The sequence below is a fragment of the Calidris pugnax genome, unplaced genomic scaffold (genome assembly GCF_001431845.1).
Source record: "Calidris pugnax isolate Ruff unplaced genomic scaffold, ASM143184v1 scaffold34, whole genome shotgun sequence".
Classification (NCBI taxonomy): domain Eukaryota; kingdom Metazoa; phylum Chordata; class Aves; order Charadriiformes; family Scolopacidae; genus Calidris; species Calidris pugnax.
Window position 1 is genome coordinate 255,997 of NW_015090771.1, and position 71,420 is coordinate 327,416.

The window sequence follows — 71,420 nt, forward strand, 5'->3', positions numbered from 1 at the left end:
CGTACGGGAGATCTCCAGTTGCTCGGACTGGGAGTCACAGTTTGTACAGTGTCAGGGGTCTGCTGCAAACCTTTAGGTGCACTTTGGTTAGTTTTAAGGGGAGAGGTGGTGGATTTGCAGAAAAAAATACTGCAGATGAAACAAACTATTTCCTATTCCCTTTTCTGGTGAGGAACAAGGAGAAAAAAAAAAGAGATTTTTAGAGGATCTGGTAATCAGTGTTAGCATGACAATGAATTTAAAGGCATGGTTCTCTTTTTCTCCTGAAATCTGCTTTTATTAATATAACCATCTTTGGTTTTGAAGTTAATTTAAAAATGAATGTTTTGGTAATAATAGATCAATTTTTATGCCAGGGCTGTGTTTTGAGGATGAATTACAGAGCGGCGACTGGTTTTAGCTTGAGCAATAGGACCCTTTCTAATTTTAAAGGTACTTTGGCAATTTGTGGTGCATGTGTACGTCAACAATGCTTTCTGAAATGCTTCATCTGTTCTATACATTTTAAATGCTACCTAATTGGAAAAATATCCAGATAATAAAACCAGATATACTTGCTCTCCTAAAACTTTTCATCGCTGCTCATATATGGCTGGGGGCTGAAAAAAGCCCTACAGTTTAACATTTGTCCAGAATTGTTTCTTGCTCCGTACCCTATAGAGAAAGTTTAAAGAGAGAAATGCAGTCATGCAGCTCTTGAAAACGTCTGGTCGATAAGTAGGGCACGTGGGATACAAGTTTTCAGGGTGTTTGCAATTTGCTTTTCTTCCTTAGGCTTTGAGGTGCTTTATGAAGTGCATTTCTGAAGATGTAGCCATGTGAGGCAGGAAAAAAAAACCAAAGGAAGCAAAGCTGGTGGGACTGACAGCTGGTTCCTGCTCTTCCGAGCGTGCCTGGGGGACCAGATGATGGTTTGGTGGCAGTGTCATCGGGCGCGGGTGACGTGTGCCTCCTTCCCCCCAAGACACGAGCTCAAGCAGATGCTCTGAAGTGTTCAGACAGGGAAAGGCTTTTAGGCCCCTTGAACACTTCAGGAAAACCATGTAGCACTTATGTCTGCAGTTAAAATTGATTATTGTTGTTTCGCGCATGCAATTAATTTTGGTTTGCAATAGAGATGCTTTCCTCCTCCTTTAAATGGATTTATTTGTTTTCTGTCAAAGAGAATAAGCCGGAGACACTTTCTGTTGCTTTTGGCCATGTTTGCAGAAGATAAGATTTGTGCCTCAGCCCTTCTTCGTGAACACAAAGATCTTCTTCATCGCTTACGATTCCTACATATGCAGTTCAAATCCCTCCTCGGCGTGTGTGGTGAGGCCAACAGTAGCAGCAGTCAGTTCAGTTCAGTCCCTGGCTTGGCAGCTGAACAGGGCAAGAATTTATACTGTCAGTTGTTCAATTATGTAAAACGCTGCTTGACCTGGTGACTTGGCAGGGTGGCATTTGCCTCCAGGAAGAAAAATTCTTGCAGATCCTTGAGCGCTTCATTCAACAGCAGTTAGCTGCTGAGTGTGTCATGAACGTGTGGGATTTAGGGATGCCGATGGCATCCGCCCATGAAGAATTTTCAAAATATTTTAGTGATTTTTTTCAGGCGCTAAATAACCTGTCCTTCTGGGAGACAGACAGGCATTTGAGGAAAAGTAGGGAGGGGAGTAGGTAGGCAGCATCATCATCCTCATGATTCGGGAAGCATTTGTGGTAAGCTAATCAATAAACCAAGTTTAAAGAAAGTTATATATGTATGACCAGAAAAAATTTAAAAAGCAATTAAAAATATAGCATGCTTATGCCGTAAGACATGACAGTTTTGTTTTTGTGAATGCCTATATTGTTTAATTTATTCATATGACAAGTGAGAGGGAACAACTCCAGTGTAGTAGGATTGAGAAAAGAGTGATTTATGAGGTAGGTTATTCTTTTGGCTGAGCTGGGGATGTGTCACATCTACTCACGAACAGCCAAATCCAGTCAGTTAGAAGGGCACTGGCACCTCTGAATAGTGTTGGCACTGTCTTCTGCAAGCATGGCATATGCACATGCTAATTATATTTTAATATACAGGTGCAGTCTTTGATGTTGGGGCCAGAATAGCGAGCTGATATTTTTATCTTCCAGGCTCTATTTTTGTCCTGACTACTGGCATGGTGCTCTTGGGTTTCTTTTCATTGGAAAAGGGAACAGGAGTGGTGATGGTTTATTAAACATATCTAAAAGAGCCACAAGATCAAAGCTGTCTATTGCTGTTTCTTTTAAATGCCATTGTCTGGATGCCTCAATCTAAAGATCATCTGAAATTATAAGTAAAAATCTAATGCTTACCCATTGCAATATTTGATGCTTTCCTACAGATCAGTTAGCAAAGCATAGTTTTGTAGTAATGGTATCACACTGTGTTGCTTCCTGCCTGTATTTTTTTTTTCCTGTTGCTAGTGTTCAGGAGAGTTTTCAAGATTGCTTGTAGTGATGTTTGCATAGTCTCCTGATGGTGGCATTCCGTGTTTGCTGCTTGGAACTGTAAGTGTATGTGGGGATTTGCAGTTTAAGACCAGAAATAAGTATCTTTGGATGTTAACAACAATCTTCCTATCTTTCTTTACGTAAAAATTTTCTAAATGAAGAGTGTAGCCCAGACTGTTTGTAGCTTAATATCCAGATTGTTTGTTTCAAAGCTTTGCACCTGAGCTTCCATTCCCTGTTTTGATCAGCTGATGCTCATAGATGGGAGATGAGGTTTTGCAGCTGAGCCTGGGCTGGCATAGTTTCGTAAGTTTTGTTTACATTTAGCTAGCCATCCTACCAAGATACTGTTGAGGAAGAGATGAAAAAGCTCAGGTACATAAAAATTATGAGAGATAACAATCATCTCTTTCAAAGAAACTGCCTCAGCAATGTCACTGAAATAGTTAATTTTGTTTTCTGTGGTAAGGAATATTCTAAGTTTGTTGAAGAAATGAGACAATCCTTCAATATGCCTTTGTACACTGAATGTATTCAGTAGCTTATTTTCTATCTGAAACTATTCTGTAAGTAATGTGGCAAATGTGGGCACAAATTGTGAACCAAATTGGTAAATGAAGCACTATATAAAGCAATGCCACAGTGGAAAACTTAGGTTTCGGCTTTTTATCTCACAAAGCTAGGCTAGTGTGCCCTTGAAATAAATATCCCTTCCTAATTGTTTTCTGGTACCTTAAATACTAACACTCTGGGGAGGTCAGAAGAGGTCTGTTGTAGCTGCGCCTGCATTTCCATTGTTTTTCAAGTGATGCTCTATTATGACTCAAAAGCCTTCTAAGGATGAAGTCAAAACAGTCAGTAATTCTCAGATCAGGCCTTGGATCTCACCTTAGTTTTCCTGAAATATTTGCATCTCACTCTTCCAGTTTTATTACCTGTTATCCTCAGACATGCATCAAACAGTAGTGCTTTTACACAAATATCTGCAGAATGTTTGTTCATATTGAATTGTACAAGAACATATAGTTCAGGAAAGAGCAGTGGTAGCTTCGACACATGCTACCTCTAAATTTGCTGTGTAAAATGTGGCTCTTGAAAAGATATTGAAAGTAAAGAAATTACGTTTATATCTTAATGAGAATTACATTAAATACCTTTTCCTTCATGTTTGCAAATATTAAAAACTTACTTACATTGTAAAAGCTTTTATTTGTCATGGGACATTTGTAGATGGAACCAGAGGATTGTAGAAGGTAGACTTCAGTGACTTGACAGAGTTGAGGAAATTATTAATGGAGAAATACAGTGGGTAGGGGTAGACTTCACAGCGTCTAAGCCAGCAGGCTAAAACACCTTGCATGTACTTTTCCTTTGGGAATTATAAAGAAATATTTCTTTTGTGCTTTTGGTTTTTTTCATTCTGTTGATACGGTATCTCATGCTATGAAAAATGTGCCAACCAATTCTCATTTTCTTCCAAATGAAAAATATGTCACAGATTAACTGTGGATAGCAGAAATGAGAGGAAACCAGGAAAAAGTAACACTCAATCAAACTGTGATGTAATGCTGGACAGCAAATTACATCTGCATTTTCCATGGTCTATGACACCAAAGAAGCCTTTGCGGTTTTATGTTGCGAGTAGTATGGTATGAGTATTAATTTGAAGGGTCTTTTCTCAGTGGCTTTGTCCCAGCTTGTTACATTCCATGCTGAACTTAACTAATTTAGCTAATAACGTCATATGTGATTAAGATGGTTTAAACAGACTTTGTGGGAGAAGGGTGCTTATCCTTTTCAAACCAAATGCAAAAGCAGTTTCTGAAAAATAAATACATTACTTAAAGTAGTGCCGTATACATGTAGCTATATTGGCACTGTGGCAATTCTATGAATATGGAGAGGAACAGTTTTTTAGAAAACCACATTGACAGATTATTTTTAAAAAATATCAGATCATAGCCCTTATTTATTTGCATCATTGATAGAAGCAAAACCACCCCAAATTTTGAAATAAACAGATGAGAAGGAGCATCGTGTAGGTCCTACACATTTTGGTGTAGGAGAAATCCAGCATAGGTGGGAAAGGAAGCAAATCATACATGATAAGCCCAACAACACTGCAATTTTTTTAGTATGCCAATTTATTACAGTGGATATGTGTCAGGGTAAAGCTATTTTCAGTCACCATTTGATACCAACCTCATTTGGGGTTCAACACAGGGATGCACTGAAAAGAACAGCATGTTGCTTTCATTTTTCCGGTGTTTTTATGCCAGATTTTGTTTACTGTGGTTTCAGATCAAAAATGTGCAGGTCCCAGCATCTGACTCTTCCTTGAGTTTCATGGTAGTCTCGAATATCCAGCAAAGGGAACCTGTCACGATCCATTTTTCATTCTCTGTTATATGACTGACTGTCACCAATAAAAAGTGTGTTACTGTTACCTCTTGACTATTTTACACAGTAGATCAGGCTGAGTTAAGAGGTGTAATTTATTTCAACTTCTTTAACTGCACTGTGTTTTCATTGCTGACTATTTGCCAAAAAATATCCCATGGAAATTCTTTTATCTGATGACTGTAAAGTACAGTGAGTTAACAGTTAGTTATTTCCCTTTCTCTTAAAACAATCACGTCGATGGTATAACTCTGGCCTGGTTGGAAGTCATCAGGTTGTAGTTTATGATGTAGCAGAAGAAAGTCTAGCAGGGCGTTGTATGATAGTTTCGTGTTTTAGTAGAAGTATGATTTGAAGAAAAGCACACTAATTGTATAGGCTGGTGCAGGGTATAGGTGAAGTAACCTTGTGGTTTAAAATTTGCATCCAACAGCTCTATCAAGTTGTCTGATTTTCTTGCAACCTTTTGTTGCAATCTCAAGTGGATTTTGAGGTTTGAGTGGGGTTTTCTTAATTATTGTTCAGATGCTTTTGTACGAATGTACTTAATTTTCAGTCGAAAGCAGCAGTTGAAAGGACTGCCTTGGACTGATGTGCAAGGCTTCCTGGGTGTTCCTTCTCTGAAGCAGTAAACATCACTCTCCATCAGTAGGTGCAGTTGCTGGCCAAATACAGGTCTTATTGGCCTGTGAATGGATAGTACTGCATTAGTTTGAGGATGAAAATACCCTATGTAGAAAGAAGAGTGAGCACAGCACTCCTATTTTTTTTTTCCTGAATAGACATGTTTGTGGCCCTTAGCATCTGTTTCAGGAAGGAGCAAGTCTGACTTTTAGTCCTGACAAAACCATGCAAGATCATGAAATAGATCTGCTTTTTCACGGCAGAGACAGCATGTAAATCACATGGCTGTTGAGACGACTATTGCTAATTATTCATCCTCTGGGAACAGGATGGCTTAAGATTTGGACTGCAGAATACAGAGTAACAGAATACAGAGCTTTTCGCCTCCTACATTACCGGACTTGTTGAATCAGAGCAGTGCCCAAAAGTCATTACCGTCTCATGGCTGCGGGCCGGTGCGAAATGAGCTATTGGGCTTTATCCAGATTCTAGTGGAGAAATTCCCGTCCAAATTGCATAACTATGGCTACAGTTGGCAGGGTACTTACTGGCAGCCACGGCAGAGAGTCTGAGGGCTAAATGTACGTTAAGAGATAGGCTGTCTAGATCAAATATTTTTTGCACCAGTGTAAGTCAACGCAGAGCTTAAATAGGTGGCTTTGCTTTTGTGTGTGAGGTACCACTGTCTACAGCTAAACAGCACTACTTAAAACTGATATATATCTCGTCCTAATGGTTACTTCCCTGTGATAGTGGAGTGGGGATGTGTGATCACTTCTCTATTGTTTAAAAAATTATAGCAAAACGAACTGAAAATAAGCAAAAGGATTTGCCACGTGAGAAGGGAGAAGATAATATTTTGATGCAAAGGCTTAGTGCTCGTAGACTACCATGAAATCTAGGAGCCATGGGAAGCAAATGGAAGAATATATCCAAGAAGGTTTATTTCTTGGCATGGAGGGTAGTAGGGGTTTAGGCTAGACATTAGTCATTCTCATGGTCATCCAGGATAATTCTTTCATTTTACAGCACTTTATATATTCCTCATTCTCCTTCTCCTGGCTTCAGGATCTTTGTAGATGTGCCTTTCTGTAAAGACTGCCTTAGGATATGATAAAGGAGCTCAGGTGAAGCCAAGCACGTAGAGAGACACACTTGGAAAAAAGATAACAGCAGCAGACTTCTGAGCACACAGTCACCTTTCTCAGGTACACGTTCATAACAGAGACCATCACATCACAATTTTGAGTGATCCCAGTATCATAGAGGAAAATATTTCTCAGGAGCAGTACTCCAAATAGATGTAAAAGCCCTGCAGGTGGCCTGCCCGTCTTTGTAGTAGAAGGTGCTTTGTACATGTTGGTGAATTTTAATGGAAAAAGAGGGGTAAGTTGAGAAAATAAAAAAAACATTGATTAAGGTATACCACTCTGATGGTGACATTCAGGCTCTGAACTGTTTTGATTAATTCCCTGATGCAGTCAGCAAATTTCTCAGGAGACTACAATAACCTTATTTCTAATACCACTGTTTTTTCTGCAGTTGTCCCAAGCTGTGCTTGGTTTTTCAGGGACTGGAAGCTAGCCATAAGCAGGCTGGAGCAGAGTAGGTTACAACAGAGAAGCAGCCAAATTTAAGTAGCCTGAAATCCCTTGCTTTCAGGGCACTTGTATGAGAGCTTTCAAAACCCCAAGGGCTTCTAATCCCTAGACAGAGCCAGGACTGCATGACCAACATGTGCTTGTTACAACACAGCAGCAAGTGCGAGAGGAGTAGGCTGTTCACCATCCCAAACTGTGCATTTCCCACCTGAAATTAGGAAGAACTTGTTGCCAAACACTGGAAAGCTCTTGTGGGTTTCTTCGTATACATTGCATTTCGGGAAAGGGACTGCTGTAAGTTTTTCTGTTCCGAAGTCAGTCAGACACATAGAAGTCAAAAGACCTTGTAGTAGTTGTTCCTGACTGGTGGAAGATCTACCTGTTCCACTGTCATCTGCTAGCTGTGAGGTAGCAGAATTTCAGAGGCAAAAAATCTGCCCATCTTTTTAGCTAGCAGCTGGAAATTTAAGATGTTAAAAGAACGAGAGAATGGAATGAGAAGAGTTTTTCTTTTTAGAATATAGGAAAGGGCACGATTTAGTGTATCTTATTCCTACCTTTTAAAACTATATTTGATTTGATGTATTCAACACTAAACTGCAATGATTTTCCACTAATTTTGACCCTGGGAATGAGCTGAAAGCAAAATCCTAGGCTACATCCCTACTTCAAACTCTTGGAAAGTGTAACTTTGAATGCCAGCCTATTTTGTCCAAAGTTTTCTAAAAACCAAGCTACATCTCTAAATAGACACCTGTGATGCTTTAATAGTACTTAAGATTTCAATTTCTAATTCAACATCTCCCACCTGTCTTGTTTTACCTAAGACTACAACCAGGTCTAGGGTTGTAAGCTGTTTATGGCAAGATCTGCAGAAGCTGTTCATGATCTCATCCCTGATGAGTGATGTGCATAGATTGTATTGGAGTAGAACTGCCTTACACATTTCTTGAAAAAAAGGAATGACCTACAGTTGTATGTATTATGAGCAAGGTATTGAGTTGTCTGAATTTAATGTCTTCAGGCACTTTCAAATGTGTAATTACACCTTCCTTTTTTTTATGCTAGTTGTAAAATGCTTTTGGTTTTGCACTCCTTGCTGAGGCAAGATCCCTGCTGAACCTGTAGATAGCTTGTAGGAAGAACTATGGAAATGATACACAGAGCAAACTATTACACTCGGTTGAGAATTTGCTTAATCTCTAATCCTGTGACCCAGTGAGTAAACATCTGTTGATACTAATTTGTGGTATGCAGCCTGCATTTTAAATTATCATAATTATATTTTGAGAAACAAACAACAGTGCGTTTTTGTCTAAATCTAAGCACCTATGGCATCTTAAGATACAGCAGTGAACACACAGATACATGGTGTATGTTGAGAGTTAATCTGTTTAGTTTTCATTTTGCCAAGTGTTAGTAAAAACAGTGTGGGACTTGGACATCCAGTTGTGTCATGAATCCAATTAATACTGTAGATAGCTTGTAGAAAGAACTATGGAAGTGATACACAGAGTTACTATTACACTCAGTTGAGAATTTGCTTAATCTCTAATCCTGTGACCCAGTGAGTAAACATCTGTTGATACTAATTTGTGGTATGCAGCCTGCATTTTAAATTATCATAATTATATTTTGAGAAACAAACAACAGTGCGTTTTTCTCTAAATCTAAGCACCTATGGCATCTTAAGATACAGCGGTGAACACACAGATACATGGTGTATGTTGAGAGTTAATCTGTTTAGTTTTCATTTTGCCAAGTGTTAGTAAAAACAGTGTGGGACTTGGACATCCAGTTGTGTCATGAATCCAATTAATACCTTGATGCTGGGCACAAGGGTTACAAGTCCATAGCTTCTGTGTGTTCTGTAATTAGTTTTCTAGTTTGACTTTCAGAAAAGGTAAGCTAAGGAAAACTCCAGTCAGTTTCAGTGGGATATGTAGGTATTGGGCAAAGATTAAGCCATATGAGTTCTGTATTTCTTAGGTGCTATAGCCCAGTATGATGAATTGATTACATTTCATGTGTATCACCTTAATATTATTAGTATGCCTTTATGCAAGGAATATGGAAGGAGCAGAAGGACTTAGACAAACACACACACGCACCCCTTATTAAAGAAGCTATCACTTCACTAAATGAGCTGTTCTTGTGTGTAAAGCCCCAGTTTCCTGAGCTAATGGGTTTCAGAATTTTCTCCATTTTGCGAGGGACAAGCTTCATGTCTCGTTGCACTAAAGAAAGCTAGAACCTATGGGCCAGCTGTGGCCAGTGCCTCTCTATTTGCAGGGCTTTGCTACCAGAGCTGGCACAGGAGAAGGAGAGGTGTGTAGCTGGGAGGTGTGATGTGCATGTGTAGGCTTGGGGCACTGCCTGGTCCCATGCACCCAGGAGCACAGCCTGGACTTCATTAGTTCTGGTTATGGGCTGGTTGAACACCCCTGCTCTTCCTACAGCCTTTCAGTGCTTCAGGACCATTCGGCTTATTCTCACCTTGGTTGTTGCTTGCCAGCCAAGCTCTGAAGTGTTGCTACTTGTTCCCATCACTTCACTCCTTCTCTCTGTAGGGAGCTGGAAGAGATACTGTTTTCTGTCAGCTGTACAATATATCAGTCCTGATGGGGGAGGTTAGGGTAGGTTTTTAATTAGAGTCAAAGCAGCAGTTCAGGACCCAATCAAAATAATAATAATAATGCCAATTGTTTCTAAAGACTTAACAGTAAATCAGGAATTTCAAGCCAGCTCTTCAACTACTCTGTTGGAGACAGCTGTTTGTAAATGACCCTTTAGTAAGATTTCTTACAGGAAAGCAAAAGAAAAGTGGGAAACTGCCAATTGAAGCTTTTCATGCTGATCTCATTTTGGTCTTTGAGGCTTAAAACATTCACGAGCACTGAAAGCTGGTATTTATGAGTAGAGCTGGGGGTAGTTGTTCCTTAAACAGCTCCTTAGCCTATCACCAACATATCTAGCTGTACTCCACCAGCTCCATGGAGATTCAATATGCTGATATTTTTAGAAGCAATCACCTCCATATATTTCAACATTGTTCATTCTAAAACACATTCTTGACTTTTGCTTTGTTTATAGTTTTTTTTTAAAATAGAAACAAACTATTTTTCCTTGTTTTCCAAGTAGTGCTTATGCAAGTCAGTGACAGAAAGTGTTGTTGAACTTGAAAGAACATCACTTTCTGTTAAATCTTTGTTAAATTGTATGCCCATGTTCTGCTCTGCCTGGAGTACCATAAATCCCACTCATTTTTATGGGTTTCAGTGGATGTAGATGTGTGCCAAGTATAGAGACAAAGGCGGCGCAAAGGTGTAACCAAGGAGTTGACCTGCATAATGCAATAGGAGAAAAGCTGTACTCTGCAGTTGGAAAAGAACAACATAAGTCTATGGCAGCAGCAGAACTTGAACATCAGCACCTTTGATCTAATGCCACTGAGGCCCAGTAAGCCTCAAACACGATGACCATTTCTGAGACTTCTACAGAAAACTGCTCAGCTCAAATAGCTTTCTCAAAATTTTGATGGGTAGAAATACTTGAAAGCCTTCATTCCAAGCCTTGCAATCCAGCCTAGAACTGTTTCTTTTTTTCTCCCTGTTATATTTACAGCCAGTTTTCTAGAGAACATGCCCTTGCGAAGTTCTAGCAAGTTGAGCATGGAGACCAGAAGAGAAGATGGTGAGAGCACAGCACCTGCCCCTCCGCAGAAGAAGCTGTCCTGCCAGTGCCACCACCACTGTCCTGAGGACTCAGTCAACAGCACCTGCAGGTTTGTGGGATACACATTTGGTGGCAAAGCATGGGAAAACCTGTTTGTGGTAGCTCAGCAGTCCCAAGTTGGACATTGCAGTTTTTGTTTAAGCAGTAATATGTAAATTAGTTGTTTATACATAATGTCTAAAAATCAGAGGTAATTTTTACCTAGCTATCAGCTTAATATTTATATTTTTATATTAGGGTGTTTAATTCTTTACAGTTTTAGATAATAATTGTATTAATTCATTGCATAGGAAATCTTAAGGTAGGAGTTTGTTTTTACAGGTACATGCAGTTAATGAGAGGGGACCTAATGGAGCTATATTGAAATGTCAGTAAACGCTTATAAATTTATAATCACTCTCTATGGAACACCATTTATGAGAACCCTGCTCTTGGTGTGTGTGTGTTTGCAATAGCTGAGCTATCTTCTGTAGGTCCTAAAGGCTTTGGTTTTTATCTTGCCTCCATGCTTCTTTTTCTTGACGTGAAGTGTAAGGTTGCTGAAGATATCGGTTGCTTTGTTGGATTTTTGTGGGTGTTGCTTTGTAGCCTGACTTAATTCTGCTCAGCCTGCAGAGTCATGCTAAGTGCATCAAAGGTTTGATGACAGCTGTTAAATACTATTTCTCCTTTCTATCTTCTTGCTTCAAACCCATTCCCTAGCAGCCAGGAGTTGGAGCTAACTGTGCTCACATGGCAGTCAGTTTAAAAAGCCGTAAAAACCCACTCTGATATCAATTTGCAGATCCCCTGCAGCGCCAATCGGCTGTTTCCTGTTCCTGCCCAGCCAGAGCCACTGCTTTCACATGTGCTGTCTCACACACGCAGTAACAGGGAAGTTGCAGACGACTTTTAAATCCAAGAATTAGGAAGCACAAAGGGAACCATGTTAAGGAGCCCATTGAACAAGGTTTATACCCCAGCTGGGTAGGCCTGCTGTTGCACATTGCTTCGTAGGCAGCATTGACATTATTTTTCATGTTATCAGGAGCTACGAGTAAATGTCCTATTAAAATGGATTTATGCATTTTCCCCTCACTGCAATACTTTAAAAGAAACTCTCTTCCGAGTCCCCCTTACAGTGTCAATTACCAAACTTGGTTAAGCTGTTAATTATAGAATCATGATGCCCAAGGATAGGCAGTTAAATAGTAATAAAATACGAAATTATACCCCCTTTCATCTTTTCATATTTCAGGTTTGACTGTTCTACTTGACTAAGTTATTTTTTCCAATTACATATCAAAATAATTGTTGAAAGTGAAATTTACCCATCAAATATTAATTACTTTTCTGTCCAAGAAAATGGAGAGAGCCAGAAGGCTTGCATTTTATCCAGAGCTCCTTCTCTTTCCTGTCCTGTGCTGTCTGTCACCTGAGCACTGTCCACCTTGACACTTACCCTGGTATAAGTGAAAAATTGCTGAAAAGTTTGGAGTAATATAAAACAAAAAAATTAAGTTAACAAATAAAATACCCTGCCTTCATGGCTTGTCAACAATAATCCTTGTCAGGATGGTCATCATTGCTATGACTCACTTTACCTTGGTGTGAGAGCTGCAGTGAGGTACGTCCTTTTCAGGCTGGTCATCATTGCTATGACTCACCTTACCTTGGTGTGAGAGCTGCAGTGAGGTACAAAGGACTTAACACCCCTTGTTATCCCTACATCTGCTTAATCGTTAGCCTGTAATGTTTTTGCTGCTTAAATTCCCTATCACATAGCTGGAATTAAGGATGAAAAGTGAAATGGGACATGACAGTGAGAAGAGGGTCCCGAGTCTGATGTTGGGAGAGTAGTTATTAGGTCCCCGGTTAGCTGGCTGGGTTGACACCAGGTTTCAAAAGATTTGACAAAGATCAATCAGGTTAGTAGGGATTATTAGTTTCCCCTGTGTTTTGGGATTGTCAGGCAGTAACTTTCCCCATTTCATCCTAGCTCGAACAACTGTTGGCACAGTTTTAAAGCACTCAGGAATTCTCATTGAACCTCCCTATAAATAAAGTTTCCCCATATTGAAGTTCAAGCAGTATCAATTGCAGTGTATTGGTCTGAAGAACAAACAAACTGTTCCAGATTACAAGTTATAGCATTAATTTTCTTCTTCCCTCAGATGTAGCCACTAAAAGCCTTTTACATTTTATATTAAAAAAAATAAATTAAATCTCTCAGCAGCTCTATCAGTCTGTTAAGCTTTGGGGCTATGCTTGGACCTGCCAAGCTTGGATCTGCCAACCCTGCAGGAAAAATCTCTCAGCAGCTCTATCAGTCTATTAAGCTTTGGGGCTGTGCTTGGACCTGCCAAGCTTGGATCTGCCAACCCTGCAGGGGCACCCAAGGGCCTGGTGAAGCCCTGACACCTGGGAAATTCACTGAGCACATCCATACCCGGGGCTTGGGCTCTGGAGAGCATCAGGCACTGTCCCCATTGGGACTCTGGCCAAAGCAGGGAAGCCCTTTGTGTGCACAGGAGCAAGGAAGGCTCTGAAAGTTCAGTGGGAAAGCGTTTCCAGCTGTGTTTAAATTAAAACTCTCAGAATAAAACAGCTAGTCCTATTGCAGTCACCATTAAAAGTGTCTCATAAAAAGCAGTCTACCATCCCACCTGAAGATTTTGGTCTGCTACCACAGGTATTTATCTGGTAAGGTGGAGATCCTGCCTGTAGTACCAGTAGTCTGAGTGTTTATATAAAAATGAGGACATCTGGTGGCCATTTAAAATCCCCTTCATAATTTTATTTGTAGAAATTTAAAAGTAAATATTCTTTAACCACATCTGTATCAAATCCTCTAACAGCCTGCTGTGTTCCTATACAGAATTTCCCTTTCTTTATACTTCCGCAGGTTAAGTCCGATAATACTTTAGGGAGCTAAGGATAACACCTCAGCTTAAAATGCAGATTGCTTTCTATACCAACAGAAAAGCAGTAGCTCTAGTTAAAGCGTGCTTTAAAAACATGGGGCAATCCGTAAGAACAACAAGTTTTGGAAGACCCCTTTACAGGATCGTCTCATCAAGAGAGGGTTAGTGTCAGGGAGCAGTGAAAGGGGAGAGGGGCAGGTCATCTCATCAAGAGAGGGTTAGGGAGCAGTGAAAGGGGAGAGGGGCAGGTCAGAAGGTGAGGGTGATGGTGATGCTAGGGCCAGCCGTATCTTCACCCACCAGGACCCCACTTACCTAAGGGTACGTGAACACAACAGGCAGAAACAGCTCCCTTGATAGTCCTTCGCATGGCCAGTAGTGATCTGGATCCAGGCAGGAGCTGGAGACAGACACTCCTGTACCATCACTAAGGGTACGTGAACACAACAGGCAGAAACAGCTCCCTTGATAGTCCTTCTGCATGGCTAGTAGCAATCTGGATCCAGGCAGGAGCTAGAGCTGGAGACAGACACTCCTGTACCATCACTTAGGGGATGATGCTCAGACCTGTGCTTAAATAGAGCCCCTGGGCAAGGGCTGTCTATGGGGCTGGGGGGTGGCGGTTCCCAGGTGGGGCCACTCCAGGCAATTGAAGTTCATTAGTGCTCTCAGGACCCTGACAATTAAGATCTTTGCAGAAAGTCTGCAATCCTCTGCTTGTCAAGGGTGTGTTAATATGTAGCGTGTTTATTCTTCATTCTGAACATCTGTGTGATTCATAGAAGGCTTTCAGTAAAGAAGCCCAAAACTTCTTTGAACGCAACCAGGACCTTGTTTTACAGTTCCATTTCAAGTTTTGTGTGTAGAAAGTGAATGCATGGGCAGTTGTGTCTAATCATAATTAATTGCATATTTTAAAAAGTAGTGTTAGATTTAATTGGCTTTGACTGTAATGGGATTGCAGTGAAGGCAGAGGCTGATTAGGTGCCTTGTTGTACTCTATTTTCCATTCACAAATAAATGCTGACAGTTTTAAAGATCGGGCTGATAGAGTTTAATTTCTTATGTGTTGCCTACTGGTCTTGATTGTATTCCTGCCCAACTGTGTCTTGAGGTAGCTTCACTTATCTAAAGCAATAAAATAATTAAGTTGCTTTTTCAGCATAACCAGAGGTGATAATTCACTTGAGTGATGTTATTTTCATTCTCCAGTTCTCCAGACAATTGGATTGAATTTTCTTTGTAATTTGTTATGTGGAAGGAAGAAAACTTCAACAGTAGGCCAAAGCACTGGCTTCAGTCAACTTTTCTTCTAAGCAACTTTAATTATGGGAGTAAAGTTGAACATTTTCTGATAAAGGAGCTATGGTGAGATCTTACTAGTTAGCCTTTAGATTTATTTTTTAATATAATCCTTTATACAGGGCTGAACCGGAAGCAGTTAAGTCCTTTTTGATGATTAAAAAAAAAAAAAAAACCCTGAAGGTTAACATAGACAAATTCTTGCCAGCTCCAGTCTTTCTTTGCTCCCTCTGCCCGGGCCATATGTCTCATGTGAGACTCAGCAGGTGACTTCACCCAAGTGCTTAAACTGAAATGCAAAGTCCCTCTTTTCAGTTCTGCCGCAGAAATTCCTCGTTCTTCCTTTTATTCAGGGCTTGCCCATTAGGTATTTAATGTATCCCTTAAGCTAAACAGCAGTGCAAGTCCAGTCTCCCTGTATTTAGAGCTATTGCGTTACTCTCAGGTAGTTTTTTAGCATGTGGGAGTACTTTGGTGTTACTGTGCAGAATGTACTGGAATACTGAAGACTTCCCTTGCATATTGAATTTACTTATACCAAAAAAAATTCCGAACCAGCAAATACCCATGTTAGGTCTGTCCTAGCATTGAAGAAGCAGCTACATCATACAAATTCATCTGCAGTGTAATCTTAAGGGCAAGTAAAAGAAAACATGCGGTGTTTAAATTCTGGAGACAAAATAAAGGAATAAAATAAAAATGGAAAAGGAAAAGAGGAAGATAAATAGCTTTATTTTTGCCTATTTTCTTCTTGATAGTTCTTACCTCTACTGAGATGGATTTTGCACCAAAGTGAAAGGTGCTGGAGAGCCCCGGTGAAAATGCAGAGGTACCCATACTTGGTGCTGTTGCCGTACCACGAGTTGTGCTATCAGGTCTATAGACCTGTCAAATCTCATATACTCAGCATGAAGACTGGACAGTTTCTAGGGCTCTCCCTCACAGACTGGCATAATGGCTCCGGGGAGACCTTATAGCGGCCTTTCAATATCGGAAGGGTGCCTATAGAAGAGCTGGGGAGGGACTCTTTGCCAGGAAGGATAATGATAGGACAAGGGGAAACGGTTTTAAATTGGAAGAAAAAAGATTCAGATTAGATCTCAGGAAGAAATTTTTTACTATGAGGGGGGTGAGACACTGGAACAGGTTGCCCAGGGAAGTTGTGGATGCCCCATCCCTGGAAGTGTTCAAGGCCAGGCTGGATGGGGCTTTGAGCAACCTGGTCTGGTGGGAGGTGTCCCTGCCCAGGGCAGGGGGGTTGGAACTCGATGATCTTTGAGGTCCCTTCCAACCCAAACCATTCTATGATTCTATGGCTTGTTTTCTGCGTTGTGACTCCTTGTGTCAGGGAGAACTGTTTGATCTGATTTGTGATTTAGTAGGAATATGCAAGACGCATTTGGTGGGCCAGGTCATGTGTCAGTCTTGGGAGGATAGTATGGGCAGTATAGAGAAATAGTATAGAGAAAATATTGATTGATAGACCTATACATGATACAAGAAAAGATGCTCTCCTACGATGTGTTGGGTACCCTTCTTTCTCTCTGTGTGGAGGGTTGTCTCTGAGCCCCTAGAGAGCCAAAAACCCATACACAGCAGAGTGTGTGTGATAGGATCAGCATTACCATCTCAGAGACTGGTGTGGCCAGAAACTGTGGCCCAGTGTGAGACAACGTTTTGGCTTTGTTACACCTGTCCATCTCTCCTTGCTTTCAGAGTAGCCATGCAAACATCTAAAGGTGCATCTGACTCAACAATTGTGTAATGCTCTTCTCACTTGGTTTCTTGTTACTTCCCTGATGCACAGCTGCTAACTATATTATTTTTTCTGAAATATTAGCCTGTGTTGAACACATTTACAGTGACTCTTTGGTTTATGGATGGTGTCCAAAGATAGTGCTTTGCTAAGTTTGGCCTTCATCATCTTCCTTAAGTGAAGGATGTGACAACATACGTGAATTAGAAGCAAATTGAGAGTCAGCCAATTTTTGAATTAGATTGTTTCAGGCAGTCTTACAAAAGGATATGAATCTCCCAGTTTCTGTACATCATATAATCTAACATTTTTTGATTATTCTTAAAAAAAGAGCAGAAACTAGTCCTGTTGCTGTGTAGCTCTTTTTGGTATTAAAGTAGTATATTAAAGAGTATAAAAAGGAGTGGACAAAAATAATAGTACCCTTATGGACTCAACTGCAAATAAAATTAAACATAAGGAATCTTTTCTTTGAGTTATTTAACCCATCTGTTTGTGATAGGCACGGAATGAGGGAAAGACATTGCTTTTCCAAGTTGCATATTGCCATCCCTGGCTGCGTCACACCCCAAGAGCAGGACAGGAAGTCTGCAGCAGTCAAGTTTTGGTAGCTGAAGTATCGCATCTTCTGTGAGAAATGGCTGTTGGCCAGTGAGGACATCTGTGTGAGCAGCTGCAAAGCTGTTGGCCTCCGTTCCTCTCTTCTGACATTTAGTTAAAGGTCTCAGTTAAGATCACCTCTTTCTTTCTGGTAATCTGTAATTGTAGCAGCACCTTCTACATCAGTGTCTGTCAGTGTTTCCGCTATTAACTCCCTCTATTTTCCTGGCGTTTGACTTGGCTGTAAAAATTCATTCTTGGCAAATAAATGACGTACCAAATCTGTGCTTATTAGTGATCACATCCAAAATGTATTTAATCACTCTCCTGCACCATACTCTAATCAGATGGTGCTTTAGTGGAGGAGGCTAGTGGATGTGTACCCAGATGTATTCAGTAATGGCAGGTTTGAGTTTCTTCTTTACACACCATTCACAGAATCAAATTACACAGAATTCAAATTACAGAGTTTAAGAAAATAATAATTCTATTCTACAAATGTTTGCTAGGAAGTGGAGAATGGTGTTTTTTTTTTTTCATTTTGCTTTGCATGTATCACTGAGGTACATATGTTTCTATTTGTGCAGTCACCAAAATAAACATAAAAGTGGAGACAATGCAGACTTATCTGACTTGTTATAATAGTAAGAACAGTTTCATTTCTACGATAGCAGCTATGAAGTAGGGTAATCAATAAAACAGCAGGGGTGTGCCCTGCCCTTCACTTCCAGTGTGTGGTCTCCACCTGACATTCTATGAACCAGGAGAAAAGGTCGGGGGCGGGAGAGGGGAACCAGGTAAGAGACACTTCTTTCTTTTCAGAAGAGTCCCTTTTAACTCTTACCCAGACACCTGAGAAATTTTCAATAAGATAATGAGTTTTTACATTGCATGAAATCTTTTTGGCCTATTTTTTTCTTATAGGTAGAAACGAGCGCTACCAAAGTTTATTCTGCTCAGCATTGCTATTTTTAATTTTCTTGCACTTTTCCTTCATTACTCTAATGTTGTGTGTAAAGAATGTGATTTATCCTTATTGTTGGAGCTTTATAACTTTCCCGTTTTGTGCTATCCAGCCTAATTTTGTTTGTCTTTTTAAATTTTGAATAAAATTTTCAGAGGGACTAAAGTGCTTGAGGAGCCTGAATTTAATTTTCAGAAACGAGCTAAGAATCAGAGTCCCATGGCAATTCAGATAAAAACGGAATAGAATTGCTGACTGTCATGCCTCCTTTTTCCCTTTTGCAAACACTTTGACTTTTCCTCCCACTGCTTTCCTTTGGTGAACTGAGTGTTTTGCGTTTTGCTGGGGACTGTTAGCTGTGGAGTTCATTTTTGTGTTTCACTTGATTGCAATTTATTGTTTTGTTGCTCTGTCCCCTGGGTTAAACTTACTCATTACTTTGAATCAAAGGCACCACGCAAACAAATAAAACCTAATCTAATATAATATTCTACTCTAATGGATTCCTTACAGTCTCTCTTCTTGGCAATCCTATTGTTCCTATCTCTTAAGCTTAAGCAATGAAATCAAGGTGGTTGTTGCCCAGAAGGGTTGCTGTCTCTCCCTTGCCTCACTCGCATGCACAATGTCAGAGAAGGGTAGAAGTCATCGCTCGCTTCTCCGAGAAAGTCATTTGTAACGTGCAACTGGTTACTTTTCAAATCCAGAAGTCAATAACCCGTGATAGATTGTTATTTGAAGTAATAAGCTTACTGTGGCTAGACCCTGCACCACTAATATAAAAATATGCCACAGCAAATGTTTGACATGATCCTATCCAGCATCTCTCTGTCGTGCAGCTAATACTTACAAATTGTGTTTATCTCTTATATGTGTAACTGTGCCTCTCGTTTCCTACATCTTCATTGCCTTTGCTGTTGTTGCTCTGTTAGACTCTCCTTCCATTCAAACAAGGAGCAAATCATCTGAAATTTTGCTGTGTTTAAATTTTCTAATCCTTTTTTCTTTTTATTTCCTTGCTTTAACTGAGTTTGCTTCTTCTCTTCTGAAAAATACTCATTGCGCATAATAACCAGTGTTATTTTCCTGGGGAAATAACAGAATATATTATTTTTATGTGACTTAAATGTCTTATATTAAGAGTTTTTTCTTTATTTTCGAATCCTCTTCCTGCAAATCAGTCAATTTGTGTTTCTTACATACATTACTTATCTCCCTCAGAGGGCTGAGAAATTAAGGTACAGCAGTGTCAGTAAAATGCAGCCACCCTTTTCGTGCCCTTTTCCACATCTTCCCATAGTATTCAGGCATTTGACCTTCATTGAGGAAGGACATTTATCACCAGCACCATCTAGCCATCTGTTAGTATACTTGTCCTCCCTGGTGCACATTCTTGTAAACGGAAGCATTATGGATCACTTCAGGCTTATAACCCAAGTAAACAGTTATGAAGGATGTTGATGATAACTCAAGGACTCAGACACAAGAGTGTTGCAGTTTGTAATATGGTTAAAACAGGAATCACAAATCATTCTTAATAATATTTTACATTTAGTATCTTAAAAATGTTTCTTTCTTCAGGTCTCCATCATGATGAAAATATCTATGCCTTGTTCCCATGCACGAGGCAGAACTTCTGTAGCGTTGATGCTTGCATTTTAATAGGTCTCCAAAGTCATAGCACACTAATGACCGTAGGCAGAGAATAGAGATGTTTCTTAGTGGGATTTATAGCTGTGAAGTGTTGGAAAGGTAAGTGTGTCATCTCTAAGGCAGAGTCTCCTTTGTGTGTGCAAGGGCTGGTCCACAGCGCTGTCGGCTGTGGGACTGCATTACAAGAGGTTGCCTTGGGTGCCTGGGTCTTCCAGGCTGCCTTAGTACGTTCATTTGGCAGATTTGCCTCGCAAAGAACAAAATTTAAGACTATATTCAGCAGCACATTTTTCACTTCAAAGCCTTTTCCTGATTCATTCTTTCCAACCCTCAGCACTGATGGCTACTGCTTCACCATAATAGAAGAAGATGAGTCTGGTGGACATCTAGTCACCAAGGGATGTCTTGGATTAGAAGGCTCGGACTTCCAGTGTCGGGTAAGAAAGCATTTGCTGCCAGGGTATTGCTTGCTTTTTGATAAGTTTCAGTTGAAGTGCAGTCAACAGACATTGCTACGTCCATGTTTTTCACTTCTGTTCCTTTGGCAGATAGTTGCTCTGCATTGATTGCTGAGGGGAGTGGATTTATATCCCAGAATGGTGATATTCTAGCTGTTCCTAACAATAACTTCAGTTTTGGGTTTTGGCACTGCTGTTACTAGTAACACTCCTGCTCAGGGGAAGTTTGAATTTAGAGAAATGCAGTCTAATTCCTGAAGTCCCCGGGGTAGCTATAGTTAGTTAGGATGTTATTTGATATACAGCAGCAACATTTATGTTTTAAGTGCAGTTGCACTTTGGTTTTGGATTTCTGGTGCCAAAAGTTCCCTTCAAGTACAGTGATCACCTGATGGGGGGCAACTCTCACTGCAGGAATGGAAGGGGTACGGGCTGTGAAGCAGGATGGCTCTGAAGTGTTTGCCTTTCCCAATATTAACCTTAAATGATGTTACATGAGTACAGGAACAGTTTAACCATCAAGGTCTGTGGAAGGTTATTTTGCTCAGCTTCCCATGAGAGCAGAAGCAGCAGCTAAATTAGTCCACACAGCAATTCCTGTATTATTCCAGCTAAACTGTTTTGAATACATTAACGTATTTTTGTAATGTTAAGTCTAACTGATGGACCTATGTGACTTTCACAGTCCTGCCGTGCCCCATTAGAGTCAGTCAGTCCCTTCTGCAGCACTAAGGCACCAAGAGAAATACGTTAGGGGTGAATTCCTCTTTTAATTATCTAGAGGAAATGTTGCTGGATACGCTCTGTGGCAGAAATCCTTACTCCACACATCCTAGGAACCTGTAACAGGCTGCAGGGCAGTCCAGCCAATAAGCACATCTTTCTCTCAAGTGCCAGAATGATGGCATATATTTGCAAGACAGATAATTACTTTGCTTTCTCTCAAATTGTTTGCTGCAGGACACTCCTATTCCACACCAAAGAAGATCTATTGAATGTTGCACAGGCCAAGATTACTGTAACAAACACCTTCACCCCACGCTGCCACCACTGAAAAATCGAGGTAAGAGGAAGTAAATCCAGTCCCAAATTGATCTTTTTCTGATGTTGCGCTTTGTGCCTTAGAGAGCAACAAAGCTAAAACCAGAGCACCCCCCTCCAACTGCACGTGATTAGAGAGATAAACTGCATTAAACAGTTCCTATAGGTGATGTGGGGAGCTGTGCCTTAATGCTTGGTGTCTGATACTTGCTATTATTCCTGTTGCATACGTGCAGTAAGCACCAGATGCTTTAGAGTCATACAGTACTGTCCTAGCACAGACCTGCTGGCTATCAGTGATCATCCCAAAGACTTAGGCTGAGATGCTCAGAGGATGCAGAGGATGCCTCTTGCTGGGTATTTTTTTAGCTTGATAATAAAATTGAATCCTCTTTCTAGTCCCTGCAACATGCATTACCCATCTGGGACCAGGTCTCCAGTGGTTGATCAGTCAGTTCAAGTTGACTGAAGTCCATGAAGTGTTTCTTATTTAAAAGACCTGATAATCCATCACTAGGACAAAAACTAGTCACTAAAACTGATTTTCTACTTGAAAAATGTAGCTGAAGATAGAATGTAGAGTAAGAACTCATGCACTGATTTTTTTTTTCTATATTTTTTGCTTGAGAACAAATGGATGTGTATGAACTTAGATTCTGGGGCAAGATTTTAGCTTTTTTGTTTATTTAAACATCACTTCCTGAAAGTTGGTAAAACTATTTTGGCTGGATGTTGCAGAATATGTTTTATAGAAATGTATTCCTAAGTAAGTGTTAATTTATGCATGATGAACTCTCGGCATTGGCAGCAGTGGCCAAGATTTGTGGTGGTCGGGATGGAGTTTAGTCTGCAAGAGTCAGTTCAAGGTTGCAGGAGAATTTGTAGTCATGGTGTTCTGAGTTGAAAATCTGGATCAGTGTGCAGATGTATTCTTAATTACACAAACAGCAGATACTTAAATGCATGCTCAGAGAAAGCCTTCACTCATGTGAGCTGTTCCCTTCACGCCTATGAAATTCTGCACAGATGGGCTGCAGAATCAGGCTTACGGAGAGTAGTATGTAAATATTTCACTGTTTACTAGCGAGCCACTAAGTCAGCAAAACCTCATAAAATCTGACTTCCAGCATAAGAGTTATGTACTACTTTGTTGGTTTTTTCATTTTAAAAAAGTTCTTTGGACTGGGGGAGAAGCTCCAAAAGGAAGTCAATATTTGTTCACACTTAGTATATCAATAAATATCGTTTCAGTTTGGAAAACGCTGCCATGATTTCTTCTTGGTGCTGAGTTTATTCTACGTTAAAATTACTTAAAAATACTGAACTAATGCCTGACACTAGACATCTGGCTTATTAAGATTTTAGTTATTTGGCAATATTATCTGCTGCTTATGCAGAGAGCAATAAAACAAGCTTCTGGTAGTGGCAGCCGTTGTTTGGATTGATGTTGGTTTTACTCTGTGTGTATACGAGGTAAATAAAGCGTCACTTGGGCACCGTGGTGGCAGACCCATTAAATAGCAGAGAGAATATTTGTTGAAAGAAAAATTTCATAGGGTTGGAACAGGATTCTAGCTGCTCTGTGTTGCAAACTTGTCTATTTTAGCATGACAAACAAAAGGTGATGTATTCACTCAACATATTCTGAAGACTTTTGTTTGAAAACTCTCTCACACGATTGGTATCCTGCTAGTGTATTTTGGAAATACATTTCAGGAGCTGCTTCCTTAAATGTGGCTGGACAGGGCTGAAGTCAGCACCTTTATTAAATCCTGAAGTAAATATGTCATTCTTGGTGCCAAGCATATTCTAATTTGTCATTGCTGTATCCTAGAATGAAAGCTCAGAGAAAAGCCATGGTTTGAACTGTAGATCCTCACTGCAACCAGGTACAAATACTGTGTACAAATACACACTACTGCCAATGCCCAGTACTATGGCTGTGATTGTTGATTCTATTGGAAACACTTAGATCAGGCTGTGATTGACTGAGTACTGTTAGAATTGTATATCAAACTTAACGTAAACTCTAAGTACAAAAAAAAAAAAGGGAAGATGAACTTAAAAACAAGCTTCTAGGAACAACCTTCTGACCTCCAGGATTCCATGAAAAATATGTATGTTCCTCAGCATTTAAAAAACAAACAGAAATTTGGCTTCTGATGAACTTATGTCCGAGGTCACATCTCATGGGAAACGAGAGTCTAGGGAGAGCATCCAGCTGCAGGTCAGAGGTTGTTGAACTGCAAATTAACCTATGCACCAAGGTGACATCTACAAAGGCAACAGACTTGTGTTCTCAAAGTGCTTTTCCAGACCTGGTATGTGCTGGAGAGTGGATTTTACCTACCCCCCACCCCAAAAAGAAAGGAGGACCACAGACTGTGAAAGCAGGAGCTAGAGGAATTAATGCTGGGCATAGCAAGGCTTGTTAAGCAAGATGGAAGAAACAACAGTTAAGCTGAAGCTTTGAGCTCATCTGAGTACAGAACTAGCAGGATAAAATACCCCAGAGAAACCATAAAGTCCTTGTCCCATCTGTACATATGTCTTATTAAGGAAATGAGAATCATAATTGGGTCTGATACAACACCTCTGCTTTAAACAATAAAAGATATTCCTGGAAATCCCAGCGAAAGCGCAGGCTGAGACCAGTCAAAAGGAGAAATATGTCTTTACTGATTTAGAGCCTATATAAGCAGAAGTGGTGGTGCCACCGTGTCTGGCTCCCTGCCTGTAGAGCTAGTGATGAATGGGCAAGGGACTGATTGGAGGAATGATGGGGTTTGATGTGTGCACACAGTCTCCACGCCTCAGATTTCACTGCAGTTTTTACGCGGATAACCGTAACATTGTGAACTGGAAGGAACTGGGGAGGGAGGAGAACCTCCTCTCCCTTTGATATGCTGACTTCTCCCTTGAACCTGCTGGGTGGCATTTTCAGTGCACTCCCTAAGCACTGTCCCACGGATGGCAGAGTGAAGGGAACGAGTCGGGGAGGAGGGGGAAGCCTCAGGAAAATAACTGAGAGGCAGCTTGGTGTCACCAAAGACCCTTCTTTTGTCGCCATCTCTCCCTTTCTGCGTTGCTCACCGCTGTTTTTGTACAACATAAAACTGTTAACATGCTGTGTGCTGGGCTTTGCTGTCATCAGCCAGCCAAGGTATGTGAAGAAGCTTCCCAAACCTGCCGTGTGTTTGCTCTGAGCTCCCCGCACCATGCTCCTGGTGATCACTCACTGCTGCCTCCATGGAAGCTACTGCTTATTCTCATAACCCCACTGCTTGGCATGTTGTGGTTGCCAAGTAACATAACACTAAAAAGCACAGCGCTGGGCTTCTTAAAGGACAGAGTATCTCCATCACGCAAACTGGCACCGACCGGTATCCACCACAGTCTCCACTCCTGAGCCCATAAGCCAGTGATTAAGCTGAGCTGCCCCATCCCTCCACCTGGACAAGGAGGTGCCGAAAATGGTACAAGGAAAGGGAGGTGTGACCTGCTGTTCTCCGGGGAACAGCACTGGCTGCTGGAGGAGAGGGGAGTTGGTCTCCAGCAGGATCAGCCTGGCTGAGTTCAGCAGAACAGACAGACGTTGCTGGTGTAAGAATGGGGTAATGCTTTTAATCTTGTGTTGTCCTTCTGCCAGTGGGTTTATGAAGTCCTCAAGTGAGCGAGCAAATGAAATTCTGCCAAAATGCTTTGAAAACGCAGGAACTATTTGAAAGGTGAGACAATAGCTCACTTATCGTCAGTATGGCCTCTCATACGTGGCCAAATACATATAAAGACATATGGAAGTTATTCTCTTCTCCTGCGAGAGCCAGTTGCATGCCCATGCTGCGTGTAGCGAGCCACTTCTAAGCTATGTGAGCTGACTGTGGGGGCCATCACCTACTGCAAGAGCATAAGCATCACTGCTGCTGGAGTCCAAATTGACCTCTCTCGGCGTGGAGATCAAGACACCGTCCTTTATGTCTTGCATACTTTCCTTGCACGCACCTCACATAATTGCATTCAGGTACCAAAAAATTTGAAGCTGTTGGAGTCTGAAGTTTGTTTCAGAGCTACACAGCACTTCCAAAAGGCCTGCTGGCCTCTGGGAAAACCAAACTGCATTTATTTACTTTTCTGAATGGGGAAAGCCTATTAGAAACATTGAGCACAGGGTTTGGATCATTTAAACCCTAAAGATGATTGGAATTTGACTACAAGATTTCAGCACCTTTATCATCCTACTCCCAGATGCACATACTCGGAAACCCACAGGCAGCATGGACACTATGGGTGCTTTGTGAAGTCTGGTAGTGCAACACCTTTTGTCTGTGTGGCACAGACTTCCATGGCTTTAATCATAGAATCACAGAATGGTTAGACTTGGAAGGGACGCTAAAAATCATCTAGTCTAGTTCCCACCCCCCTGCCATGGGCAGGGACACCTCTCACCAGACCAGGTTGCTCAAAGCCCCATCCAGCCTGGCCTTAAATACTTCCAGGGAGGGTGGATCCACAACTTCCCTGGGGAACCTGTTCCAGTGTCTCACCACCCTCACAGGAAAGAACTTCTTTCTGGTATCTGATCTAAGTCTTCCCTCTTCCAATTTAAAACTGTTACCTCTTGTCCTGTCACTGCACTGCCTGACAAAAAGTGCCTCCCCATCTCTCCTGTAGCTCCCTTCAGGTATTGGAAGGCTGCTCTAAGGTCTCCCTGGAGCCTTCTCTTCTCCAGGCTGAACAACCCCAGCTCTCTCAGCCTCTCTTCATAGGAGAGGTGCTCCAGCCCTTAATGTCCAGCATGCACAAGTGTGACCAAGACCAGACTTGCTCCCTCTGCGTCTGGCATCACCCTTCTCCACGGCTAAACACTTAAGCCCAGCTTCCATCCTGGCTCATTCTGTGAGGTGGGAAAACCCTTGCTGTGGACAGACACCCAGGTTTCTCCCAAGCATAAAACCCCACTCTCTGGCCCTGTGTGCTGTTGATCCTCTCCTCAGCTGACGGGGCTGCCACATCTTAAACTGTTACAAGCCACGCATTTTAGAGGGAATGGCTGGCCAGTTCGGGCTGCTTACAAAGTCTGCATTCCCTGGTGGGCTCTCGGTTTCGGCTCACAGCCCGCTTGGAGTGGCAGGCCAGGTAGAAATCTGCTGTGGCAGGGAGAACGATGGGCTCCAGTGTTTTTCCTGATAGCCACCGTGTCAGTGTCCCCTTTCAAAGGCATCGGCTGTGTCTTGAATGTTTACGTTGTTAATGCTCCCGGAGCAGGTAATGGCAGGTTAAAACATGACCAGCGTGATCAAAAGGTGCCTTGGTAGGTAATCTCTGTTTGTAGTGGAAAGGGGAAGGAAAGAAATAGTTTGGGGGCAAAAACAGAAGGAGAAACTGGATCTTCTTATTCTAAAATAAAAGAGCCTGACAGAAAACCAAGAGTCCCGTAGGAATGTCCTGTCTCATTACCCTTGTAAATCTGAAACGTGATAGCGCCGTGCCAGGATGAGTCGATAGGGATGGATTTCTTGCATTTTACTACGTGTTGGGCATTAGCGTGAAAGATGCAAGAGAACACGAACTGGAAGAGCTTCAGAAAACATAGTTCTCATTTGCATTATACCAGATAGCAACTTTGGGAGGGCGGTGTGTCTCTGTAGGCTAATATACCATAATTTTGAGAGTCTGGGGAGCAGGGGAGGTTAAAGAAGAATAGTGCTAGGTTTCTTTGTTTTTCAGCAGAGGAGCAGGCACGAAGGTCAGACTTGCTTGCCTGAATTTAGAATGCAAATTTTGAGATTAATGGTGTATTTTAAAGGAGAGTATGAGTCTCCCATGCAAGGATTGAATTGTTTTAATAGTCCTCACATAACGGCATTTTCTACAAGTTATTTCACACATCTCATTTTCTAAGTGTTTATAGAATAGCTGCTGGAAGGATAGTTTTTGCCCACCAGCACAGGAAGGACCTCCTGGCACACAGGGCTGCTACAGATAGAATGGAGGAGGAAATTCCTGCTCAGGTGTTTAAAAAAAGGATCCAAGAGATGGATTATTCTGCAGTGATGGAAATACACTTTCAAGGTCTCTCGTGGCCTGCCTACTTGGGGATTGGATAATCCTCTGTGTCTTCCTTCCTAGGATAAATGCATTTATTCATTTTTTTATATTAACTGCTCGATAGGATGCTACTTAATGAGAGTGATTTAAGATAGAGGCAATAATTTTTGCACGTTCTGGCTGATCACTTCTGTTAAGACATAGAACTATGGGTCTTAATTGATTTTTCATTCAGAGCCAAAGAGGGAATTGCAAATCAGGACAATGTTTTGCGTGAGTGAGGGCTGAAAAATCAAATAGGCTTTTTGGGGGTGCCAGTTTTGCCCTGGTCAGTGAGGGTCAAAGAGGAAGAGCACACCTGGGAAATCCAGGGGTAACTCGCACAGGACTTCACTGCAAAAGAAAAGATCTTGTGGTCTCTTTACTTTTTTAAGGTATGTGTGTCTTTTGATACTTACTTTGTACCACCTCCCTTCCCAAATTTTTCACCTTCTTTTTAACTTCAGACTTTGCTGAAGGGAACATTCACCATAAGGCCCTGCTGATCTCAGTGACTGTTTGCAGTATACTTCTGGTGCTTATCATCATATTCTGCTATTTCAGGTAAATAAGGAGTATTTCCCAGCTTGTCAATATTCCTCCCAGCATTTATCTTTTTGTAGACTTAGGAATTTGAAAAAATTGAAGTGGACGTGAAGGAAAAGAAATGAGAAGCTGTTATTTTATGATGAAGAAAAATGTGTATTTTATTCATGCTAGTCACAGGTATACCTGTGTGGTGTATTTTATATATCATCTTTTGCCCAACATCCGAAAAAGCCATTCAGGTAGAAGCACAGATTATTCTTCACTGAGCCTAAGAAAGTCACAGGACAAATTTTATATGGGGGTAAATAGACCTGAGGCTTCTAAATGTGTTTATGTGGTGAAGAACTGCTCATAAAAAAAAAAAAAGAGGGGGACACAGGAATGTAAGTAAATATGTCTAGAATGTTATCATAATCGGCATATGTTATGTTTAAATAATTTGTCACATTTTTTAAGTAGTCTCAGATTCCATGACCTTACCTCCTCTGGCTCCTAAAAAATCCACTGCAGTCAGTAAAATAAAACTGGGTATTCACTTGGTCTGTGTTTTAAACATATTTAAGTTTCTGAAAGAAAAACATTTGGTTGCTTTGCAAACTTACACCAGATTGCACGGTCTTTGAGTTTTACACTTAGAGTTTTGATGCTGAAAACATTTGCTAAAAATAAAATAGAAAATTTTGGGCAGTGAGTCTGGCATATTCCTCAGGGAAGCAGGGGAAGCTGTGAGTCTATAAATGAAGCAAATGTGAAGGAGGATGTGCATTATTCATTGCACATGTGTTCATTGTATTCAAAGCTGATTTCACTTTCTTGTAAAACGGCAGATACAAACGCCAAGAGACGAGGCCCCGCTACAGCATCGGGCTGGAGCAGGATGAGACCTACATTCCCCCTGGAGAGTCCCTGAAGGATTTGATCGAGCAGTCCCAGAGCTCAGGGAGCGGCTCCGGGCTCCCTCTCCTGGTAAGGAACCAATATTATTTTTATGCAAGTTTTAAAGGCAAAAATGAATATAGAGAAGACAAAATGAAGCCCAAGTAATTATATTTATGTGTCCTTAGTTGTTGTTTCTAGGGTTTTTTCCCCAGAGACGACAAGGATTTAAGCTGGAGAACAGCTGCCTTAGAAGTGGGAGACATTTTTTCATGTAGACTAGACCCAGCTTTGGGTTTTTTTTACCTCACCTCATTTCTTATTTTTAGATTCCGTAGGGTAAGTACAGGCCAATAGAGCTCACAGAAATTCATCAGGATTTACGCCAATGTACAGGACAGCATCTGGCCTGCTGATCTTATTATCTTGCTTTTTATGTGCAACACACAATTGCATTTCAAACATTGACACATTGTCTTTATTTAAAGGGAACTGTAATTCATCAAACCTGGAACCTTTTTATGTGTAGACTTCACATTCTGAAGTGAAGCAAATTAGTTTCCCTTGTAGTGTGGCAATCTCAAAGGTTAAAGGCACAGGGATGGAGTTTGTGATTATTTCTGAAGCGACTCCAAGATGATTGAGCCCCCTGAGCTCACCTGCTGAAAAGGCAGGAGTTTTACCTTCCTTGGCAAAACAGTTGTGTTCACCAGGGGTTTTTGTTTCTGGGGGTCATCGTTGCTTTTTAGCACTGAAAAAAAAAAAAAAATAGTCAGGTTCCTAATTTAAAATATTGCCTCTGAGAAAATGAATTAGATTTCATTTTTCAGAGATGATAAGTCCCTGCTGTCTCCCAAACCTATTAGTTTGTAGTGATCCTATTACTGTAGATGTTGTCCAGTTTCCAGGTACTATGTACTATCTATCTGGGTTTTGCCCACACATCTTTTTTCTACACCCTAAAGAGGAAATAAAATGGGAAGTTTTATAATTCCTTAAAGTGAAGCAACAGGATGAGTGGTTGGCAAAAATCTGACTAAACTCAATTTGTTCTGGCAGGAGTAAGTGCTCAGAGTCCCATTTAAATAAAGTGCTGACTTTTTATAAAAAAAATCCAATTTTCTGACAATCAACATAACCATTGAGAAAAAAAACCAAGCTGCCAAGTGGGTGCTGTGACCGGTGCTGAGCACAGAAAACCCATGGTCATTTTTTTTCTGTTGAGAGAAACTCCATCATTTAGGTCTAGGCTTTAAGATAAAGTTCTGTTATATCTGTCAAAGGGAGGGATCGTGTTTACAATTTAAGACCATTCCTAATGATTGCTTCCAATTGATTTAATTGTGAGGGGTTATTGCTTTGTTTGCTTTGGTTTTTTTTGCATAACACCTGCCACATCAAGGTCTTGGTCTGTGCTTAGTGCTCCTACCTGTTACGGTGACAGAAATAATATTTAGAGCAAACACAAGGAGCTTCGTGTTTCTTCTGTGAGAGGATTTGATTCCAGCAGCCCACGTGGGTAGCAGGTGCCCTGGGGCATTTTGTAGCAGTGCATAGAATCATAGAATGGTTTGGGTTGGAAGGGACCTTAAAAGTCATCAAGTTCCAACCCCCCTCCTGCTAGAACAAGTTGCTCAAAGCCCCATCCAGCCTGGTCTTGAACACCTCCATCGATGGAGCGTCCACAGCTTCTATGGGCAACCTGTTCCAGTGTCTCACCACCCTCACAGTAAAAAATTTCTTTCTAATATCTAACCTAAATCTCCCCTCTTTCAGTTTAAAACAGTTACTCCTCATCCTATTGCTCCACTCCCTGATAAAGGGTCCATCCTATCTTTCCTGGCTCGATACTTCATGCCAAAATACCCTTGAGACAAAAAAGCTGGAGCAACACTGGTTGTGACTAAGCTTGTTCTTTATGCCTTCCTCTGTCCCAGTAAGCTGATTGAAGATAGGATGTACAGTCTTACTGGTGTCCCCAGGTCTACTCTTGTGGTGGACAGAAAAATTGACTTCAGCTAATTACCTGTTGTGATGGCTGAGATGGCATCCCAACTGGATTGTTGCTCTCAGAGCAGCACCGTTGCTCCAGGAAGCAGAAATTATCCTGTCTTCTGCCAGTCCTCCTCTCTCCTCTCTCAAGCCTGGAGACTTGGCAGTCATCAGACCAAGTGTTCTTCCTGAGGCTGCTCTTTCCCCCCCCATCTCTCTCTGCTTACGAAAATGCATACGCTTTTTTTCCCCAGCTCTTCCCTTTAAATAGTGATTTTCTGTGGAAGAGAAGAAAAATGAGAGCTATAATGAATCTTGCACTTGGTAATAGATGTTTACGGCATTTCCCAGACAGCTACAACTGCTACAGGCTCACTAGAAATGCACAGATTAATTCCTTTGGACCCACGTCTAAAACAAGTCTACAAAAAATGCCTGGCAATAATGCTCTAGACTTTATTGTGGAAGAGTTTGGTTTTAACTGTATTACTTCTTACGCAAAAAAAAACAAAACATCCGAAGTTATTATTTCAGGAAAGTAAACTACAAATTTATTACAAAATGTCACTTTATGCTAAACAGTAATGTTTTCCTTCTGTGCAGAACATTTATTCTAATGAGTACAAATACTATACAAAAACCAAGCATTGACCAAGATTTTATCGATACTTTGACATTCAGCAGGCACTCTTTCTTCTGACCTGTCCATACCTCTGACAGAAAACTGTACTGCAGGCCAGATCAAATTTTAAACCAAGAAAAAAAAATACATTAAGTTTTAAATAAAGGCTTTGAGCCAATAAACTGGGGTGCACAATCAAATCTGTGCAATCAGGGAGAAGCCCATTGGCCTTGACAGAGCAAGAGGTGTAGGCAAAGCTGTTGAATCCACATGCGAAATTGAGGAAGGAGATGAGATGCTGGGAACATTTTTTCCAGTGGTCTGTATGAAGAGGTTTGTGAATTACAGCTTGGTCTCTACCTTTTAATGTATTTTTTACCTAATTCCTCTTCCAGTGAATTTTGCTTTTCAAGGGACTGCATCCAAGCCATAGGGGATATGAAGTGCCCTGTTAGAAATACTGAATTTACAAAAGGTTGATTGTCTGAATTTTCATCTGCAGTAGCTGAACAGATTTAGCTGAACATCAGAAAAATAGAATGCAGAAAGTAGAAATAGTTGGTAATTGGATTTATTCCAGTCAGGGATAGGAAACAAAGGGACATGTAACCTTACCTGGCTGTTCATAGAGCTCAAGCAGCAAAATACACAGTTTTGAAAAGAATTGAAAAAAAAACCAAACCCCAGTCAGTGTAAATGATTCAAATGAGCACATCACTCAGCATGCTTATGAAATCAGTTTGTCCAACAATTTTGATTATCCGATTTGCTTTAGAAATTGTAATCATTTCAGGATTCAAGAAAGGGCTGAATTCCTTAAAATAAAATAAATTGTCCATAGGAAATCGTTTGGCCAGTTCTAGCAAGAGCAAACCAGGTTAAGGCCCTTCACATAGTATTCTGCCGCCTGAAAACCCATAACAGAAATGTGTTTTTCATTTTCTTAATGTAATTTAATAAGGAACTTTTCATCATTAAGTATTATAATTCCATGTACTTTATGATGCCATTACATATATTTACACAAATTAAGTTATTTGATATAACTGCATTATTGTTCAGGATGCATTTTTAAAATGGGCAAAATAGAAAGCAACAATGCTAGAATGACATTACAAAATGTTACAGCAAAATTCCAATGTAATATAACTATTGTTCAATCACCGTATGAGAGTATAAAAGAGAATAAATCAATTTTAAAAATTATGACTTATCTCTGATCTTGGCTTTTACTGATGTTCATCAAAAATAATGGCACTGAAGCCACCATCTTGGAAGTCTAATAATGCATTGCAGGGCTGAAAAAATGGGATTCTGTTTAAATGACTGGGACTTCTGAAATAGCTTTGCATAAATGCCACTTGCATATTTTTCTTCTTTAAATTGTCTAATATGAAAACAAATAATTTATTTACAAAAGAAATTATGATAGACCTTACCTAATAGGTTTTGAATTCTTCTTTGGACATACGTTCCTGCTGCAGTGGGGTTGTGGCAGTCCTCCTCCCCATTACCAAACTGGTAGGTTCCACTGGACCTCCCAGGGGTAGGAAAGGAAGAAAAAGATTTTAAAATCTAGTTTTGATCATTTCTGTAAGCCAAGATTGCAAAAATACTTGGAATTACGTGAAATGTGTATGATTCCATAGGGATTCAGACAGCACACACTTGCTGCAATACACTGCTTGAAATTTGTATATGGGTGGTGGCAAAACCCAGAGACCTGGAGTCTGTGCTTCTCCAGAGTTTGCCAAGTGCTTGGGCCAGATTAAAACCTCCTCTTATTGGAGGCTATAAAGTTATTCTCTTTCAAAATCTTGTAAAATCCTACCGAACCAAAAATCGTTAGCTGTGGGTTGAACTGGCAATGTGGAAGCATAATTACACTAGGATGGGCTGAGCCAGCCATCAACACCAGTGCGTTGTGTTGCAGCATCTACTTGAGTCTTATTTTGTGAACTTTTAGAAATATGTGATCTGCAGATGTGCTTCAATCCTATGAGAATATGTCAGTCTCCATTTGTCCAAGATATTTTGTAGTTGTAAGAGCTTGTTAAATGTAAAATCAGTCCATCTGCTTCGTGGGGTCTGCGGTCCTTATGAAGGGTATCTCTGCACGGCTGCCAACTGCATTGATCTTCTGCTACAGTGGCACAAGAGGTTTGACTTTGGCATCAGTTCCCAGTACAGCCACTGGCAAAGCTGGTACGAACACTAAGAAGGGCAGATTTGAAGCTGTGCTTCCATATCTTTGGAAGAGAATTTTTATTACTATGTAATGGTGATGTTTGTTAAAATTAAGGTAGGCATGCAGGTTCTAACTGGGTAAGTCTTGGTTGAGGTTCCTAACACCGAATTTTTATTTTGAAAGTATTAGGCATGGGATTTTCAAGGAAGGTGGTAGGAAACTGCTCTCAGTATTTTTGCTGGTTTTGGAGCGTTGAAATGCTTTTGGCTCTTGTAAACCCTAGCCTTGAGTCTCAACGGTGTTAAGACTCCTCGTTTTAATTAAAAATGTGTTACCTACCCCTTTGGAATTTGGTTTGGGTTGGAATGGACAGGAGTGTTTTCTGCCAAAGCTTTTCCAAAAATAATTAAAAAAATTCCACAATATGGCAACTTCCCACAGGAAAATAAAAATTTCAAGGTTAGTAGTCGAACGTTTCCTTCCCATGGACAGATGTACTTTCTTGAGAGGCCGCAGTGCCTTTTGGGAATGTATGGAAAGGCTTCTTCTCAGTGGCAGGAATGGCTCCCTCGTGCTTCATCCCGGGGGAAGTGGGGAGCATCCACGTTGAGGAGCTTTGCTGACATCCACGTCGCAATGGCTGCGGGTTCCTGTTTTCACTGGGCTTGCTGCGAAGGAGACGCAGAAGGAGGGAGGTGGATGCAGCAGGTTTCTGCAGAGCAAGTCCTAACTGCTCATCTCTGCTTGTCACAGGTTCAAAGGACCATCGCAAAACAGATTCAGATGGTAAAGCAGATCGGAAAAGGTCGCTATGGAGAAGTCTGGATGGGAAAGTGGCGTGGTGAAAAGGTAGCCGTGAAAGTGTTTTTTACCACAGAGGAGGCCAGCTGGTTCAGAGAAACAGAAATCTACCAGACTGTCCTGATGAGGCATGAAAATATTCTCGGTGAGTGAAATTAAAGAGAATTATTTGATAGTGTAAGGTTTCTTAAGCTTAATAATTTTTCATTTGCTGTTGCTTGATGCCCTTTCCTATGTGCTTTGTTACCTGCTGTGCTCTGCAATTGGCGACCCAGCACTTTTCAAAAGGAAGATATTTCAAGGATTACTGAAACACAGATAAAAGTTAAAAAATAATAGGTTTTGGAGGCTGTTACTCCAAACACCACATGTCTGTTTCTGTCACCTGTATTTCTGTGTCTGGGCTTTCTGAAAAGATGTTGAAGGCTAGAGTTGAGGCATAGTTGCATGGAAGTAAGATGAAAGAAATTAAATACATGATTAAAATAAAACTATTACAGTGGCTGACAGTCCAGAGTTCTGAGCAGTCAAAAAAAAAGCCTTGAGAAGTATTAATTTAAAAATCCTTTTTTTTGCAGGATTCATCGCCGCAGACATTAAAGGTACAGGATCTTGGACCCAGCTGTATCTCATCACCGACTATCATGAGAATGGCTCGCTTTATGATTATCTAAAATCTACTACCTTGGACACAAAAGCCATGCTAAAGCTGGCTTACTCCTCTGTTAGTGGCTTGTGCCACCTGCACACGGAGATCTTCAGTACTCAGGGCAAACCCGCTATTGCCCACCGTGACCTGAAAAGTAAGAATATCCTGGTGAAAAAGAATGGCACCTGTTGTATAGCAGATTTGGGTTTGGCTGTAAAATTTATCAGGTGAGTAGAAGTAAGGAGCACAAAGGAGAGTTGGTGAATTAGATGCAAACACTGATTTAGTTGTTGATTGAGTGATGTGTAAGCAGCTGCTGTGTAGGTGCATACCTTTTGGGTTATGCTCATCACTAGGTGAGGTGAGGCTGCCTACGTAGGTGAGGATGTCACATAAACACATGATGCATGTCTATGAACACTTAACTTTGTAATTATTCAGCACAGCAATTGCATTTGCATAAAGGTTCACTTTTCATCACTTCATCCTCAATAGCAACCTGAATATTGCTACCACATAAAAGGACATAGCACTGACAGGTTGAAGTCACATCAGTAAACTTGTCACTGAAGCTTTCAGCTTGTCTGATCCCAAGATAATTCACTCACAACTTATATAGAATAATACAAATCATTTGCACAAGTTACTGGTTGGGATTTATTGGAAAGTCCCCCATTTGGCTGCCTTGTGTTTCATTTCCTACAAATCAAATTGCCGAGGTACAGATTTGATTTTTGAAATGGCTTTTAAATTTGATTTTTAAAAAGTGGTTGTGTGTTTAAACAACTTGGAAAGAGCAGACAAGTAGGACTTCGGCACTCCTGGGATTCGTAAAGGAGTCGTTGCTGTCTGACAGCTCTCTTCTGAAGGAGCTCGAGCTCTCAGCACTGGTCCTGGTGGTGGTGACGAGTGGTACCAAGTCTCTGATTTTTCTGCACACAGAAGTGTGGCTGCAGACCGAAGGTTTCAGTTTCAGAGGTCAGCTTTGAAGCCATGGGTTCCCTGAAGTGTCAAAAAAAATTCTAAGAATTCTGTACAAATCTTGAACTGAAATTATTCAGAGTGTAAGGAAAGGCAGTTTTTATGTGCTCTTCTCGCCATTCACTTACCAGGTTTTTTGGTGAGGCTTTTCCTTTATGAACCTGACCTTTCTTTAGCAGATGAGAAAGGGGTATTTTTACTTTGAAGAACAGGGGCCTAAAAAACGACAGCTTGGACATACACTATTTGCTGTAAAAGTTTCAGGGAAGAAATTCACCCTCTGCAGGTGTACCTTGCCTGACAAGCACAGAACAGCACACTGCTTAGGTACGAACCGAGAAGAACTAGGAACTCCCAAGTGGTGCTGTAAAAGAAGGTGTAATATGTATTTGTCACAGTCCAAATGGAATTTACATTACATACTTGGCTTGTTTTCATACTGAATCTTTCCTTAGACAGCATTGCTCAGGCAATGACCAGGAGCAGAAAAAAGTAGTTGAAAGGGGGGTGCTCTGCTGAAGCTTATCAGTTTGGTAAAGTTCTCTGCATTTCTCATTTTATTCGAAGTATCGCAAGACAGAGCAGGTCACTAGATTTATGTTACATTCTTGGAGGTATACGGAAATGCCACCAGCATATGTATGATTTAATGACTGTTTGTACCTCAGGCTTAGCTCTTTTTGTCATTTTCCTAACTGTAGGTAAAGAAAATTGCTGTTGGTGAAGAAAATTACAGAAGTTGTTGTATAAATATTCTATGAGATTTTGTTGCGTTCATCACATTTAAAATGTTTACCTTTTGAAGATGGGGAAAGGGAAACAGAACTTTCTAAGCAAACCACAATATATGCCATATATTAAACTTCTTAAAAACATTAAAACAGATACAGCTGAATTTGAGTTTATAAGAAAAAAAAGAAATCCAGTCACATAATTGATGGGAATTTGCTTCCTGTTAGACACACGTTGTCTCTTCTGGTCCATGTGTGAGGCGTGACACATTTGATTAGATTTTTTTACACGTTTACATCTGTGCGTTTACACGTCTTGATGTGTGAAGGTTGGGAGAGATCAAACTATAACGCATGCACAAAAAATAGACTTGTCTTCCTTGCAGATGTGATTTGCTACAGCTAAGTGATACTGCCCCAGCTATTTAGTGTCCTCCATTAATTGCTAAGACTAAAGCATTAGGTGGTGGAGTATGTTAAGAAAACAGCATTTAATGAAGATTTGATTGTTATCATCAGCATTAGAGCTCAGGCTAATGCTAATGAAATCTCACAAATGTTACAGCATCCCTGTCGAGTCTTATCTCCGCTGTGGTTCTGCATTTGAATGCTTAACATAGCCTCAGGCGGGTCAGCCTTTTAAGGAGGGTTGCCTTCCCACTAAGAGGCTTTCCTTGTAAGAATTGTTCCATTAAGATTGTGCGTTACTTTTGACCTTGCTTGAGAGTGGATGTGGTGTGAATTTACTGTTTCTCCCATCTAAATTGCTTTCTTTTCAAGCCACTTTGTTGTATGTTTGATGCCTTTTTTCCCCCCTTTTCTTTTTCTTCCAGTGACACAAACGAGGTAGACATACCTCCAAATACCCGTGTAGGAACAAAACGCTATATGCCTCCTGAGGTGCTGGACGAAAGCTTGAATAGAAATCACTTTCAGTCGTACATCATGGCTGATATGTACAGTTTTGGACTCATCCTTTGGGAGATAGCAAGGAGATGTGTTTCAGGAGGTAAAGAGCTGGGAGATCATTTTTAATTGTGTCTGTGAACCCAATTTATAACCCAAATCTTCCATTACATCCTTTTCCCTGGAAAATAGTTTTTACAGTAATACACAAATGTGACTAAACCGTACAGGTAACTCCCTTAACATCCATTCTCTTGTTGGAACTTATTTTAAAGCATCGGTCAGTGCTATTTTAACAGCAAAGATTTAGACTGTATTTTAATGGATTGTTTGGAGGCAGAGGATGCCTGCACTGAAGGAGGCGTATGGAACTCATCTGGGGGCCTTTTCCAATGGCAACACATTTTTGTCTGGGGGTATTCAGCTAATTTAGGAGAAAAAAAAATAGTTATACTTTTTTTTTGCTAGAGTTAAGTAGAAGGAGAGGGACAAATAATTTGGGGGTAGGCTGTGCCACTATTTAAAATAAAGAATCTATTTACAAGACAAGTAGAAAAAACCTAGAGGGAAATGGCTCTTATTACATGATTGCCATGCTGGTGATGTGCCTCATTTCCTTCTGGTATCAGGCATTCAAGCATGAGGACAGCAAAGATAAAGCAGTGCAGCCAGCTGCAGACTCAGGGTGCAGGCCCGTCCTTGAATGCGTCCATGTGTGCTACCTGAACGTAGAGCTCAGTGTAGTACAAAAATGATCAGTGTTATTACCTCTGTTTTGCCACTGAGGAAAGTTAAATGCAGAGAAATGGCTTGGCAGCAGTTACGTGCCAGATTGGTGGCAAGTAAGAGTAGAGCATGTCTCTCTTGGGTCTGTGTTACCTTCACTGGACTTTATGGGGCTGTAAAGCCTGCAGTGTTGTGCTGAATGCTCACTCCACGCTTGCCCTGGAGGAGCTGAATTTCACAGATGAGCAACGTGATCCCTGTGTTTACAAACTGGTTAAAGTGCATTGCAATGATGTGATGTAAAATCTGTAATATTGTTGTCATCATTGCTGTGCACAAAGAACGGTAGCTTGCCGTGCTCTGACAAGGCACAGAGATGCCCTTTAGTCTGTACCAGGTCCACTGAAAAGAAGGAGACTCAATTCAAGGTTGGTTCTTTGCCAAAATGCTCTGATACAGGCCCTGTGCTATGCCCCGTGCATAGCCCTTTCTGTGATAACTTACTGGAGACTGCTGGGTTGGACGTCAGTGGTAGAAAGCATCTCACTTGGCAGGTAACTACGCTTTTGGATTAAAATACCTGGCCAGCCTTTACTTGGCCATGGTTACATTGGAACTTGACTGTGGAATAAACTTCTAGGGCAGGGAAGTAATTTTAAGGAGAAGTACTTCTAATTGTTAAACAGTATGGTCAATCTGTTGTAAAATGGGAGGGGAAGAAGGTAGTGGAAGGTATCTTCTGCAAGTAATGGGCAACTTATTGCTTCTTTCAGGAATAGTTGAGGAATACCAACTTCCATACCACGACCTCGTGCCCAGCGACCCCTCGTACGAGGACATGCGGGAGATTGTGTGCATCAAGAGGCTACGCCCTTCCTTTCCCAACAGATGGAGCAGCGATGAGGTATCGTCCCTCTTAAAATGCAGCCTGTGTTTTTAATCAGAGCGAGCGAGTTTTTAATCAGAGCAAGGCTGACCCGATTCTGTATCGTTTTGAGTGAGGAGGAGCTTTACCTCTGGCACTGGCACCAGTCGTGGTGTAACAGGGCTTGGGAAGGAAGGTAGCCTTCTTGAATAGCCCCCCAAAAAGGTGTTCAGAATCCCGGGGCCCATAGCCTACGATATTTGCAAGCAGGTTTATTGTATGCTGTCTACCAGATCCCACAGCGACAGGCTGTACTTGGACCTTCTTAGCTTCTCTGATTTCCTCTTGCACTCATTTTGCTTTCTGTTCCTGGCATTAATAGCATTAAATCAGTGGCTAACCAGAATTTTTGAAAGATAAATTATTTCATAGCGTAAAGTGCAGCGGCAGCATACTTGGTGTACTGGCAGCTACTTCAGCGTGTAGTGTGGGCTGTAATTCCAAACTTTTTCCTTTTTTTTTTTTTTTAAAGAAGGAATTATCTCGTCTCTTGGAAATGAAATGAGCATACAGCTTCTCTTTGTTCTCAGGTGTGCAGGCTTGGAAACACGATTTTACTGTGGTTTTATGGTAACATGAGCACAAGATTTTAAGTTTCTCTCTTAGGGTATTGATATGCAATAGTATTGACCGGAGTCCCTGGGCTGCACCAAGGAGCACCAACTGTTCACCCCTTTACATCTTACAGAAAACAGTGCTCATGTACCTCTTCACCTTTTGGCAGAGAGGGCTGCAGATGTTGCCTTTCAGAGGAGTTGTAGGATCCACAAAGTGCTTTCCAGAATAAAAGGAGGAGGTGGGAGAAGAGATCTGAACTGAATCCCCCTGCTGAGAATCTGTAACGGAGCAAAGTTGTGCTTGTGGGATCAGAGACAAACAGTTGAGGTACCACAGGCAAACCTGCCCACTGCTCTCAAGATGCTGTGGAGGAGGGGTCATTAATCATGTTAATTAGTACAGTTTAATGCTGTAAAGTTTTCTCCAGTTGCAGAAGACAGCTGCCATTTGGGAATAGCAGTGTGTAGATGAATATTCTGTAGGTAGATGAAAGATTTAGGTGGCGTGAGATGGCAATTTGGGAATGCGAGGGAAAAATAAAACAGCCTCCCTGGGAGGCTGGAGGACTTGTGCAACAGCCAGTGTGGGAAGATCTATCACCCGTCCCATCCTCTCCCTCGCCAAAATGCCTTTGTAAAAAATCTACATTAATCTGAAATACATTAGGCCGGTCTGGGTGGTGTTTATGGTTAATGCCTTTCAAGGTCTGCACGGCTTCTGGGCCAGGAGCCTCAGGAAGAGGGAAGAGCAGGCTGGATGAGATGGAAAACTTTTCTTATTGTAGCAAGCAAACCTTTGGGCAGCATAAGTCCATGGGCTGATGGGGTCACCACCTGGCTGCGGTGGCTTACGTGGTGCTTTATGTTTGGAAGAAGGCGGTAGGTGCAGAGCAGGGACGTATGCTCCTTTCCCAGGATGGAGCAGGCAACGTGGAGATGCTGTCAGGCAGAGAGCTGTTGCTGGGAGCTGGAGGAGAGCCTGGCTGTGTTTTGGAAGCAAGGAGGGGATGGAGCAGGAGAGGGCAGAGCAGAGCCAGGTGCTTGCAGGGGACAAGCTGGGCAGGAGCTGTGGGTGGCCGTAGCCCCAGGGACCGCTCGCTGGGTGAGGAACATGGATTCCACGGGATTTGTGGAAAGGGCTGGCTGTACAGAGCCACACTTGTGCGGGTCAGGCTGCATGGGGCTGGGGAAGGGAAAATAAGTGGGTTTTTAGAGTGGACAGCCACCTCTAGACTATAGCTTGTCATAAATTATAAGAGTAATTGCCAAGTTTGGTAAACTCTCTTTAACATACAGAAAACAAAAGCTCTTGAAAAGCAATACCAGCCAGTGCGTTGTCTTTTTTTTTTTTTTTTTTTGGCTGCCCTTAGAAAGAGCCTTTTCCCTTCAGCTTTTCGGTGTTGTCTCCTCTTCCACTGACCCAGGTGGGGCTTTCTCTCCTGTTTGTTTCTCTCCGCAGTGCCTACGGCAGATGGGGAAGCTGATGATGGAGTGCTGGGCTCACAACCCAGCCTCTCGGCTCACAGCCCTGCGGGTCAAGAAGACACTTGCCAAAATGTCAGAGTCGCAGGACATTAAGCTCTGACGTGGCCAGAGGCAGCTCTGGTGAAGGCCCATGGAAACGGACTTTCTCGTGCAGGCAGAGGTCCTGGAGAGGTATTCACAGTCTTTGCTAATAAATACCTTGAATGCAGTCGTGCTTAAGAGCACCCGTAAGTTTGTTTTGACACCTTTTGAGGAGACCATCCTTTGCAAAAGTCAGTTGAATTTTGACATACAAGATTGGAAGAGGCTTTTCTGCCCTTGTTTACACGGGGAAATACAGTTTTCGTAACTGGTTTAAGATTATGCATGTTGCTTTCCATGAAAGCCACTTATTATTTTATTATTATTATTGTTATTATTATTATTTTGATTGTTTAAAAAGATACTGCTTTAAATTTTATGAAAATAAAACTTTTGGTTAGAAGTAAAAAAGATGTATATTGTTACATTAAAAAAAAATTGGAGGAAACTGTTCTGAAAATTAAAGCAAAGCGACTTTTTCATTTACAAAGAGACTATTGCACTCCAGCATTTAAAAAAACAGGAGAGTGGGTCTGTGCAGCTGAGGAGCTCTAATGGAAGCCGTCTTAGAAGCTGCTTACCTGGAGAAATTACTTTCGGTAGCTCTGCATGTGCAAGCGGTTCTTACAGTATAGAGACGGAGCCTGATGACGTCCCTGCCACCCTTAGCACAGGTATTTGGGGTCCTGTGGGGGTCCTGTCCCAGGGGAGGTTGTGCTTTCTTTAAGATAATCAGGAGCCTTATGAATATGCTTCAGTGTCACTTGTTTTGAAGGAGCAATTAATGTTTCCAGGAAATCTGATGGGTATGATGGTACCAGGACGATAAACAAATCCCCCTTTTCTCAGCTTTTTTTTTCTTTCTTTCTTTCTTTCCCCACACTGCAAAATAAAGCTTTTTGTGTGTGAGTGGAAATGAAGTACACATTTGGATCCGCTGGTGAATTTGAAACTGCTGTGACCTACATACACAACCACTGTGAAAAAAAAAATATTATCAATTTACTCTTTCATCTACGTAAAAGTGAGGTATCCACCTACAACCACAGTTGGAAAAAAAAATAATAATCTGTGTTCTCTTCCTTAAGGGAATGTGAAAAACCTCAAAGATTCTCATTTTTGGGGTGGCAGTCATTGTTCTTGAAGGAGACACGGTGCCTCGTGGCCGCAGTAGGAAGCCGAGAGGGAAGGAGCGTGGAACTTGGGTGGGTGATGAGAGCTGGGCACCCATGGCAGTGACAGGTTCTGCTGCCACGGTGGGGCTGTGTAGCATCGTGATTTCCAGCAAGAAAGACTTTCAGGGGAGAAGAGGGATGGGAAACCTACCATCTTCCCCTGTTCCTCCTTCCTGGGGCTGCAGCAGTTGCTGCAATGTTAACACTCCAGAAGGGAAACGAGGTGAAGTATTCCCCGTGAAGTGTTTTCTTTGGAAAGGTCTCTGTTCCTCATGGGGTTATCCAAGCTGAGCTGTATGGGAGTTACCATTTTACTCTTCTTTACCCTTCTTTTATTTTATTTTCTAATTTTATTTTATTTTTTTGCCTGCCTGTGTCCTGTTTCATTTAGATAGCGTTCAGCTTAATTTTGAAATAAGTCCTTACAAATGTGCTTTGATTATGCTAAGCCTATTTCATAACTGAAATAATTGCCGTGCTGGAATTAGCCTCAGCATTTCTGTAATGCTTCTTTTTTTCCTTTTTGGACAAAACTGATTTATTTGTGGTAGGTAGATATATAATTGGGGTTTAGCTTCACAGCTCCCTGAAGGTGATTCTAGTTGAAAAAAATTACCATTTTATACTTTCATGCTAACAGAGAAAAACGTGCAGGTTCCAGAGAACCAGCAAGACCTCCGTGATTATAGGTGTTAAAAAGTTTAATCAGAGGATTTTCGTTAATTAGAGTGTTTTTTCCGCAGTGCAATTTCCCTGCCTGTAACCAAAAGTAACTGAGCAATACAAAAAAGAAAATCTCTGGGATTTAATAGGATGCTGAACCCTGGCCCCAAGAGGGACGATGCTGATTTCCCCTGTCCTTAATAAGCAGTGCATTGTGTGGCTGGGAGCGGAGTTGGCTCCTCTCCTCGGCTGCCTTGGCTTGAAGCTTTGTGACCCAAAATGAGCAGAACAGCCCAGCCTCTCTTCACCTTCTATCTTAGTGAACGGGGCCCTGGGGTTTCTACTCTCACTCCTTCACTCTACTTTCTATTTTCACACCTTTGTGCCCTTTCGTAAGAAACAGCACAGCCCTGAGGAACTGGGGTTCCTTGGCTCCACCAAAGCAGGTGGGACTGGTGGCTTTGGCAATCCCACCTCCGAGCCCACTGCCTGCAGCTCCCAGGTGAGTGGTGGCACAGCAGGGATGCCTTTTCCCTGCCCTGTTTAGGTGTATTCTAAGTCTGCTTTCCTAAAAGAGGTTTGGGGTTTTTTAACTATTATCATGACTCTCCCCAGGAATGTTTCAGAGGGTGCTTTGGCAGCTGGTGGTCTGAGGCACATGATGCCCCCCAGCACCTGCCATCAGCATGTCCCGAGAGAAAGGGCCAGTTGCTGGTTTTCTGAACAAGTCTTACTTTTCTTCGGTCCGAAAGAAAGGGAGCTGAGATACTGGTTGATAGGTTACATAAAGTGTATATGTTAAATGTTCAAGTTTATGTGTTTATATATATATAAATAAATATATATATATTCAGTTAGGAGTCTGGGATAACTCCAGTATGTGGATTAAGAGTAAACTATTACGGATGATAAAGCACTAAATAAAACATAATATTTATTTATGAAAATGCATAAATGACAAATCACTGCAACGGTGCTATATAGGAAAATAAATAAATATATATATATATATGAGGAGACACACCTCTGAGAAAGCAAAGGGTTTGCAGTTGTGTAACTAGTGCCTGCCCATTTTCTTTCAAGACTTGAAAAGCCAAATTTTGCCCTCAAATCTCCTACCCACTGCAAGGAATGCTATTGTAAAGGGATATTCCTAAGGCCAGAGAACAGCCTTAGGAAGTCTTGGAAGTTGTTTGTTCTAGCACTGTGACATTCCCGCTAACACCGGCATGGCTGACTTTATGCAGCACTCAACATGTCATTAGTGTGGTTTCAGCATGTACAGTGACATTTATTTTGCCAGGTGTGGCCTTTTAACGTCACTTCCAGATTTTGGTAGTTGCCCAGTGTTGATTAGGGTGTGGAAGTCGGTGGTGGAGATAATTGTGGCTTCAGTGCCCACAGGTGTGGAGATCCAGTTTTCAAATGTAAATCCCTGAAGGAGGTTTAGTTTAGTACTCATTGGCATAGATGAGATGGCATAGGTAAGTAGGAGGAAGAGGAAAAAAAAATATCAAAAAATTAAGAGAGATGCCATCTAGCAACTGCTATCCTTTCTTTAGCACAAAGTTATTTCTATTAAAGAAAAGGTTGACAATGTAAAGACTAAGAAACAAATTTGTGTTCTTTTTTGAGAACCAGTGCCTTATTAAACCTGTAAATACTGTAATTAGAAAACCTGGGGAACAAACTGTTACATTGTATTTGTTCAAATTGTATATGGTTGTTTTAACATTCCCCCAAATAAAATTGTTTCCATCTCTCCATGGAAGAGATTGCTTTTACTTCTATTTACTTTTCATGTGCTTGAAAAGCACTACCTTGGGCTTCATTTCACTGGCTAGATGATTTTGACCATGCCTCATTTTTGTTATTTGTTTTTAATAAGATTTTTCCTCTCAGTAAACAAGTAAACAGTAAGACGTTGCATATGTTTCCGCTGGCATAAAAAAGCATCACCCCTTTCACAACTCAGTGAAGAGAGAAATAGTAATTAAAATAGTGTTATCACTAATAGAGCAGTCACCCGCATTTTGTCGCTGATTATGTAAATCTATACATAACGTTTTTGTGAGCACCCCCACCCTTTCCCTTTCTTTCCCCCATATATTTATGAATTGCAACTATTATATTTACTAGCACAGGAGGTAATCTGCGCTGACTGAAGCTAGATTTTCCTGTAAAAAAAAAAAGTTGTGACCTATGTACAGGGCATCAGCTGAGATGTGGCGTTGCTTAGTGCTGGGAGACATCAGAGTGATGTGTCTCGATGTACACAGAAGTATTTATATGTATTTGTATTTATGGCCTGAGCTGGCTTCTCATTCCACAGGGCTGTGTTTCAGCAGGCAGCACTCAGCTTGGCGTTTCCCCGTGTGTAATTAGCTTGCCAGTTATTTTCAGGGAAGTGTGTAAACACCATTTTTCCCTTCAGCCACGTCTTGCCAAGGACTAACACCGTCCCTGCAGCCCTCCTGCTTTGCTCCAGGCCATCTGTGATCAGTGATGGAGCGTTCTGGTTACTCTCCAGCAGCGTTTCCACAGTCCCTTTGGCCAGGCCATGTCTAGGCAAGAGAGCCCTGTGCTTGCTGCATGTTGTCCCTGCCTTGTCACTGTGTTTTGGGGCTGTTTCTGCTCCCCTTGGCTGCATGGTGATGAAGGTCATCTGATGCTCCAGCGCAGCCCATCTGGGCTGCACCTTCTTCAGCACGCTGCTGAGGTAGGTGTTTCTGCAGCTGACCTCTCTTCCTCCCTTCATGTTTGCTTTCCCCCCAGACTTCCTAGGTATGGCTTTTTGGGGCAGTCCTAGGCTCTGATCTAATTTTTTTTCCTCTCCACCTTGCTAGGTGCATGGCTACTGTTTAGCCTTGGGCTTAGCTACCTGTATCTTCTGCAGCTGCAGGCAACGTTGGGACTGTTTGGCTTCCGTTCAAGGTTGGCCGAGTCATGTCCTCACGCCCCCTGCCAAAACTGGAGCTCTGCTTCCTCGTGTTACACACCAAACCAAGCTTTTCACCACCTGGAGAGTTCCAGTCCCACCTTCAAATGCAGGAACACCGGAGCAGATACTTCCAGGAGTCTCAGGAAGAATAGGTGAGGTACCTGAAGGAAAAGTCCCTGAAGATAAGGAGGGAACTGCTTGGCCAATGCCAAGAGTTCAGGCTGTGGGGTGTCAGAAACCAAAGGAAACTTGAGTCTGGCAATACATGTAGACAGGGTGGGAATGGTGGGATGGACAGGGACAGAAAGGAGTTTGTCTCCTGTGAAAGCTAAGTGTGCAAAGGGAAAGGCAGACGAGACACCAGGAAATCTAAAAGCAGTGACTTTGTGTGGGCATCTTAATTTTGCAGAAACCAGCCCTGCCTGCAGCTCAGCTCTTTTTAGCTGCGGGACTGCATGGTGGCCAGAGTTACTGTTGAATAAGCTATGCCTTCTGTCCCGCCCACACCCCTGTTTTAGCAGTGAAGCCAGGGAGATGGAGGAACCTGGTGGTAGTGAGACACTTCATTAAGGAGCTGCAGTGCCCCATGCTCAGGGAGAACAGCCTGAGCAATTGTCTTCTGCCCACCGTGTGGCTTGTATGAAAAAATGGGTGGAAAATAAAGCCACCTTGCACTTTGGGAAAAGCTTGCTGTAATTCAGGCATACAGGGGATGGGTTGTTTTTTTGGGGGGCTGCGGGGTCTCACGTACCTGGCAAATGCACTTGTGAAGTTCTTTGGATTTTGGGCTGTGTGCTGTTTGGCTTCGTATGCTGTTGGAGTGCTTCAACTTTGACTGAAGCAACAAAGATGATTACGGGATTGGAGCATCTCCCTTATGAGGAAAGGCTGAGAGAGCTGGGGCTCTTCAGCCAGGAGAAGGCTGAGGGGAGACCTTATTAATGCTTGTAAGTATTTAAAGGGTGAGTTAAAGAAGGATGGAGCCGGACTCTTTTCAGTGGTTCCCAGTGACGAGGGGCAACGAGCACAAGCTGGAACATGGGAAGTTGAGGGTGATAGAGCCCTGAACAGGCTGCCCAGGGAGGGTGTGGAGTCCCCTTCTCTGGAGATCTTCAAGCCCCACCTGGATGCCGTCCTGAGTGATGTGCTCTGGGCAACCCTGCTTTGGCAGGGGAGTTGGACTAGATGATCTCTAGAAGGTCCCTTCCAACTCCAACAATACTGTGATTCTGTGACTTAACCTTGACTTGCCCCTTTCAGGAAAGCAGGAGCGAGCACATCGTGTGGCTGTGCTGGCAGGCTGCAGGTCTGGCCTATGAGATGGTAAGGGCTGAGTGTCCCTCTGCGTGGCACGATGGGATGGTGTCCCCAGCAGCACGCAGGCCCCCGTATCGCCTCCATCACAGGCAGGTATTGCTGGACAAAATCCCCTAGCCCAGGTAGAGTTGAGTTTGCCTCCCAGGGCCTTGCAACAAGCCCAGCGGGCAGCTCCCCACTCCAAGTGGCTGGATGTAGGGATGGGAGCTGAGCTCAGCAGCTGAAGATGCACTGTCTTACCTGTTGCTTAAACCCGTTGTTTACCCAGAAAAAAGTGTCTGGGGCGAATCCTCTGGTGGCTGTCGGGGTAAAACCCCACAGGGAGGAGCAAGGATTTATGAAATGCAGTGAAAGAGCCTGCAGGGGCATGTGGATGTCATGAATGGTGTCTTCTGAGGGAGACTGCATCACAAGGAGTTCTTGTGCGCGGAAACGTGTCTTTTGAGCACATGGGTTTTGTTAGTGGTTTTTTGTTTGTTTGTTTTTTAAAAAGAAACTAAATGAAAGGCTCCTCTTTCCTCTCAGGCTTCCAGGAACTAAACAATTGAACACAAGGTAGTGGTGTATTTTATTTTTTCCAGTTGCTTATAAATATAATTTATTACCTGTTTAAAAATTCTTTCTTACACTTTGTACATGTCAGGCTGACAGAATAAATGCAGGCATTTACAAACAGAGGGAAGGAGAAAAAGGGAGGGGGGTAAGAGGCACACTCAGAACTAGTAAACCACACCTCCACTGTACAGCAATACAAATAATGCAATGGCTAGCACTTCTCTGGAGTGAGTCAGTCTTTAGAAAAGGAATTGCATAGAAGATACAGCAATAGGGAAATAAAAACCAAAATAGTTCTCCAGATCTGAATAGCAAAGAAAACAAATCCCACAAACCCTGGTAGAGCTGAGACTGGGAAGAGGAGGGAGAAACGCAATACACCTTCTCAGCCCAGGTCACACAGACGTTTCACTTCCTATGGGCCCTCCTTTTTTTTTGGAAAGGTACTGAAAGTAACTTTTTTTTTGTGTTTTACATTAACAGACAGAACATGTGTTAGCAAAGAAGTCAGCAACACAGATGTGCTGAAACGGCAATGCCATAACCTCTCTCTCAGCTGTGATTGATACACACCCTGCTTCAAAGCAGGTTACTGGCTCATGGCTTGGGGTATTTTTGCAAGGTGCTGTGCAAGATCTATGGGAGAAGAGTCTCCTGCTTCTCCTTCTTCCTAATTTTGTTTACTTTCCAGACTGATTTTGCTTTTTTATTTGCACTGTTTAAGCTTTCAAATGGCAAAACCACAGCAAGAGCCAGCTGGCAGCAGCCAAAGAAGCTCTCGGGGCCACACGAGCGTTTGTCATCTCGGGACTATTGTCCCCCCAGCTGCGAGCCAGCAGCTGGAGACCAGAGCACCACTCAGAGACCCACCTCCCTGCCGCAGGAGGGCCCCGCGTGATTACACCCCACTTCTTCACCCACATCCAGCAGCCACCCGCGTGCCGTGGCACGGGATGCTTCTGGAGAAAAGGGCAGGCCCCGGGGACAGCACACACAGCAATTAATTTCTTTGTAAGCCATCAAGGAGACCAAAACACTGTTAAATATATTTACCCACCATCGCAGAAAATGTGAAATACCTATTTGGTGATAGAGGTTTGTGGAAACTCTGGATTATCATCGCTTGGTTGTACAGGCAGAGCTTATCAAAGGACTTTCAGAGAAAATGATTTTCAGATTTCAGGAAGCAGGTGGCAGGCTTAAAGGACAAGTAAGTAAATAAACTAAATGCTCCTATTTCAAGCGAGGAGCTTGACCTACCAAACTTGAGGGCTCATTTCTGTCGCTTTGGTTCAAGTCCAACTCACTCTCGTGCCTTGCCAATTTTTACTCTGTTGGCTCTTGATGTACTGCCTATTTGACCTTGCAGTGATGATACAGCACTGAATTTTGACCTTCACCTTCAAACATTGGTCGAAAGAGGATGCCCACAACTAAGATCACAGCTAAAGACCTCCAGCTGTAGGGTCCTTCACAGCTAAAAACCTCCAGCTGTAGGGTCCTTTATTTGCTCCTCTCTGTCTGTGTATGTGTGTGTATATACACACACACTTTGCATGTCTGTTAAATCCCCATTTTAAAGGATGTCCGAGATAGATGCTTCAGCATTTAAAAGTCTGCAGTGCAGCTCATTTTATGAACTCAAGGTTTCACACACAAGCTATGAAGGGATTGTGGTGGTGACCCCAAAGTCAATACCTCATTGGAGTCCTTGTGGCAGAAGGGCCAAAGGTTTGGTTTTCATTCATAAACCACTCGCATCTTCAAACTGCCTGATATTAAGCAAGCCAGCCTGCAAACAATTAGTTACTTCGTGGCCAGATGAGAGCCAAGTAATACCTGAAAAGACTTACGAACACTCAGTAAGATAATTTACAAAGTGCCCTGGACACGAGATGAAAAAACCAACCTCAACAGTATTGTCTTGTTTAAAATTACCCTCAGAGCTGTGGTAACTACTTGGCTAGAGCATACAGTGATCTCAGGGCTCCTCCCCCCTCCCTTCCCCCTATCTCCCACCCCTCAAAACAAGAAGAAAAGGAGAACCAAAAAGAAACTATTGTAGGTAGCAATACAAGACATTAGGACACTGTCCACAATGACGGGCTTACAGCATGTAAATACATTTATTCTATATGTAAGCAACAGAAATAGCAAGAAACCCAAGGGACAGACATGTTTTGCTCTGTAGGCATCCCAGATTCCAACATGTCTCACGAGTGTCTGCATTTCTGCCAGCAATACAGAAAAAAAACCTCTCGGTCTCTCATGGAAACAAATCTTGACTGAAGAGACCCTCACTGCCCCAAAACTTCTGAGCTTCAGTAAAACAGCACCTAGGTCTTGCACTGTTTAGCGAGATACACTGGATCAGCTGTGACCAGAAAATTCAGAAAAAAACCCAACCAAACCCCAAACTTACCCTATACACTGACAGCCACCTTTACAAGAACACAACACAAGAAGAACTGAAGAAAAAAAATCAGGTGAAAAGGACTGCCTCCAATAGTGTTTCTTACTTGGAAATTAAAGGTTTTCCTTGAAGTCAGTAGATACTTTATATATATTTATATAATATATATATTATTTATAGCGCTAGCAATCAATATGTAATGAAAAGATGGTGTGAGGAGCAGTAGAACTGCTACAGCACATACCCGAAGGTGGACAACTAAAAGGATAAGCATTTAAAAAAGTAGTAATAACTGGAGAATAAGAAGCCTGCAGCCGTATTATTATTATTTTTTTTTTAAAAAGCAGATGTGCTTACCTGACATAAAATGTTACAATAACTTTGAAGAGCTGGTTCTGTCTGCCAAACTTATTTGCCATTTTCAAGAGCTGCCCCAGGGGAAAGCCCTTCCCAGAGCGATGTTCCTCGACGCAGCAGCAGCGTGTTGGAGCTGGGGCTCAGCCCCACGAGATGGCACTGTGTCCACGCCAGCCACGCAGAGGTACTGCTACTGGGTCTCCTCCCACCAAAAATAATATCCCCAGTGGATCTGCTTCCCACCCTCTCTCTTTGGGGCAGCAGGACGGGGATGCCCAGGGGTGCATCCCACTGGCCCATCCCAGAACCCTCTCCCCAGCCCTGCCAGCGTGGTACCCCTGGAAAAAAAAAAGAAAAAACAAAAAAAAGAAAAAACAAACTGAACAAAATTAATGCAGAGGGAGTGTCAGGTGAGGTGGGAGCTGCGTTTAGCAGCAGTAGCAAAGCACAAGCGTGGAGCTGCTGGGACAAGGTGTGGCCCTTTTTGAAGGAAAAGTCCTCGTCCCCGGCAGCCCCTGCTTCTCCCTGTCCTGGCAGGCAGCTGGCACAGTGCTGCACTGGGACCCCGCAAAGGCTGGTGGAGCAGGGGCCGGAGAAATCATCCAGCCTGTGATTACAGCAGGCAAGGGAAGGTCTCTGAGCAGTCAGGATGGAAGAAGAGCAGCTCCACCCCCTCCAAGGAAGGTGATGATGCTGCTGCTGGCATCACCTACCTCTGTGAGCGCTCCTCTTAATCTCAGCGTGCCTCTCAGTAAACCCCCTTTACAGTGATGCTGTAAAAGGAAAATGCCTCTGAAGCTTTAAGAAAGTTGATCATCTCTTTTCCTTGAAGGAAGCATCAGGGAGTAGGTCAGAGAGCTGGCAAAAGGAGCACGGACTCACAGCAGTACAGGTAACTACGAGACACTTCCTGGCAAGGCCCCCGTGAGAAGGGAGCACACGCTGCCCACCTGGCAAAAGCCTGGGGGCTGGGCACCAGGTAACAAAGACTGAGCCAAAGAAAGGACAGGGCTGAAGGACAGGTCAGCTCGTGTACCCACCTTGGGAGAGGAATCACGCACATGTGGGGGTGAAGAAGCACTAAGTAAATACAACTGGTTACACCTGAAGATGTCACAGGAGGGCAAAGAGCTGAGACCTAGCTTTTAAGAGCCATTTTAGAGTTCCAAGGTGAGTAAAAAAAAATGTAGGGAAAGGGCAGAGCTGGAAGCTCCAGTCAAAGCCTCCTGAAGTGGAGAATGACGTTTCCATGAGCATTTCTGCTAATGGGCTACATCAGATGCCCAAGGTGAACAAGAAGATGGTTGGTTGTTTACAGGATGCCCTTGGCATTCTCTAAATTAGAAGAAGGTGGGGCTTACTCAGGCAAAATGCAGACAGATGTTCAAAGTTAAAATGTATGTCTTCTGGTCGGCAGCCATGAAATGCTGGTTTGCAAACTGCCGGGTGACCTCTTAGAAGGAAGGGAGCTTTGCAGTGGCTGCCCAGTGGTCAATCAAAGCCCTGCTGGTGTCAGGGAGCCGGGAAATTAAAAACAGAAAGTCCCAAGCCTATGGAAATGTCAAGTGGGAAAAAGGTCAGCTGAAATCTTCCTTTCATTTTGACCAATGACATTTTCAAAGTTACCTTTAAAGGCGCAATCTGGAAAGCCTTGGGGGAAAACAAAACCACAACCACAGAAGAAAACATGCCAGCTCGGGTCTCAGGAAGCACATGGCGTGGGCAGGAGCGTCCACAACAGCAACAGCCAGGGCCTGGCTGGAAGCTTGGAGTGGATGGGCTGGGGGAGAAAGCCTTTTGTGCACCAGAAGTAGAGGACTGACAAGCCTGGCCGTGAAACTACCACACTCCTACGCGCTGTCCTGTACCAAAGAGTCAGTCTTTTCACTGAAGAGAAAACAAAATGCGTTTGCAGTGACAAATGAAAAAGCAGGAGTTCACTCCTTTTGCCAAGTTCCCACTTAAGCACATTGTGGTGGCCAAGAGGGATGTGGCTGAGAGGGACCCTACCTGGTCAGCCAGCGAGGACCTGCACTGCCCTGCCCAGGTGGCAGTGGATGGAGCACAGCACAGGCAGCAAACTCTAGTTTTGGGATTTTGACTTCTCCACTCCATCACCCTACACTGACCCACACCTCGGAGGCTTCGCTGGTTGCAGCGAGCCTGGGAATATCTGTGGAGATCCACTGAGTGCATCTCACCCAGCAGATGACTCCCAGCAGTCCTGACCACTGCAAAGATTACAAGAGGAGGTGGGTTTCAGTAAGAAAGAGTGAGTGCCTGCAGCTCCGTGGGAAGCCAATGGGAGCTGCTGGCTCTCAGAATACCTCAAAGCAAAGCAGGACATATGGAGGCCTACCTTGGATGCACAGATGAGGTCGTCAGTGTCAATGCCGCCATGTGCTTGCATTCATACTCCTGAACCAGAGGTCTACATGTATTTGGACGGGGAGGCTGTCACTGGTTGACAGCCACCTCAAGACAAGATTGCTTGTTGGAGCAACCCGGGGCACCACAGTGGTGTGAAACATCCCAAGGAAGGATGCTGGGTTGGGTCCTTTGCAGGTACAGATCAGTGACTTCAGTGGAGCATCACCAGTTAATACAACCTTTGCATTGGGCATGGAGCCCAGCAATGAAGTGAGCAGCCCCTGTGGGCTAGCAGAGGACTTCGGAGGAGCACAATGGCTGGAGAGGGGAAGGACAGACAGCATATAGAGGGACACGTCCTAAAAGACCTTCAGAAAGGGGACAACAGGTTCCATAAAAACAGGAATGATTCATTCTGCTGCTGACAAAATTAGAAATAAAGTAATAATGGTAATAATAATAATAATTATAATTATAATCCTTGCACTAGATACTAATTATAATAATAATAATAATTATAATCCTTGCACTAGATACTAATTAGTAAATAATTATCATAGCAACTTCTCTCTTTAATTTTTTTCTGGGTTTCTTTTTTTTTTCCCCCCTAACCACTCTGAATCTCATATCCAGCCCCCTCATGTCACAAAGGGGTGGAAAGGTGTTACGTTGTGAACAGAAAATGAACTCTGATCCTATGTTCCCCACTGTTGTACAGCTGTTCTCCACACGGGCTCCGTGGGACTCGACTGGGGAAGGAAGGGGACCTTACACGTGTTCCTGCTTAGCACCCAGAGTACCTGCTTTCCAGATGCACACCTCTTAAACTCTGATTTTCTTCTTTTCTTTTGTTCTTGGTTTTCCTTTTTTTTTTTTTTACAAGTAGGTCTAGGAAACAGAACAATGACAGGAGGATCATTGTGAGACAATCGATATGCAGAATTGTAGCCAAAATCTGAATTCACCAGAAACCAATAAGCTGAAATAGCCACAACCAACTGTCCATAGCCTTGTCTAGAATGGCTTTAAACAAAAAATATAAAGAGCCATGGACAGTCTCCTTACCCCTGTCCAGAATTTGATGTAAACAACATCCATAGAAACTGGGATTGTTAAGAAAGTTTATCCATATATCTGGATAGCAATAAAAAGCGTTTCCTAGGAAACTGTAAAATCCTGTACCAAGCAGCGTACAGCCAAGCCGAGAGGAACATCAGGTTGATTTATATTTTCAAGGTATAACTTCGCATGATTTCTTTTAGATCCTGTGATAATGTACAAGGAGAGCAAGTGTGAAGGTCAGGGCTGTTTTTTTTTTCCTTTTTTTTTTTTTTTTTCTCATTTGTTTGCTTGCTTTCTTCTCTGAAATGTCTCTTGTGTAACTCATTGGTCTGGGTTTTCGTTTCAATTCTGGGTTGAAATACCAGGGCATTACCGCTCCCTGCGTCTGTCCTTCCTGTTCACGCCGAGGCTGCATCAGTAATTTCCTTCTGCTGCCAAAGAAACAACCGTTTCGTGTCTTCCCATTTCTTCCAGAACGGCTGCCAGCATGCTCAGGTTCCCGTCAGGGAAATTCTGGGCTTCCCAGAGGTCCAGGATCACCCCGGTGGGACTCGATTTCGTAGCAAAATAATTTAGGTACCTGCAACGAGCCAAAAGGAAAATAAATTTTTCAGCTGCATGAAGGCTACGTGAATTTATATGACTTCAGCCCATCCCCATTACTGGTGCTGTCAAGGGGGGTCATACCCTGCATGGTTAGTCTGACCAGTTTGTTGACACATCAACATTTTGGGCACCTCAATACAAGAGAGATATCGAGGTGCTGGAGCGAGTGCAGAGGAGGGCAACGAAACTAGTGAAGGGCCTAGAAGACAAATCATATGAAGAGCGGCTGAAGGAGCTGGGGCTGTTCAGTATGAGGAAGAGGAGGCTGAGGGGAGACCTCATCACCCTCTACAACTACTTGAAAGGACACTGTAGAGAGGTTGGGGCTGGTCTCTTCTCACAGGTAATTAACAATAGAACGAGAGGGAACGGCTTCAAGCTCCAACAGGGTAGGTTTAGATTGAACATTAGGAAGGAATTCTTCACAGAGAGAGTGGTCGGGCATTGGAATAGGCTGCCCAGGGAGGTGGTGGAGTCACCATCCCTGGCTGTGTTTAAGGGACGTTTAGAAGCGGTACTGAGGGATATGGTGTAGGGGAGGACTTTGTAGAGTAGGGTAGATGGTTGGACTCGATGATCCCAAGGGTCTCTTCCAACCTCAATGATTCTATGATTCTATGATCTCCTGTCACTCAGCTTAGCATCACAGAGTGGTTAGAGTTGGAAGGGACCTTAAAGTTCATTGAGTTCCAACTTCCCTGCCGTGGGGAGGGACACCTCCCGCTAAACCAGGTTGGTCAACCATCTTCACCGTGACCCTTTTGCACATCCCTCCTGGGGTGGGGGGGGTCTTTCCCAGCCCACCACGTGTAGCAGCCCCACTGACCTGTCCAGTTTCAGCTTGTGGGCCAGCATCCGCCAGTCGTGGCCCCGGGTCTGGGGCGCGTCCAGGCTGCTGCACAGCTTCTGCCGGATCGGGAGGGGGATGCTGAAAGCACTGGGACCTACTATGGTGGTGATGGTGCCCGCCGAGTCCATGGGAGGATAATCGATGCCAGTGGGTTCCTGAGGTTGGAAAGAAAGCCAAGACAAAAAAACAAAAAAACCCCAGCAGTTTTGTTAATGAGTGCAGAGATGATTGTAGAAGTCTATCCCCTGAGACTTGGTGCTTTTACTTGCATTAGAGGGGAGCAGCCCTCAGCTAATCAAGCATTTATGTTAGTCAGCTGAAAAAGAGAAATATTTATAACCAATTTTGGGTAGGCAGCAGATTTTTTTTTTTGTCCTTTTTTTTTTTTTTTCGGGAGGATAATCGATGCCAGTGGGTTCCTGAGGTTGGAAAGAAAGCCAAGACAAAAAAACAAAAAAACCCCAGCAGTTTTGTTAATGAGTGCAGAGATGATTGTAGAAGTCTATCCCCTGAGACTTGGTGCTTTTACTTGCATTAGAGGGGAGCAGCCCTCAGCTAATCAAGCATTTATGTTAGTCAGCTGAAAAAGAGAAATATTTATAACCAATTTTGGAAGATTACTATGGCTGGACAAAATTGAGCCCAGCTTAATTAATCGCTTACTGGAAATAATGAACGATCAGGCACTTTGACACATTTCAGAGCAAATTGCTACTACTAGGGCAGAACTGGGAGGTCCTGTAGGGTGGCTGAAAGCCCCACCAAACCTCATAGAAGCTGACTGACCACCCAACCATGCAGCAGGGCCGCTCCTCCCACCCGCAGCACTTCCCACCTCCAGCTACCAAACACAGGACAGAAAAAGCAGCAAGCATGGCTGGTTCTCCCTTCAAGCCTCTATTTCTCAATTTGGTCTCCTTTTCAGGCAGAAATGGGGGAGCCGCTACTCCCCTCCCTGTACCAGGTCACAGTCTCCTCTCCCTGTACCAGGTCACAGCACCGGGCACAAGAAACACCTGAGCAAAAGACTCATCATTAAAGTGTCAATTAATTCGCTCCTCGATGAGCTGCCCTGTTGCTCCACGTCAGGCTGGCTGCTGACAAGGCTCTCTAAAACCCAAAACTGTCTCAAAACTGGGTAACGCCTGGCTTAACCTCCCACTGCAAATCCCTCAGGAAGCTTGTTGGAGCTGCTCACAGCTTCAAGCCTCTATTTCTCAATTTGGTCTCCTTTTCAGGCAGAAATGGGCTACTCCCCTCCCTGTACCAGGTCACAGTCTCCTCTCCCTGTACCAGGTCACAGCACCGGGCACAAGAAACACCCGTGCAAAAGACTCATCATTAAGTGTCAATTTATTCGCTCCTCTATCAGCTGCCCTGGCTGCTGACAAGGCTCTCTAAAACCCAAAACTGTCTCAAAACCGGGTAACGCCTGGCTTAACCTCCCACTGCACATCCCCCAGGAAGCTTGTTGGAGCTGCTCCCAGTCATGTGCAGTCTGTGGTGTCCCCCCTCGCCCCCCCCCAAAAAAAGAAAAGTACACAAAGATGCAAAGGGGAGACACAGTATTCATGAGCTATGAACAGAATTAGGAACTGTGAACAGAATTAAACCTCTTTTGCACCCACTCTTTTATCCACACCAATTAGCTCTCTTCCACTCTCTAAGTATGCATTTTTTTGCTTTTTTTTTTTTTTTTTAATAAATGGCATTTTAGACGACCAGTGAAATCCCTAACCAAGGAAGGCTTATGCCACGCTGTCATGTCCTCAGTGAACATGCCCAAACCAGTGCCAGGTGCAGCATCTTTACTGGGGTGCCCCAACCCCACCACTTCAGGCAACAAGCTACTGTCCTCCAACTGCCCGGTGGCGGGGGCTGCCCGGGAGCTGGCAGGGCAGAAGCGGCTGTAGGGTGGTGACTGGTGGCATGGCAGAAGGGACAGCCTTCCCGTTTTATCCTGGGCCAAGGGACTCAAGTGACGCATTCAGGCAGTGCTGCCCCAGCTCTCAGGGTGGCTGCTGCCCCAGGTGCCCCAGGGTTGCTGCAGAAGGAGCCCAGGTATCTGTAGCTGTGCCCTGGGTGAGTGCTGACAGCAAGATAAAAGGGGCGCTTCAAACACAAACAGTGGGAGACCTTCATTGCAATCTTACTCTTGCCTTGCAAATGGGAATGTTTTGGCACTCGTTGCATTTGTATTTTTGAAATCCCAATGGCAGACACTGTATAAAGCCAGAACAAAACAGTTTAATCCGCAGAAGTTTTACATCCTTCACAGGGGACAAAGCCCATAAAGGGAGGATGCAGGAAACTCAGATGATTTGATAACAAAAGTGACCTGGAAGTGTAATAACAGTGACCTGGAAACTGATGTGTATGCCTCATCTGAGTTTTAGGGGTTTTTTCCTAGCTGACACAACCCTAATATGCCAGCCCTCACTGGGGCTTGGGAGCATGATGAGGTGTTAACCACAAGGAGCAATTTTGTGGCAGGCAGCCTCGATAGCAGTGGTATTATTCACTCCCTCTATTCATCCCTGATGGATGGGACTGCAGCACAAGACAAGAATATTATCCTATTCCCTCTGAATCTATTACCAGGCCTTATTACACACAAGCAGCTGAAGATGATTATAGTGTATACTTGCATTTCATTAAAGTTACTCTCAGTTCTTTCTCTTCTCTGCGAGGTTAAATTAGAGATTACCTCAATGCAGCGCTTATTACAATAATTGTTTACGATACTTGTTTTACCATCTGTCTTTAATGCTGTGTAGTCCCCAGCTGAATATGTAACTTTACACCCAATAACCAAGCAGATGTTATGGGTAATGGTGCACACCGTCAGGGTCCTACAGCACAAGTAACTTTTGTCTGTGGTCTCCGAGCCCTTCCACAAGCCAGCCAGCAGCGATTGCTGCCTGAGAGCCTGCTCTTTGTAGCCACTGCCTGTACCCACCAGCACATCCACTAAAGTCAATGCCACTTCACACCTGAACACAATGCTTGGTCTCAACCCTAAGCCTGACTGCCCCAAGAAGTGAAAATTCTCCAGGTGCTACCTGGAGATGCTACTTCCATCAGCAAAGGTGTTCCAAAACTTGCTAATTTTTCTACTGGAATATATCAGCCATCAAAAGAAAAATTGTTGAAGGTAATGGTCAGGATTTGTAGCAGTAGGAAAATCTGAGGTGAAAAGTCTACTGCAACTAGACCATCTGATATTCCCTATTGCACAGCAGTTACTGAATGGGATTAGAGTGGAGTGGCTCACGCAAACATATGGCAACAACATTTTCCTGTTCTCCTTCCTCACTCCCCAGGGAAATGTCAGGCACGATGGTCTTGCAGACTGCCAGGAAACAGGACCATGTGGTGCTTCACCAGATATGTTACAGTGAGGTAGGCAAAGACCTCCTCCACATAGGAAGGCAGCTCTAGCAGGGACACCATAGCTGCTCTCCTCCCTTCCTTGAAGGGGGCATGCTTCCTTCCAGGTGAGGGAAACTAAAGGAAAATACTACAGGAGATACAAAGCAATGGCTTTATACATCCCTATGTCCATCCCAGCAGTCAGGAGGAAAAGGAGAAGCACTAAACAGGTAGCAATGGGAAAGGATATACCTCCTCGACCCTCCCACATTCCTGCAGTCAGATAGAGAAATGCACCAATGTCATTTACCTCTGAGATGGAGCAGTTGAGCTGGAAGATCTGCCCTTCTCCTTCAACCTGCCGCACGCAGAGTTTGCATACCAGCTCCAGGGTGTTCAGGCTGAACCTTTCCAGTGTGAAGGTGCAGTGCAAGTTCCTCTGGCATCCACTCCAGATGTGGTAAAAGGGAATCTCCTGCAGAGGAAAGCAAACCAAAAGTATAGTCAGAGAAGGAGGCAGGACCAGGGCATGGATACTATATGACCAGAAACCATGGGCTCCATGCAAAGGGAGCTCCACTGCAAATGGTCCAGGTGAAAAAATGTCCATGAGACTGCAGTCTGGTACATGCTGTCTTTTAAACCCCCCTCTGTGCCACTGTGTTTCTTTAAGCCTCACTGCTAGGACCCAACGTGAACAGTTTGCGATGCTCACCTGGTATTTGGCCAGCAGTTTGCTCTTCCAGAGAGAGTGGGCAATGTCATGAATGGACAAGCGGAGGTTGTGGGTGCTTCCCTTAAAATGCAAAGCTTTGGGTTCCTCCAAAAGCTGCCCGCCCATCTGTCGCTCGAGCTGGAGGACCTCCTGCAGATTTGTGGTAACAAGAAGAAAGTAGTTAGGTTTCATCAAGCTCACTGCTCGTCTGATTCCTCAAGATCAACTGCTGTAGATGCTTTCACTTGCGTAATACAGAAAAAATGCAGAGTTGTGTTTCCCTATGAACCTGAATCGCACTAGTGGATTTGAGGATAACCCCCTCACCCTCATCATACAGCAGCAGCCCAGCAGGGATGCAGGCACCCATGTCTCCTTTGAGAGACAGACTATTATCTGACATGTCCTATAAGCAGAAAGCTTAATTGCATGCAGTTACATCGAACAGAAAGACTTTGCATACAGGCACTGTTTGAATGTGGAAATATACCAGTCTTCTCCATTGCTCACCAAACTGGACATCTAATGGTAGTTTTACTATTTGGCTTTTTGGATGCTCTCATGCATCAGTCTTGCTGATATGGGGTCTATGCGTACTGCTGGTCCTTCAGCTTGTGGCCTTCTAGCAAACTGCTCTGTGACAGAGCAGTACACAACACGTAACAAACGCCTGCTCTGAGACTAACCATCAAGTGGGATGGCATCAAAACATGAGCAAGACACTGCGATGGAGCATATGAACACATAGGCTCAGGGTTACTGAAATATTGATCTTGTAATTAAAAGCTATTAAGCCAATAATCTGGTCGTTTTCTGCTGCTAAACTGAGAATAACCCCCTCACCCTCATCATGCAGCAGCAGCCCAGCAGGATGCAGGCACCCATGTCTCCTTTGAGAGACAGACCATTATCTGACATGTCCTATAAGCAGAAAGCTTAATTGCATGCAGTTACATCGAACAGAAAGACTTTGCATACAGGCACTGTTTGAATGTGGAAATATACCAGTCTTCTCCATTGCTCACCAAACTGGACATCTAATGGTAGTTTTACTATTTGGCTTTTTGGATGCTCTCATGCATCAGTCTTGCTGATATGGGGTCTATGTGTACTGCTGGTCCTTCAGCTTGTGGCCTTCTAGCAAACTGCTCTGTGACAGAGCAGTACACAACACGTAACAAACGCCTGCTCTGAGACTAACCATCAAGTGGGATGGCATCAAAACATGAGCAAGACACTGCGATGGAGCATATGAACACATAGGCTCAGGGTTACTGAAATATTGATCTTGTAATTAAAAGCTATTAAGCCAATAATCTGGTCGTTTTCTGCTGCTAAAAGGAAATGCACGCCTGTAACTAGTGAGACCACAGTAGACGGTTGCCTACAAACAGCCTAATTGTAGTCCACGTGAAGATGCAAGTACAAAGTCACTTACACAAGCCCTATTAGAAACCAACACAGCCAAACAAAATCATATTAAATTACAAGAGCCAACCAACCAACCAGTCTCAGGTGGTCAAAGCCAATCACATATAGGATGAGCAGGCTCAAGGAGTACACGGGCACACAAAACCAGGATGCTACCCCAGGCTAATAAAGGAGCTTCAATTTTAGCTAAGCTTGATTACGTCCAGGATCTAGTTAGCATACAAGAAAACCCCCTGTCCCTGGTGAGCACAGCACCTGGAAGATCCTGAAGGTAAAATGATGTTTGTTTATCAGCCATTAGAGGAAAAGAAACAAAATCAGGAAAGCTTTTAGATTAAGGTTACGCCAATGAATCACTTCCAGCTTCTTTCCAGTGCTTCCTAATTACCTCGTCAAGATGTCTAAAGAGCAATCAATAGTAATTATCTGATTACTATAGATCTTCATTATGTCCAAATTACCTCCCTAGAAGGGCCAGAAGACAACTTGCAGCACTGCATGAGCTAATTGCAAATGCCACTCCTCAGGCACGCCGGGCACGGGGCCGAAGGACAATTCCCACCCATCCAGCACCAGCCCTGGGACCTGCACCACCAGGGGAAAAACACTGCCGTGTGATGCTGCACCACCCCACTCACCACGTCTCAGTGTCTAGTTTCAATATCCCACTGTTCGTCATGACCCTTGGTCACTGTAGCCCCTCTACTGGAGGACGTCGAGCAGCCTGTGTTTCTCCCATGCCACTCAGCTAATTAATTCAGAATTAATTTGGAGCCATGATTTGCACAGCCCTTCAGACCTGCAGGCTGGCTCCAGCCATACGGCGTGTTATTTCGAGCAGTGCTTATCCCACTGGCCTCGACGCCCTCCTGAGCCAAAACCTGAGCTGCAGGTTGCTTGCCCCCTGCTGAGGTGGCGCTGGCCACCCTCCCCATTGCTCCTCACCACCCCTGTGAGCTGGGACTTAAGCTTTATGCCCTTCCTAGAAGAGGGAGCTGTGTAAGGCATCACTCCATCACAGCCACAAACTGCGTATGAAAAGGGCTTCATAGAATCACTGAATGGTCAGAGTTGGAAGGGACCTTAAAGGTCATCTAGTTCCAACCCCCCTGCCATGGGCAGGGACACCTCCCACCAAAGCAGGTCACTCAAAGCCCCATCCAGCCTGGCCTTGAACACTTCCAGGGATGGGGCATCCACAGCTTCTCTGGGCAATTCCTCGTTAAGGGGGTGCAAGTAAGCCATGGTGTTCAGTCTAAGCTGCTGTCTTTCTTCATTAGAGGGAAAAATACACATTAAATAACTGAGAGAAGATCACATGCCTATTGTGTCTTTTTTTGTCGTTGTTTTTTTGCAGGACAGTCACTGCACAGCACGAGGCAGGTTGGGGGATGCCACCCTGCTACAGCCAGAAATCATCCACTGTCCCTGGCGCAGGAGGCAGCGTGCTCAGCCCCTGCCATGCTGTCACACAGCTCACACACCTCAACCTCCAACCGTACAGGAACGAACAGATGAGACTAAAGCAGCTGGATTTCTTTATAGTTATCCCTTTGGGGTTGTCTTTTTTTTTTAAATTACAGCTTGGGCATCCCCCTCAAAGTGCAAAATCAGCCTTAAATAAAGAGGCCAGTGCTTGAGGTCACGGCTACCCTTGCCTTTCCCCAAAAAGCATATTTTTTGAGCAACCCATGCAGGTGGGTCAGGACCCTGCAGGGCAGAGGATGCTGCAGGTGGGATCAGCACTGAGCCCACGCTGCTCCACAGCCCCCAGGAACCCCGCCAAGCTGCTCCCACAATAACCAAACCCTTATTGATGGCAAGTCATTACACTTCCCTACTCTGCGGTGGGCACCGGCAGCCCAGCAGCCAGCGCTCACTCTGCATGATGAGGAGAAAACCTGCTGGAGAAATACTGCACGGTGTTCTACACTGCAACTGCTTCTCTTCCTTTGGTGGCTGTTAGGGCACATTCAGCACATGGCACGCTCTTTCCTAGTTGTAAATAATAACAGAACGCATTCGGTTGCCTATTAAAATAAATACATAATCCTCTATAAAAGCTCTTCCAAACCTCAGTCATCTCAATGTGGCAACTTCTCACACTGTTCTCCCCTTGCCATGTCTTGCCCAGAGCAGCCAGCCCCAAGACACCGAGACATTGTAGCTGGGTCCTCTCTTGCTGCCTACACCTTTTCCACCCTCTGCAAACTACTTTTAACTTCAGGACCCGCTGGTCCAGCCCCATCCGCACGCTTTGTCCCACACAGCCAGCCAAGGGAGAATGCCTTCAGCAACATGGCAGTGCCAAGGGCCTCCTGTTGTGCCTGGTGCCAGCTGTTGTGAAAGCTCGCAGCAAACACCGCAACTTTTTTTTTCTTTCTAAATAGTCGTAGTTTGAGTCTACACAACACCCACACAGGGCTGGTTTGTTTACTAGGTTCATCACATAATCCTCTGTAAAGGCTCCTCCAAACCTCAGTCATCTCAATGTGGCAACTTCTCACACTGTTCTCCCCTTGCCATGTCTTGCCCAGAGCAGCCAGCCCCAAGACACCGAGACATTGTAGCTGGGTCCTCTCTTGCTGCCTACACCTTTTCCACCCTCTGCAAATTACTTTTAAGTGTCTTGCTCGGAGCAGCCAGCCCAAGACACTGCAGCTGGTTCCTCTCTTGCTGCCTACACCTTTTCCACCCTCTGCAAACTACTTTTAACTTCAGGACCCGCTGGTCCAGCCCCATCCGCACGCTTTGTCCCACACAGCCAGCCAAGGGAGAATCCCGCTGGTCCAGCCCCATCTGCACACTTTGTCCCACACAGCCAGCCAAGGGAGAATGCCTTCAGCAACATGGCAGTGCCAAAGACCTCTCCCAGCATGGCCAGGGCTGCAGCGGTGCCAGCTGTTGGGAAAGCTCCAGCAAACACCTCAACCTTTTTTTTTCTTTCTAAGTCATAGTTTGAGTCTACACAACCGTCACACAGGGCTGGTTTGTTTACTAGGTTCATTTTTCTTAAATCATCTCCTTCCCCAGACCTTTCATGTCCAGGGAGGTGCAATTGACACACTGGTAAGAGTGTGTGGTCAGCAAGTACCTGTGCTTATTCTCCCACAAGCCACCAGCTAGCTGGGTCTTGAAGCCCATGCCTTCCAGGCTGGGGGGTGATGTGCCAAAAAACAAGAAAATTAAAATGCACTTTGCCATAAAAAAGTGGTAGCTATGAGTGCAATGGCAGCTGCCTGACTTTGCTCACCTTTTCTCATCAAATTACAAGCTCACTTTCCTGTGAGGGTGGTGAGACACTGGAACAGGTTGCCCAGGGAGGTCATGGATGCCCCATCCCTGGAGGTGTTCAAGGCCAGGCTGGATGGGGCTTTGAGCAAACTGGTCTGGTGGGAGGTGTCCCTGCCCATGGCAGGGGGGTTGGAACTGGGTGATCTTTAAGGTCCCTTCCAACCCAAACCATTCTATGATTCTATGATTTAGGGTCTACCTGCAGCAGAAGCCCAAGGCCTAGCCTGCTGCCCTCCCAAACGCCGGCTGCAGCTCCCCAGGTGAAAGATGGTCCCTTCACACTGCTCAGCGCCTCTCCTGATCCCTTCGCACCAAATTGGATTAGCTTTACCTCACAACTCTCCCTCCAGTCTATTAGAAACAAAACAACAGCTCCTGAGTAGCACCTAATTGGATTCCCCCAGCTCTGACTGCATTAGCTGTCTGTTCAAGGCCCCTCCAACTCACTTATTATTACCTCAGGCCTTGACGAACCCCTGGAAAATTGTATTACACAGCACAGGCATAAAACCATCAGGACTTTTGAAGCTTGATCGCTATGAAAGATCCTTTTCACATTTTTTGTAAGAGGAAAAACAAAAGGAAAATCAGACCAGAAAAAATAACTGTTTCTAAAAGCCTGGTAACAGCAACCCACTGACAGAGGTCAAGCTCCCAGGCCCTCTGCAGGCAAAACCAGGCTGAAGTCACAACGTGCCTGCTTCAACCCTTACACTTTCCTGTCTTTCTTACACAGATTGGAGTCACATCCCCCCAGCAAAGCCTTGATACCAGGCAGTATTGGGGAGGCAAATGGAGCATGCCATTCGCAGTGATGGAAGTCACTGCTCTGCGAAGCACAAACACCTCCCAGGCAGTGTCTGTGGGTTTGAATCCCACTAATTCCCACGTGGAGCTGAGGAAACAAAAGCATAAACAGCACCAAGATCACTCCTCTTGGAGCCAGGCTTTCAACTTGCTTTGCTGCAAAGAGGCATTTGGGAAGTTGCACTGGCTGTAATTAAAGAACAAACTCCCACTTTTTAATAACCTCCATTCTTACACGTGCAGTTGGAGCTACATATTTAATGAGTGCATCTATTAGAGATACCATCTGTATAAATGCTAGTATTTATAAAGAGAAATAGCAAGCATGGTTATCTGTCTGCTCATCTGTATGTAGTGAGTGTGTGTTTGTGTGCACGCCAGAACTGCACAGTGAGGGTAAGGTTATATAGTTAGAGATAGCAACAGCTTTGGTTTATTTTAGTTGTGAATTCCCAACACAAAAAGCTGCACGCCAAAAGGTGTAATAAAGCAGTATGAAAGCAGGCAGTGATTAACAGTCCAGAAGCTTCTTTTATCATTATCAACTATTTACAAAGAAGCATTTATATGTTTCCCCATCTCTGGGGAGCTGGCACTTAGCATTAAAAATACATGAATAACGAATGAAGGCCCGTGTACCTTATGGCCTTTTAATAATGCAAAAATCTTAGGATTCAGGATATGATACAGGTAAACAAAGGAAAAAAGACTGGTGGGTGGAAAGCAGTGTGAGATCTCTATGCAAAGAACAATTTATAGTGTGTAGGGGTTAAACTGTAAAACAGCAGCTTGTTCTTGTAATCTGAAAAATAACCCAGGGAGCAGGAACACAGCGAGGAGAGGGTCTGGTTACGGCTATGGCTGCAGGCCTGGGAGGGCTGGAGAGGGAGAGGGAAAGAGAGAGAGAGCAACACCCACCTTAAGGGCATCCTGTGTGTCATCGAGGCAGTAGACCCGGATGCTGTACTCCAGCGAAGAGCAGGACAGCGGTCCAAAGATGGCCAGTTTGAGACGTTTGGCTGCTGCTTTGGTGATTGACTGTCCCACCAAGGCATACGTGCTGAGGGTTTCTGTCAGGATATGGCAGGCCTCTGGGTCCAGCTGGATATAGCACGGAGTCGTGAAGTTTTCCTCCCCAACCACCACCACATCCTGAGGGAGAAAGAGACCAAGTTAGAGCTCCTGACACCTCAGAGCTACTCTCCTTTGAGACAGAAATGCCCCTTTTAAGCTTGGATGATGCACAAAGTCCTTGCTGTTTGCACCTCAGATTAATCATGATTTAAGATTCCTGATTCCAGCTTTTCTCCTGCATGGGCATGGGGGGTAGGGGATGGTTTCTCTAGGGTGCTGGTGGTGATGACAGTGGTAGAAACCTCCTCGTGTCCTCACTCCCCTAAGACTTGGAACTATTTGCTCTGAGGCCTGCATCAGCTTTTAAAACCCTGGGCAGAGTTTGGCAAATAATGAAAATATCACCAATACTTTATGGAAAAGGTATTACAGAACTAATCATTCATCGACCATGATTTAACATCAGCAGTCACAGTCATGTTGAAGCAATAACTGCCCTTCACTTCCTAAGCATGACAAGAAGGAGTTATAAAAACTCAAGGAAGGGAAGTAACCTCTACGATGGCTGAATGCAACATCTACATGAAATATCACCCGCTGCTTCCTCAGAATAATCCTCCGTGCCGAGACTGCAGGCTGAAGGAATAAAACAGATACAGCCCAAATGCAGACAACCTCCCCAACCTGTGCGTAGAGGAAAACAGCTCCCCTGCTAATTTCTCCATTCAACCCTGCGTGTAATATCCCGCGTGCAACACAAGGGGCTTTGAATAGCTTTTGAGAGAGAGCAGGAGTGAACAGGCACCAGCAGATGACGGCCGTCTCTTGCAAAGCCACGGCACGCCATGGGATGCTGGGCACAACTCATCTGCTTCACCCCTGCGGGTCTGTGGCATCATGTGCACATCTGGACGCTGAGCAGCGTGGGCTCAACTCAAGTTCAGAATTAAGCTGGGGCCCCCCCAGTCTCAGCAAAGGCAAACGTTTGCAGGGGTGGCACAATCCTTCTGGAGGGCAAAGCACTGCAGCACTGATTGCAGCTCCCCTACAGCCACGGCAGCAACTGGTTCCAGCGGAAGGTGCTTCCCCTGAGTGATGTTGCAGGCGTGTGCACGCACACATGCATGTGTGGTTGCATGTGTGTGCGTGCACGTGTGAGGAGCTACTTCAGAACTGAGTGGAGGAAGAAGACAGCAACGTGATGGCCGTGGATGGTGCTGCACTGGCACCACGGCCAGTGAAGCAACTGCTCTGTCAAGGGCAGGAGGACGGGAAAGAAAATGAAGAGGTGCCAGTAACGCACAGACACAAAGAAGGAACATATGTGTGATGCCAAGGGTCAGGCTGGTGGGGTGCAGATTAGTTGGCGAGACAGACCCATGTTTGCTGCACACTCCCTCCCAGCGTGAGGAAGAGCCGGTGCCACAGACCGGGGACAAAAGCAAGAGCCTTTAGAAGGCAATGCTGGACACAGTGCTCTTGTTGCTGTCAGCCCAACTGCCTCCAAAAACCACCCTGCCCTCATTAGACCTACTGGTAGGAGAAGGCATCCTTGCCAAATTAATTATGTGAGACCAAACTGGTGGCAGCAGGTACGCAGGAGCACAGAGCTGGAGAAGAAGGGCCTGCCAGCACGGCCCAGCCTTGCTGAAAGCATCGCTTTATGCTCCAGTTACAGTGGAAGATCCTTCTGCCACCCTGCCCCAGGACATCCTCCTGCTGGACCACTGGCAAGGAACAGTGCCAGGCTCCCGCCAAGCCCGCACTGCCCAGCAACACTTGTGCAGCTCCCCAGTTACCAGGCAGCAGAGCTGGATCCCTGCTGCGTGAACTGCATCAAAGTGATGCTCCACCAACACGTCAGGAGGGAAAACCAAAAGAAAAGTAAGGCCTATACATTTTATTAACCTGGCTGATGTCTTGATGCTGAAGCACGTGTGAATTTGCAGCATTATTTTCACTTCCTTGAAAACAGATTGTAAACCAGGGGTTTTCTTATATCTAGAATTGGGTCAGAAATTATTTTCAGCCATTGTTTTTTGTTTTGCCTTTTCTCTTCCTTCTCTCCCCATGGCTTTGGCACTACACCCTGCCATGACCAAAAGCCCAAGTGTTAAAATCCTGCAATGAAGGCTGTCTCATGGAAAATACCCAGAACTAGGAGGCACCAAATTGCCCCAAGACAGCATCCCCGTAGAGCCACTGGGTGGCTTAGATACCTGGTGGACTCCTGCCTGCCTGCAGCTGCCATGTATTTCACACGGAAAACCTGAGATACAGGCATCCTCGTTGGGCAAGGCAGCTGAAGGACTAGCAGAGAGCCCTGTGCAGTCAGAGTACAGGTTGGAGCTCCAGAGCCTCACCTCCCATGGCCCCTGGGCAGCCTGGTGCTTCAGCTGGATCTGCCAGTCCTCCGTGTTGGGTTCAGCGCAGTGGTGCATGGTTAAAATGACAGGGCGGGTTAGCAGGGCTCCTGGTGGGCCACAGCTCACCACCGGTGTCAGCAGGGTTTGGCTGTCTTCTACAGGTGGCCTGGCGACGGGACAGAAAGATGGAGAGGTTAAGTGAGTTGAAAAAGGCAAAAAGGTACATTCAGGTACGAAAAATAAAAAATCCTGCTCATAAAATAAAAAGATTGTGCAAGCAAATAATGGGTAGATCTGTTTTGTTCTGTTTTTTTCTTTTCCCAGATCCTAATTTTTTTTTTTTTGCCAAATACCACTCATTCACCAAAGCAGAGGTTTAGATGTCAGCAAATTATAGACCACCCTTGCTGAACACCCCCCACTCCTAAGGATCCTTGCAGACCATGTGCAGAGGCTCCATTTCACCCGCTGCCGAAAGGCGGTCATTGCTGCACTTGGCAGTTGTTTAGCAGCACACAAAAATGAGCAGTGGCTCTTGTAAGCACCACGTGTGAGAATTATTTACTGTCTGGACAGAGCAAATTGAAGAACAAAGGAAGAGAATGAACTAATGAGCACGTCTGAAACCTCCTAAGTGGTACACAGCACGCCTGAGACGTGCCGTTTGGGTTCAGAGCCATCACCAAACCCAGGGATGCTCCATTTTCCTGAGAAGGCATTCAAATCTACTGGAATGGCTTTTGCAAACACGCCTGGGGGGAGCAGGTGCCACAGGCAGCAGGGGAGAAAGGGAGAAGGGATGGTAAGGAACAGCACAGAGGGCAAAACACACTCACAAAGCCCGAGTTTTCTAGCGATAAACTGGAGCTGTTGAGTTCAATGGGGTATTGTCCAGCGTGCCTGTGGCTCCTCACAAGGAATGGGTGATAAGGGAAATCTTATAGATATATATAGGACACATTGCATACACTGGCATTTGTCAACAAGCGTGTGTGTCCATGTGTGTGCATGCGTAAACTATCCCAGACCAACTGCTGAGGAGCTTAAAATCAGAGGAAGCATGAGTGACTTTAACTATCCCGACATCTGGTGTATGACAAATACAGCCCAATGTGCCTCATCAACCGCTTCCCTACATAATACAGAGGACAAATTCATGATCCAGAAACCAACAAGCAGGAGATTAAAAGTTTTCAATGTGATCTGCACTAAAACTCCAGATCTGCCCACAGGACCTCCCATCTTCTGCTCTGGCTAAGGGTGCAATCCTTTGTTGTGTTTACAAATACTTGCATTTGTATCTGTATTGGTCTTGGGGGAATTAGTTGAGACGAAATTAAATACTGTTTGTTTCTGCAAGTCTTTGCCTTTACCAAAAAAGCACCTGTAATCTTAGATAATATTTTCAAAGAGGCTAAATCAGGACAGAAGCTGTTTTGATATCCAGTTTATTACACCTACTCTGGCTACTGCAAAGATATGTCCACAGGCATATCCTAATTTTGCCCACCTTAATTCTCCCGGAATAATCCATTAATCCCACAGAAAACGAAAGGCAAACTTTTGAGAAATCCTTTTTCAAAGTGGGATGAAGGCACTTTTGAAAAGTGTCTCTTGTTGCTACAAATGTTGTGGGAGGTTTTTATAACGTTTGAGAAAAAAATGGTCTGGCATGGAAAAATTTAAATCTATGCAAATCAGTAAATCCAGATGATATGCATCTGTGGAAATTAACTGATGAGTTTACTAAATGACTTAACAATTGTCTCTGAAAAGCCGCGGACTGGAAATAAGCAGCTGCAATAGCTGCCTTTCAAAAAAGATGTAAAATATAACAATCTGGACAGCTATCATATATTATGCTGGTTATTTCAGCCTAACAAACAGTACACAAAAGAAGTGAAACACTAGCAGATAGAGAACCTAGTCCAGCTCCTTTTGCGTGCTGCAGTGATCTCTGGATTCAGATTAAGAAGATCAGGGATGATTCTCTTGCAAGACTGAACTGAACAAATCATTGGGCAGTTTTTGACTAAAATGTTGCTTCTTTTTCAGACTAATTTATTTCAGTCTTTTTCATAAGAAGCAACAAGAAGCTTAAAAAGCACTCACGATGTGGTAGTTGATTGTAAAGGTTATTTACCTTGTACATTAATGGATATTTTACTGCTTTCTTAACAGTCTAATTCAAGAAATTTAAAAAAACCAGCATGTCTTATAAGAAAGATCTTTCAAAATTACTATATTTGTCTGGAAAGCTACAGATATGACAAACTCTATATTCAATCACCTGGTTAACCTAACTTCTTCTAAAAGACTACTGACCCATGAAGAAGGAAGGAAGGAAAAAAATACAAGGTATCATTTTTTTTGGGTCTGAATTCCAAAAGCAGCAGTCA

General features: G+C 43.5%; 2 protein-coding genes across 4 annotated transcripts in view; one reads left to right on the forward strand and one right to left on the reverse strand.

Annotated features, from left to right (window-relative positions):
* The first annotated feature begins 10,717 nt into the window (after positions 1–10,717).
* On the forward strand, positions 10,718–45,168 carry BMPR1B (bone morphogenetic protein receptor type IB). Its single transcript, XM_014940435.1, has 10 exons — positions 10,718–10,869; positions 20,333–20,435; positions 21,417–21,519; positions 28,052–28,148; positions 28,961–29,099; positions 34,565–34,757; positions 35,191–35,488; positions 37,807–37,982; positions 39,379–39,509; positions 41,547–45,168. Exons 1-10 carry the CDS (start codon positions 10,727–10,729, stop codon positions 41,670–41,672), a joined length of 1,509 nt encoding a protein of 502 aa, XP_014795921.1. The 5' UTR covers positions 10,718–10,726; the 3' UTR covers positions 41,673–45,168.
* Positions 45,169–54,308: 9,140 nt separating this feature from the next.
* The window catches only part of UNC5C (unc-5 netrin receptor C), a 267,227-nt gene continuing 250,115 nt past the window's right edge, over positions 54,309–71,420 (reverse strand). For all 3 annotated transcript variants that reach the window (XM_014941264.1, XM_014941257.1, XM_014941251.1), the window contains 6 exons: positions 69,019–69,187; positions 66,500–66,733; positions 60,050–60,199; positions 59,645–59,809; positions 55,939–56,117; positions 54,309–55,086 (listed from right to left, as the gene is read on the reverse strand). In XM_014941264.1, the coding sequence (XP_014796750.1) occupies positions 54,921–55,086; positions 55,939–56,117; positions 59,645–59,809; positions 60,050–60,199; positions 66,500–66,733; positions 69,019–69,187 (1,063 nt within the window). In that variant the 3' untranslated portion in view covers positions 54,309–54,920. The remainder of the gene's footprint in view (positions 55,087–55,938; positions 56,118–59,644; positions 59,810–60,049; positions 60,200–66,499; positions 66,734–69,018; positions 69,188–71,420) is intronic.

Excerpts from the sequence above, each read along its gene's own strand:
- BMPR1B (XM_014940435.1), top strand. The coding sequence starts at position 10,727 with ATGCCCTTGCGAAGTTCTAGCAAGTTGAGCATGGAGACCAGAAGAGAA. Across the intron at positions 20,436-21,416 it reads GCTCGGACTTCCAGTGTCGG|GACACTCCTATTCCACACCA; the intron begins GTAAGAAAGCAT and ends TGTTTGCTGCAG. Across the intron at positions 39,510-41,546 it reads ACAGATGGAGCAGCGATGAG|TGCCTACGGCAGATGGGGAA; the intron begins GTATCGTCCCTC and ends TTCTCTCCGCAG.